The sequence below is a fragment of the Aquarana catesbeiana genome, linkage group LG10 (genome assembly GCF_042186555.1).
Source record: "Aquarana catesbeiana isolate 2022-GZ linkage group LG10, ASM4218655v1, whole genome shotgun sequence".
Classification (NCBI taxonomy): Eukaryota; Metazoa; Chordata; class Amphibia; order Anura; family Ranidae; genus Aquarana; species Aquarana catesbeiana.
The window spans coordinates 183,749,876-183,821,964 of record NC_133333.1 but is presented as its reverse complement, the minus strand read 5'-3'; positions in this window follow the sequence as shown (position 1 = coordinate 183,821,964).

The window sequence follows — 72,089 nt, the reverse complement described above, 5'->3', positions numbered from 1 at the left end:
CTCGAATGTGTGCACTTCTGCTGAGCCAGCACTTTTGTTGAGACAAACCGAAATATAAGCACAGTCCTGTTATCGAGCAAAACACAATTGCTTTCCCCTGGTGGCTCATTCACTCTGCTATATATTCTCTATTAGTTGGGTTTTGTCAATAGGACCTGAGTACAAACCTGACACAGAGAAGGGTACAGGGGTCATTAATCATTGATCCCTATGAAATTCTTTTCAATGACATTTGTAAAAATGCACCATGGATGAAAAAATCTCATTGCAACATTCCTGATCTGTGTGCTGCCTCGCAAGTGCACAATGGCTGATCCCATAGGAATAAATGATTACTTACTTTTCTCTTCCCTGATGTACGAGTGGACGTTAATATGGGGATCAGTGATTTCTTTTTTTCATCAGATTTCTCAGTTAGTAAAAGGTGTTATTTCAATGAGAATTTTAGTAGTTTTATTTTTGGGTTCTCAGTAGGGTTGATTTTTTAAGACCGAGGAAAAGTACCGATATTTTTTTCAAGTACTCGCCGATACTGATTACCGATACTTTTTTTTAATGTCATGTGACAGTGGCACTAATATGCAGCCCTGATGGGCACTAATAGGTGGCACTGATAGGTGCCACTGAGAGGCGGCACTTATGGGCAATGATAGGTGGCACTGAAGGGCAGGCACTGAAAGGCAGCACTGATTTGCAGTTGGCAGTGCATAATAATGAATGAGACAATATTTGAGGATTCATGGATAAGGGAAAGGATTTTTCCAGCAACGTCCATCTTGATACACCCTGCATTCGGCTACAGTAAGCCTGCAGTCAGAAGGTAGCAGCGGACATCTTGTTACACCCAACCCATATAGTTAGTGAACTATATGGGCTGGGTGTAACATGATGTCCACTGCCGCCTTGTGACTGCAGGCTTACTGCGGCCAAGTGCAGGGTGTACCAAGACTGGCGTTGCGGTTTTCCGTTACCGAATGTGACGATTCGGGTCGGCCATTCTGACAGAACACACCCCTGTGCCCCTGCCCCGGCCAGCTTACCTGCCACTGCTGCCAGCTTCTTGATGATGATGATTCCCTCTCCGCCCACTGACTCCCGGGAGTGAAGCCGCTTCGTTCCCAGGTATCGGATCAAGCATCGGGAGCATTTGCACGAGTACAAGTAATCGTACAAATGCTTGGTATTGGCACCGATACTAGTATTGGTGTCGGTTCAACCCTAGTTTTCAGACAAACAGGGAAATGTATCCATATCAGCTGCTTTCAGATACACCAGCGATTAGTATTATTGGGATAGGTCTCAGGGATATTGACCCAAATATGTAAAATAGCTTAGACGTAGTCTGTACACTGGATGCAACTTTTTACAATAAACAGATGGCTAGGGTATGACGGGAATCTGTACATCAAAAATAGCAGAAAACCAGATTTGGAAGGCAGTCTTAAAATGGAATGTCATCCTGGAGGACAACAGTCTCAAAGGTGTACAGAAAGGATCATAAAAAAAGTACGTATTCAGATGGCACAGCAGATAACAGAACTATAACAAAATAAGATGGAAGATAAAATTACGCACGTCATTTGGATGTTTGTGGCTGAACTTATTCATGTTTTTCTGAAGTGTATGCAACTCTTTGTTGACCTCCAGCTGTAATCTTGTTTGGAGAAAAAAATGTCACTGATCAAGACACAGTATCTTCATGTTAATAAGCACATTTTTAAAAGAGAAGTATTGTATTTTTGTTTTTTAAATCAAAATTACCTAGGTGGATGCAGCATCTGTCTGTACTTCTCCTTTAACCTTATTCAATAAAGAGGTTTAATACTTTAAGGGTCTGTATCATGAGAGATTATAGAGACTGCCATTGCTGAACTCTCCTTTTGAGAGTGCCAGTTCCCGGACTTTCGTGCTGATGCTTTGGCTTCAGTGCTGTACAAGCCATTAAAGCAGAATATGTATAGTGATAAGGAATTCTGACACTTTTTTGACACCTATTTACAACATGCTTATTCCAGATCTGTCACTGAAAACTACATAGAACCCCCCCCCCCTTCCCCCACACTTTTTTACTATCCTCCTTCCTTTTTTTTGCAGGGTTATCTTAAAAAAAAAAAGCATACATGCTGGGCACATCTAGCATTGTTGCAGCCATGTGCTGGGTCCCAGACAGCCATCTCCCCTTCATACATCAATGGGAACCAGCTGTCTCTTCTGGGTTCCTGATGATTCATCGCCAGGTCGACCCTCCAGTCGCTGTGTGTTCCTGCTCCTGTAGCCTCCTGGGATATGTGACATGGACATCCCCAGAGGTTGCAGGAACAGAGTCACATCACTCTCATTTAGGCGAGAATGGAAGCAGAGGGTGGGCCAGAGGAAAAACAAGTAAACAAACATTTTAAAAGAATCAGCTTCTTGAAAAATTTTTTTTTGGGGGGGGGGGGGGGGGTGGAGGTTGCAGTGGGGAAAAATGTATTTTGAGAACAAAGGTCCACTTTAAGTATATCTGCAATTATGTTGTATAATTGAGACAAAATTGATGTAGGTTCTACATTACAGGGTGGCGATATATATCCCTGATAAAGATATTTTTTAAATATGTTGGATGTCCCTCTCCATATTCAAACTGTCTATGAGACCCATGTGTTATATGGTATTGGGTATCACCACCATCTAAGAAATTGTGCTATAATGCAAAATTCCTTTAATTATGTTTTTAAACATGTTTGAGTCTCATGTAAGGCATTTTTTATACTGCTTACAATAAAAAAATTGTACTTTTTATTCAATACTTTATGATGGCATATGTGTGGTTGCTGTGTAAAAGTCCTACACAAAATGGAAATTCTGACTGTTTGGTTACTGCTATAAGGATAATTGCAACCTTTTTCAAAGCTTATTGAGCAGTGGCGGCCACTCCATTAGAGGCCCAGGGGCGCCGCCCCTCTAATCCATCCACACTCCTAAACCTTGAGGACAGCCTTCCCAGAAGAGTTGAAACTGGTATACCTGCAAAGGGTGGGCCAACTCAATATTGAACACTATGGACTAAGACTGGGATGCCATTAGAGTTCACATGCGTGTAAAGGCAGGTGTCTCAATACTTTTGATAATATAGTATATATTCCTCATTATCTACAAAGTATAGAAATTTGCTTTGTGTGCATTAAATACCCGAAACCCTAGTTATTACCTTGTAAAAATAGTGGTGAGATTACTGTACTGTTGGAGGGGCCCAGTAGGTCCACCCATTATAGGCTGCCTGCAGAAAAATACGGAATGGGGTCACCCTGCACAGGATGGGAGGACATCAGTGACTGAGCTTTATTATCAGAAGCTCCTGCACAAAGACAAGGTTCCACACTGGATTACTGCACAGATGGAAACATTTCCAAAGAATATCAAGATTCAAGTAAGAATGCCTCTTGTATTCGGATATTTGGTTATCCTGGCATTCAGCTTTAAAGGACCATGTACAGAAATACATAGGAATAACAAATACCTTTGTATTTTATTTATCACTAAAATGTAATTGCCACCTGACAGAGGTTCAAACCTCCCCCACTCTTTCAAAACTAAAAGTTTTGGCTGGAGATGGGAATTTTTGTTAAGCTTGCCAATTACTTTTTTGTAAAAAAAATAAAATATTGCAGAGACACCATGACAAAATAAAGGGGAGCAAAAGGACATGAAGGAAAATACAGTGAAGCTAAGCGGGTGTTTGTGTTATTGTGTGTGTCCCCATTGTACAGATTTCCCATCACTCCCTTTCCTTTTGACACCCTAATGCAGGTACTAAGAGGGACATATCCCCAATGGGGCAAAGGACAACTATGACCTGACATATGTTCTAACCCTTCCCTATGTTATACAATACTACTGTAAAAAAATAAAGTTTTGACTTGAGTTTACCTTTAAAATAAGGGCTACCCCATTGCTTTGACAATGCCCAAACTTGTGTCCAATCAGATTACAAGTAGAGGTACTATCAGTAATAGTTTACTTCGAATTCAGCCAATAATACAGCAGCGACTCAATGCATTTGGGCATAAAAGGCGTGGTGAAGACAACTTGCTGAAGTTCAAATGTCTTGTTGATGTCAGAGGAGAATGGGCAGACTGGTTTGAGATAGGGATATTTTTCTTGGAACACTTTGGGCCCCTTAACGCAACGGCCTACCTGAGTATTGTTGCTGACCATATCTATCCCTTTATGACTACAGTGTCCCCATCTTCTGATGGCTCCTTCCAGCAGGATAATGCACCATGTCACAAAGCTCAGATCATTGCAAACTGTTTTCTTGAACATGACAATGAGGTCACTGTACTCCAATGGCCTCCACAGTCACTAGATATCAATCCAGTAGAGCACCTGTGGGATGTGGTGGAAACAGAGATTCACATCATGGATGTGCAGCCGACAAATCTGCAGCAACTGTGTGATGCTTTCATGTCAATATGGAACAAAATGTCTGAGGAATGTTTCCAACACCTTGTTGATACTATGCCACAAAGAATTAAGGCAGTTCTGAAGGCAAAAGGGAGGCCAACCCAGTAGTAGCAAGGTGTACCTAATAAAGTGGCCGATGAGTGTATTTTGCAGAGACGGGGAGGGGGTTGTGTCAGACCAGTTCTGTTACTGAGTTCTGATTACTAAGAGCACTGGGTCTAATTATGCTGTCTACTAGACTGCAGTCATATTTATACTCCCTGTACAACTGATCTAACGGGTACATGGAAGTATGACCATAAAAAAAGATGATGTTACTACAATGTCTATCTGACTACATATCAATTTCTGTGTCTTCAGTTGAGTTAAACGGAAGTTGGGTTGGGTTAAAGTGGATATATACCCACTCTCATCCTTTCTAAACTACTGCCATAGGGGTTATCTATAAGGATATAGATCCCTCCTGCATGTATCTTTACCTGTCAAATGTCTCCCCTCTGTCTGTTATGAGACCCAAAAAACTGCAGATTCTGTGGGTGGGTCTGTTGTCTGGAGCTCGGTGGGTGGAGTCGTGATGTCAGTAGACTCCCCGCCCACCTCTACACTCCCCTTGTCAACATATATTTTCTCCTGTGTATGTCTTATACTGAACTTCTGCTATTATCACTAACATCCAGTCAAAATCCGGAAAAGTCACTACATGACTTCAGCATGCCCAATCATGCTGAGGTGTGGAGCAGCCAATCCTGGGAGAGCTGGAGAAGAAAGGAGGAGGGGATCTGAAGTACACAGAATGTCTCTCTCAGGCTCCTGCATGAGATATGTAAATCACCTGTCACTCACAGCAAGGGGGAGAAACAGACTCCTATTTCTCTGTCTGTCCATTTTTATCTCACTAATAAAAAAGATAAGAGGACTACTCAGAGCTGGATTAACTCTTCCTGGCAAGACTGGGCACAGATGACATGAAATCCTATACTGCACAAGGCGCAAGCCTTATTTGAAAAACATTTTTTTCGGGTTTACATCCACTTTAAATCATTAACTATATGATTGCTAACTGATGGTGTAAGGCAGGGGTCTCCAAACTTTCTAAACAAAGGGCCAGTTTACTGTCCTTCAGACTTAAGGGGTGCCAGACTGTGGACAGTGGGAGTAGAAAAGGTTCTAAAGTCAGTGGGAATAAACAATGCCCCAACTTTGTGTCAGTGGAAGAGATGTCCCCATTGTTGGTGTCATTTTGCCCCATTGATGGTGTCATTGTGCCCCATTGATGGTGTCATTGGGAGGAATTGTGTCTCTTCATTGGTGTCATTGGGGGGAATTATATCCCATTGTTGGTATCAGTGGATGAATATAGTGCCCCAAGGGCCAGATAAAAGCAAGCAAAGGGCCGCATCTGGCCCCCAGGCCAGAGTTTGGAGACCACTGATGTAAGGTATAAGCTACACAAATATCATGTAGTAGTGATTAAATTAACACTGTTGCAGACTGTGCAGTTATGTGTAAATAATTTCTATTAGATGCTCTTTTTGTGGCTTACACCATAGGAAGTCATTTGATCCACTCATTAGCTAGATGATTTTAGTAGCATTGATGATCTACTAAAAACTATCTGTATTCCTTCTCCCCCCACTTCTATGTTGCTATCACTAGGATATGGATGTTTCCATCCTCATCCCTCATATCATGATTTGCAATATACCACGGGCTAAGCCGATACTTTTTGGATAACGATCACACTCATATTTTCCACAGATCTATAACCTAGAGTATGCCCAATATAAAACCTACAATGTATTGCTTACTGTCTTGAACATCCAGCTATTATGTATATTATGTTGCATTCTGTTAAAACAATAAAAACACATTTGACTCTAAAAACCACCTATAGCGTCATCTTGTATCGGCATTTAAGCCGTCCATCCATCTAATCATCACATTCTTATCATCACAATATCGATTTCATGTTTTCACTTGCTTATTTCTATGAAATCTTTTTATTCAAAGTAGCTGTCAAAGCCAATATTAAACATCTCTAGCTGAATATGAGTGACCCCTCCATGCCCTTCATCTCTTGGTCTTCACTTTTGAACTGGACTTCACGCACCAGTACACATGGATGTGTAGATATGTGGCTACTTTCCGTTCATCCTTTATCTCACATTACCGGGAGAATGCCTTACATCACCGCTATAAATTTAGAGACAAAAGTGTATATGTGCATGATCACATGACTATACCACTTGCGTTTTTTTTTTTTCCTACCGGGGTCAGTCAACACTTCCCACACATAAGTCAATTCTTGGGCATTTCCATAAGAATGCTCCCAAAGTGCTTGAAACGTAGGGGGTAAAGAAAAAAATGAAACTATTGATTTAATTGTTTCCTCTTGACAGCAAACTGAAAGAAGAAAAAGTAGAAATCAAAGTGTTTTCTGGTCATTTTTCTATTAGATAGTGATGTGCAGTGAATAACTTATTTACATGCAAATGCAGCGGCCTGAAATTGTATCGGATGGGAAAAGGCAACCCCCTGTTCCTCTGACAATGACAGCAGAACTGGGCAAACCACAAGAGCTACCCCACTAAGTAATCCTTAACAAGGCGATGAGTGAATCGGAGAAAGGCAATGAGGTTTTAATTGGTGACACATTATATTTATCAAGCTGACGGCAGAAGAGCATAGAGCCACCTCTCTTGTTGTGGGTTTTTCTATGCCATGCCTTTCATTCATGCCTCTTCATCCGAGATCCCCCCATCAATGGGGTGACCGGGAATTCTTGAAAGGCCAGAGGAAAACATCAGAAAACTAGGAATCCTGTCTAAATGATAACTGTGAATTATTCATTAGGGTCTTCTAAAGGAGTGTATAAATCAGGCCAATGGAACAATCAACATCTCTTTTGTGCCACTTCAGTTGTTTAAAGCTGGGTATAAATAGAGACACCCCCCTCCTCTTCCCTTTTCCCGGAGTCATTTGGTAACCAGATCTGTTACTTGGCTGAGAAGAGATATTAAGGAGTGTTTAATATTTGTAACAGGGTCTCTTTGTCACAAGGGATCACTGCAACGGGTGCTGCGGATAAAAAGTAGGTCAAGTCTGAGAGCGATTATATGTTTCAGGGTGAAAAATTGCTTAGTGACACGGAATATAAACAGGGTTGATTAGGAAAGTGACTGATCGGAGCTTAATGCTGACATTGATATATAGGGATAAATATTGTAAGCAGCATTTTCTTTCTTTCAAAGGGCTTAGCGCATGGTGCAGTATGGGTTTGAAAGCCAAAGTGCCGCCCTGTAATTCCACCATCAATAGCAATAAATGATGACAGCATTGAGGTTTTTCTTCTGTATTTAAATACATAATTAACACAGAAGGAAAGCCTGAACGTTTGGAGAATACCATTCCTTATGCCCATCTTGGCCTCTTCTGCATAACAGTCATATAAATGGCAGAATCCAGGTCAGACCTACCCTCCCGGATTACTGCTGCCTATGTCTTGGGTGGGTAACTCTTATGCCACGTACACACGGTCGGACTTTTCGTCTACAAAAGTCCGACAGCCTGTCCGACAGACTTCCGGCGGACTTTCGGCGGACTTGCAGCAGACTTTCTAACGAACGGACTTGCCTACACACGACCACACAAAAGTCCGACGGATTCGTACGTGATGACGTACACCGGACTAAAATAAGGAAGTTCATAGCCAGTAGCCAATAGCTGCCCTAGCATGGGTTTTTGTCCGTCGGACTAGCACACAGACGAGCGGATTTCGGGGTCCGTCGTAGTTACGACGTAAAGATTTGAAGCATGTTTCAAATCTAAAGTCCGTCGGATTTGAGGCTGAAAAAGTCTGCTGAAAGTCCGGAGAAGCCCACACACGATCGGATTACCAGCCAGCTTTAGTCCGTCGGCGTCCGTTGGACTTTTGTAGACGAAAAGTCCGACCGTGTGTACGCGGCATTAATCTTCACACAATCGGGAGCTTGTTTTCTTGTGCTGTGCATACTCCAGTTCCTGACAATAGAGGATAATGGAGTGTCCATTGACTGTACTTGTGGGTTGTCATGCTCTCTATTACAGTCGGACAAAGCTAACACACCAGGATAACCTTGCCATACACTGATCGAATATTGGCCGACTCCCGATGAACTGGCTAAAATAGAAACAAAGAAAAGTTGTGTCAGAAAAAGACCAAGTAGTCCATCGAGTCTTCCTTGTTTTGTTTTGTATTTTGTTTGTTTTTTTTTGTTTTTCTTTTCTTTTCTTTTCTTTTTTTTTTTTTTCATTTACTTTATTGTCTGACTATAGATCTATGTTTTTCCCAAGCATGTTTGAAGCCATTTACTATTGACTGCCTCACTGCCTCTGCTGGACGTTTGTTCCAATCATTAACTACCCTTTCAGTAAAATAATACTTTCTAAGATTAGTTTTGAACTTTCCTCCAGTTAGTTTGAGGACATGTCCCTGTGTTCTTGATTTTGGTTTCATATTGAAAAAACTGCCCTCCTGAACCTTATTCACCCCCTTGATGTATTTAAAGGTTTCAATCCTGTCTCCCCTTTCCCTTCTTTCCTACAGACTGTACATATTAAGTTCTTGAAGTCACTCTTGATATGTTTTTATGTTTTATCCCCCCAAACGTTTCACCATTTTTGCTATCCATCTCTGGACTCGTTCTATTTAATCAATAACCTTGTGTAAGTGAGGTCTCCAGAACTCCTAGTAGGTGGCCCTATCAGCCGACTCCTGCCCGACATCCCTCAAATGAAAAATCAATCAAAATTGTTGGTCAAACAGCAGCTGCATTCAATTAGATGCAGTGACCACTCAGTTATTTTGACAGTTTTTTTTATCAAATTACAAAGGACGGAGCATTTGAAAACAATCAGGGCACCTTCAGATTTTGGTAAATTGGGCATCTTGGTGCATTGTGTTAATGCACGTGTTTTAATGGACATGTTTTCCTTTTTTTGCACATAGTTCATTAGCGTGCCCTTTATTTTTTACAGTGAAAATGGCAAAAAAAAATTTCTGCTGGAGTTCAGCTTTAAAAGTGGAGCTTGACCCCCGTCTTTTTCTACTTTCCTTGCTCCCCATTGGCCCATCATATTGAAAAAACATAAAGGCTGGAAATGTGGGGGCAAAGCTTGAACCAGGGAAGGTTAAGATTTCCATATAACTTCATTAGGTTAGTGACAGTTTTACCTGCTTTACTAAAAGACAAGGACTTAATTGTGCTGCCTGTCCTGTATCTCAAGACTGGCTGAATACAAACACACATTTTTAATGGGTAACATACTGTATGTCCTACATATGTATTAAAACTGTATATTTAACTTGTGTATTTAATTTGGTTTAGGGTAAATTGAGTTATTTCAGCAGTATGCCATTTTATAACAGTTTACTGCCTTTTAATTGGCATTCGTAATATTTAAAGGCAACCAGTCAAGAGAAAAATATGGTAGCTGCCATTGTTGAACTGTTTTTTATTATGGACCATTGTTCTCATCCTCGCATACTGTAAATGTTAATAAACCCAGGATCGGGAGAGCTTCTGCATCCAAAAGTTATTTTTGATGCTGTATTTCTCCCAGCAGTTTGCTATTGATTTCAGTTAGATCACGTGTTAACTGACTGGTACCTGTATTCTACAAGCATTGGTCCCCTACTGCAGAGCCAAGGTATGCAGTATAAACATACAGAAAAATATGCTTGAGGTAAAAAAGTCAGAATTTTAAATGGTAGAAAAAATAAAATAAAAATATGCAGACGCCCGTATTCTAGCTTGACTTAAGTTTTCTCCAGGAAAATTTGTGTGTGCAGAATCCTGCGGCTAAATCCGCTTTGTACATTTTCATCTTGAGCTCACCACTTTTGGGATTCTCTAATGCGAGGATAAGCACAGGATTTTAGAGGGCAGGATTCCAAATGTAAAAGATAGGGTAGAATAGAGATTTAAAAGATATATTGAGTTCTAGGATATTTATACACTGTCATTTTAAACATACATTTTGCTAAGCAAGGAAGCACAGTTCTTATAGATACATTTCCTGCAATACACATATAATGAACATCATTATCTTCATCTTCTTTTTCTGCTTATCTTAGTGGTGTTATCCCCAGAAAACAGGTTCAGCAACACAGCACACGTTCCCATTGTGTGATTTGTGAAAGTATGATTTCCAGCCTTATTGTACAAAAACCATATCTGTTAAACAACTTCACTACTGGGCACTTCCACCTCCTTCCTTTCCAGGCCAATTTTCAGCCTTTAGTGCTGTCGCACTTTGAATGACAATTGCGCGATCATGCAACGCTGTACCCATATGACATTTTAATCATTTTTTTGAGACAGATAGAGCTTTCTTTTGGGTCCTATTTAATCACCACTGGGTTTTTTATTTTTTGCAAAAAAATGAAAAAAGACAGAAAATTTGGAATTTTTTTTTTTTTTTTAGCTTCTGTTAGAAATTGTTGTAATTAAGTAATTTTTCTCCTGATAGGCTGCACTGATGAGCACTGATAAGGCTGCACTGATGAGACGGCACTTAAAGGCACTGATGAGGAGGCACTAATATGCAGCACTGATGGGCATTGATGAAAACTGATAGGCCGCACTGGTAGGTGGTACTGATGGGCACTGATTGGCGGTATTGGACGAAGGAATGTTCCCTGTTGGTTATTGTATTCTGACAGATGGCAACCACAGGTGTCAGGATACCCGTACAGTGATTGCATCTGATTGGATGCAGTCACTGATTGGCTGACAGTTTTCCACTTAGCTCCTTTGACAAAAGTCGATTGAAAATATAACTTACTGGGTGTTGCAGACAGTGGCACCTACAGCTCCAAATTAGAGCTATGCATGGCCAGCATAAGAGTGCATATGTTTCATGTTTTTGTAGGAACTTAAGGGTTTGGTCCCAACAATGGCACTACTTGCATTGAGTTTGCATGTTCTCCCTCTTCTTACATGGGTTTTCTTCGAGCATTCTGGTTTCTTCCCATAGTCCGAAAATGCTGGTAAGTTAATTGGCTCCTGTCTAAATTGGTCCTAGTATGTGTATGTATGAATGTGAGTTAGGGACATTAGATTGTAAGCTCCTTGAGGGTAGGGACTGATGTAACATACAATATATATTTTAAATGCTGTATGAATTTTCAGTGCTATACACCTGTATATTGATTATATTCTAATATTAATAAGTGAAAAATAAAAAAATATATGGCTTTACGGCAGATTTGAAAATAGATAGATAGATAGATAGATAGATAGATAGATAGATAGATAGATAGATAGATAGATAGATAGACTATATTGTCAAAAGTATTGGAACAGCTGCCTTTACGCCCACATTAACTTTAATGGCATCCCAGTCTTAATCCATAGGGTTCAATATGGAGTTGGCCCACCCTTTGCAGCTATAACAGCTTCACCACTTCTGGGAAGGCTGTTCACAAGGTTTAGGAGTGTGTCTATGGGAATGTTTGACCATTCTTCTAGAAGTGCATTTGTGAGGTCAGGCACTGATGTTGGATGAGAAGGCCCAGCTCGCAGTCTCCACTCTAATTTGTCCCAAAGGTGTTTTATCGGGTTGAGGTCAGGACTCTGTGCAGGCCAGTCAAGTTCCTCCATCCAAAACTCGCACATCCAGTTCTTTATGGACCTTGCTTCGTGTACGGGTGTGCAGTCATATTGGAACAGGAAGGGGTCATCCCCAAAGTTGTGAGCATGAAATTGTCCAAAATATGCTGGTATGCTGATGCCTTAAGAGTTCCCTTCACTGGAACTAAGGGGCCAAGTCCAACCCCTGTAAAAAAAGAAAAACCCTATACCATAATCCCCCCTCCACTAAATGATTTGGACCAGTGCACAAAGCAAGGTCTATAAAGACATGGATGAGTGAGTTTGGGGTGGAGGAACTTGACTGGCGTGCACAGAGTCCTGACCTCAATCCAACAGAACACCTTTGGGATGAATTAGAGCGGAGATTGCGAGCCAGGCCTTCTAATCCAACATCGGTGCCTGACCTCACAAATGCGCTTCTGGAAGAAATGGTCAAACATTCCCATAGACACACTCCTGAACCTTGTGGACAGCCTTCCCAGAAGAGGTGAAGCTGTTATAGCTCTAAAGGGTGGGCCAACTCAATATTGAACCCTACCAACTAAGACTGGGATGCCATTAAAGTTCATGTGTGTAAAGGCAGGCGCCCCAATACTTTTAATAATACAGTGTAGATACCTGGTTACATGCATGCACTCTCCAGTGCTTTATGGTTGACTTTTGAACAAGAAGAACCCTCACTTATAATCTTTTCTTACTCATAGAGGCAAGGATTAGCATAAAAAAACTCTTCATTGGCCAAAAAAAATGATTTTTTTTTTTTTTTAATAACAAACGAGCCGAAATCTGTAATCTGGTTGCTATGAATTACAGCCCCCCCCCCCATATTTATTTCCTCTCTGTTAAATTATATATATACACTGATAGAAATTACTATGGTAGAGTAATTTGTGATGTTGTGAGCTGTCCAGCATTTTGTGAAGATACTTTGCTGCACTGCTCAGCTACTTTGATATTTGCTTTAAATAGCTTTGCAATTCAAAAAAAGTGAGATTTTTTTTTTTTTTAAGCAGGAAATTTTAAATGAACTTTTAACTACAAAGTTTCTGCTGTCTATGATGGCTAACACAGTGCGGTACACTACTGCTAATTTTCTTTTTAATAAAAAGTATTAATTAATAATTTTAAAACAGAACATATTTACATGTCATCAGGTCCATCACAAATCCAAAACAGGGGATTTATTTTTCATTTTTCAGACAGAGCTTTTCAAATACTTTTTTTTTGCCCTTTGACCAACTATAAATCTAGAACAGCCTAATATCATAAAGCCATTTATATCAACCTGCCCACTGCTGTTACAGGGTAGTTGGCCATCAGCAATAGAATATTAGTAAGTTTTTCAAGCTTGGGTAGCCTCCCTGGCAAAGTATGCTGGAACTGGTAAATTTTAATCTAAAGGTCCAGTAACTTTGGTTTTGGTTTAAAATAGAATCATGTATCTCGCCAAAACATATACACATCCAGTATTGTCAGTTTGCGATATAAAACCATGCAAAAATGTAATAACTGATATGTAAAGATAACCAGGAGTACCAGCTACTAGATATATGATTCACTTTTAACCCTTTCTTTGGGATTAAATGTGCCCCGCTAGCTGGCGAAAAGCGCAGCAAAAAAAAAAAATGAGCGGCGCTTTAGCGCAAACAGCCAGGCGCTGCAATGTAAAAGTAGCCTTTATGACTTGGATGCCATTCAAAATGACTTCAAAATTTTGTTTGCTTTTGACATTCGATTTTGGAATAAATGGGCCTTCCCAAATGAAAATCTCAAACAGCTGCAATATATTACATTTTTGGCATTGGGTTTATTACTGCTGTAAGTATTCTTTTTATATCAAGCATTTCATTGGCTCACAGTTTGGTGTAAAGTTTGGAAGTTGTATTTAGACATACGGGGAATGTTTTTTTCAGTCTGGTGGGAAGACGAGACAAAAACTTTGTTTTTCTAAGTCATTGTTTTGTGAGACAGGGGGCTGGACAGATCAGCAGGTTGTAGGGGGACGTAGGTCACTCCATATTGAAAAGTGTTGCATTGGCATTGGCCACAGCTGTGCTATCTTTACTCCCAGCTGAGGCACCAACCATATCAACCTTTGTCCTACATTGTGACTTGTTCATGGTGCCAATTTTACACAGAGCTAATTGCATGGAGGCTTCTTTGTCATCAAACCTCATCTCCACCCCCTTCCCTTGTTTCTCGTCATCCTGTGCTGCAGAGAGCACCAATACACTACTTCTTTTGTCGTAACAAAGGAAGTACAATCAGGAACTACTCCACCCCTTTCCTATACTTGTCATGCCGTTTTAGGGTATATATTGCAGGCCCCGCTTAATTATTGGTGTCCACTATCATTGTAACACATTCTCTGATAGTTATTAACTAAATTCAGAGCAAACTTAGCAAATACACTGAATGGGAATGGGGCGTGATTGCTTAGTACTTAGTCTACCATTGACTATGGTGGTAAGGTTAGTGGGTTTTCTCCATTGCATGGTGATTCTGCTTAAAGTGTTACTAAAGCCACAACAGTAAAATCAGTCTGTATGTGCAGCATATCATGCTTGTTTTACTCACTGTGGAACGTAAGGGGTTAATCCTCTGCATTGTGTAAAAAGGCTGTTTTATCCTGTATGCACAGATCTTCCCCCTCTTGCACTGTCTATCTGGGGAAGGCCAGCTAACACAGGCAGAGTAGCCGACCTGCACATGCTCAGTTGTGTCTTTTATGCTGGACAGAACATTTACTTGATGATCAGAGCTAGCCAGGTCACATTATATTGACATCACACATGTGGGCGTGTATATAGGCTGTAGTGGAAATCTCATCCTTCCTGAACTCTCAGCACTGGAGAAACTCTGCAGTTTATCATGTAACCGTGGTATACAGATCATCCAAAAAGGTATATAGTGGCTGTATTTTAATGTAAAAAGTAACGTGTCAGCAGTAAAGTGGATTTTACAGCTGACTACCTTGCCCAACGATGCCAGAAAATTCCCTTCCACGTGATGGTAGAGAGATGGAACAGCCTTACATGAAAAGCAGTAGCGACTGGGAACCTGCCATCGTGGTACAGCACATTGTGCGAATTCACGGAAGGGGGCAGAATCCACCAGGCTGAAAGGCAGAAGTTGGAGAGCCAACAGCTTTGACAAACTGGCATTCAGACACTGGACATGTGGGTGGCAGGGACTGTATTTTTTTTTTCCGCTGCAGCAGATGGGGCAGAGAAATTTGCTGTCTACAGTCTACAGCTGGTGGTGTGCCGCTGGCAGATGTGCTGCTAGGACCTGGGACACCCTGTGCTATACCATCATCCAGGCTGAAGTGGGTAAGGAGGAGGAGGAAGAGGAGGGACAGATTTGGGCCCCTTTTGTGTGTCTTTTAGGTGCTCTTGCCAATGGGCTGAGTGGTTGGATATTAAATGCCTTGTTAAGCATGTGGTACCCAAATGGTTGGTGTTTTTGCCACATTTGATGTGCCTGAGACACAGTTTGCAGATTGCAGATAGCAGTGCGATCTGCTGCAGATGTGCTGAAAAGGCTTAGACAGCTGAGCCTTGGGGAGTGGGCCGGGAGAGACCAGCTGCAGAATGTGATGGAATAGAGTGGCTGCGCTCTACTCTTTCTTGATATCCGCCTCCTTGGGTTTGTGTTGCCTCGCCTTCAGTTTCCTCCTCTGCTCTATCTGGCACCCAAGTCGCATCAGTGACCTCATCATCATCATCATCATCTCCATCTACTCCATCTTCATCATTACCACTGGAGACAACTTGGCAATACGCTGCGGCTTGGGGAACATGAATGCCAATTTGTCTACCAGTGTTCCTCTCTCTCTAGGCTCATGTTCCTGTCATCCTCAACCTTAGAGCCAACATCTGAATCCAGTAATGGCTGGGCATCATCAAGGCGCATGTGGCTAATGCTGTGGTCAAAAACTCAGCTGACTACTCAATGTCTGATGTTGGGGCTATGGCAGGAATAGATGTGGACAAGGAGGCAGGTTTATCCACTCTGACAACTGCAGGGGTCTGCACACTTGTCTCTGCTTGCATGACAGAGGATGAGGAGGATGAGGAAGGTTTAGTAAGCCAGTCCACCACCTCCTCTGCATGCTGTGGCTGGATAGTATGGGCAAACTCACTAAAACAGAGGAAATGATGCCCTGCCTAAGGATTGACCACCACGTCCACCTTTGCCTGTGGACACACCCATAATTTTTTTGCTAGAAAATTACATTGAATCCCCAAACATTATATATATATATATATATATATATATATATATATATATATATATATATATATATATATATATATAATTAGCAAAGACCCTAGAGAATACAATGGCGGTCGTTGCAACTTTTTATCTCGCACGGTATTTGCGCATCAATTTTTCGAACGCGTTTTTTTTTTTGGAAAAGTTTTGTGCTTTTAAAAAAAACAAAACCGTAAAGTTAGCCCAGTTTTTTGCAGAATGTGAAAGATGAAGTTACGCCGAGTAAATGGATAGATAACATGTCACGCTTCAAAATTGCACACGCTCCTGGAATGGCGCCAAACTTCGGTACTCAAAAATCCCCATAGGCAACATTTTAAAATTTTTCTAGGGCTAGAATTATTGCTCTCACTCTAACGTTCGCAGCGATACTTCAAATATGTGGTTTGAACACCGTTTTCATATGTGGGCGGGACTTACGTATGCGTTCCCTTCTGCGTGCGAGCACACAGTGACGGGGCGCTTTAAATTTTTATTTTATTGTTAATTTTACTTTTTTTTTTTTAGTTTGACATTAAAAAAAAACAATTTTTGATCACTTTTATTCCTATTACAAGGAATGTAAACATCCCTTGTAATAGGAATATGCATGATCGGTCTTCTTTACAGTGAGATATGGAGTCAATAAGTGCCCACATCTCACCTCCTAGGCTGGGAAGCCTGAAATAAAAAAAAAAAAAAGATCTCGGCTTCCCAACCAAGGTGGCGCCATTTGTCTGAATGCAGAGGCCAGGCATGACGTCATAACAATGCACCCAGCCTCCGAACGATCATAGAGACTCCGGCGACCATCTGGTCTACCAGAAATCTCTATGGTAAACATCCGAGGCCGACGGATCCCTTCTCTGACTCACCAGTGGAAGCGGTGAGTCGGTAGAAGCATCGGAGGGTGGCGGGGGGGCGTCCCCTCTCACCGCCCGTAAGAAGAATGATCAAGCGGCGGAACAGCCGATATGATTGTTGTTATGGTGTAGGGAATCACCGGCTGAAACAGCCGATATCTGAATGATGCCTGTAGCTGCCTGTAGAAGTCAAGGACGTCATATGATGGCCGGCGGGCGGGAAGTGGTTAAACTGGCAGTAGCGAACACAAAACCATATGGTGTTAAACTGGCAGTAACGCACACAGAACTATATGGAGTTAAACTGACAGTAACGCACGCAAAACTATATGGAGTTAAACTGGCAGAAGTAAATGGCGTTAAACTGGCAGTAACACACAAAACGATATGGCGTTAAACTGGCAGTAATGCACACAAAATGATATGACGTTAAACTGGCAGTAACACACACAGAACTATATGGCATTAAACTGGCAGTAACACATGCAAAACTATATGGCGTTAAACTGCCAGTTAACGCACACAGAAGTAAATGGCGTTGAACTGGAAATTCCGACAGCAAATGTCCGATGAAGCATACACATAGTCGGGATTTACAACAACAAGCTCACATCGATCATTTGTTGTTGGAAATTCCAATCGTCTGTACACGGCATATTAGTTTCCTTTTTTAGGCTTTCTATTCTATATTTTCATCTGGTGATATGGTCATTAAAGCCTCGTACACACAATCGAATTTTCTGCAGACAAAACTTCAGACTTTTGTCTGAAGGCCGTTGGCCAGGAACGTGTCTTGCATACAAATGGCAAGGAATTGTTGGCCAACAAACACGAACGTAGTGACGTACTAGACATACTATGAGCCGATAAAGAGGAAGTTTAATTGTCAGGCGCCACCCTTTGGGCTCCTTCTGCTAATTTCATGTTAGTAGAAGTTTGGTGATTGTTGATTCGCGCTTTTCATTTTGCATTTTTCATTTCGCGCTTTTCGGTTCGCGCTTTTCGGTTCGCGCTTTTCATTTTGTGCTTTTCATTTTGTTTCTGAACGGCCGTTCGTCAACCAGCCATGTTGCGGAATCAGAGGAGATAACGTGTTATTTATTATTGGCCTTGGAGTTATTGCTTTGACCCAAGTCCAGTTCAGGAACAGGAGGAGGAGGATTTTTTGGACCAAAAATTGGTTGCTTTGTTAATCATGACCAATTATGTCATATGGCTTTGCTGCAGGAGCTCCAGGAGAATAATCTGGATGATTTTCAGAATTATCTCCGGATGACGGACCCCTGCTTTAACCAACTCTTGGCATTGTTGATCCCCTATATTAAGAAGCAGAACACATGCATGAGGCTTTTATTTTATTTTTTGGTTGAATAGAATGCACTTTTTGGTTAAGTTCTATTGGCAGATAGCATGTCTAATTTTATTTGTTTTCTTTTTTTAATGCACAATAAAAAAATGTGCAGAATAATACTTGGCGATGTGTTTTACTTCAAATTACATTTTGGGAGTAGGCAGTTACATTTTAAAAAATACAAGTAAAATTAACAAGGGACACCAATATAGTTGTATCTTTGATCTTAAAAAACTACAGGATAATGGTGTTGTGGTAACTTGCACCAAAAAAACCAAAAAAAAACCAAGCATAATAATATTATTCTGGATATCACTAGATAAAAAAAGCCTTTGAAAATTAGTTTGCCATAACTCCATCAGTATCACCAGCAAAGCAGCTTCATTTTTATCCCATTAAAGAAGAAGGGAATGTGCGATGCATTTCGAGATTTCATAATTTGCCACGTCACGAATGTTAATTCTCCATTACGAATGCTAGTTTACAAGACCGACCGCTTCTGGCTCATCCTTGCTTCGGAGCATGCGTGTTTGTACTTTGGACTTTTGTACGACGGACTTATGTACACATGATAGGAAAATCCGACAACAGACATTTGTCCGTGGAAAATGTATAAATCCAACATTTGTCCGTGGAAAATCCGACAACAATTGTCCGATGGAGCACACAAACGGTTGGATTTGGATCCGCCAACAGTCTGTCATCACACAGGCGGTCGTATGTACAAGGCTTAAGTCTGTTGTTTTTCAACAGAATAACCTCTCTTGCAGTTACAGGGATGAGACAGACCATTTAATACTAGCAGGGGTCCTTAAAGCGTTATTAAACCCAGGACCTTGCATTCACTATATCTGGTCTCCCATAGTACACAGAACGTGGATGTGGTACTAGGTTCAACTCACTGTGCTGTCTAGATGGGATTCTGAAGTGCAGTCGCTTGCATTGCTGAAATTTGTTTTCTAGAACCAGAACCTCCTTCAGCGATAGCAAATGATATGACACTGCCAAGAACTTGTGAAAGCTGCTTGACAATGCAGTGTGATATAGAGTAAAACAAAGCTTCCAACAGGAAAGTTAAAAACCCCTCTGCGTCCACCCCATTGCTAATCAGCATAGGTTTCTATTCTTTGGACCTAAACTAATCTGATAATAAAAGTTCTTGCCGGATCTAGAATGCTGGGACATTCAGAGTTGTTTGGATTTTTCCCCACCACACATTCCTAGCTTAAAAACCCTTGGAAAACCCGAAGACAAGACCTTATCTGGTCTAAAGGTAAAGACAGTACAAAATATCATATAAACATGTTGGTTGTCAAATTAGAAGAGTTGAAAGTTTAAGTATGGCAGTCTTAGCATAGGTACATTGGTCCAGCTTGGACGAATGTAAGTATGAACCATACCTGTGGGATCCACATGGAAACTGGAAATCACTTGAATGGGCACCACTACTCCAGTGATCTTCACTAGCTTCTGGATCCTATGCTGAGCAGCTTCCCTACTGCATTGTGAACACAAATCACAAGTGGTAGGTCGCTAGGCATTTTTGCGACATTTATGGAACACTTTGCATTTTCTCAATAAATGCAAAGTGTTTTTTGATTAGTCAAGGTGGAGATGGTGACATCATCACTCTGCTTCTCCACCTCATCCAATCAGAGAATGCTTTGCAGGTTAGTGCTAGGTGGAGATGGAGGGTTGGGGGGATATGAGCTAGGAGGTGGTGGGGGAAGAGGATTTGTTCTTGGGGGGTGATTTGAGGGGGGGGGGTGCTAGGAAGTGTGATTTGTGCTGGGAGGGTGGATTTGGAAGTAGAGGAGGAGATTTATGCTATGAAGGGAATTTTTGGGGGGGAATTGTGTTAGGAAGGGAGATTCTGTGAGGGATTTGTGCTAGTAGCGATGATTGGGGAATTGTGCTAAGAGGGGATTTGTGCTGTGGGAGAGGATTTTTGTTCATATGCATATTTGGGGGGCAGAGGGGGGATTTGTACTAATGTACTAACAGGACTATTTGTGTTAGGAGGGGAAATTTGGAGGGGGGGTGGGAATATGTGCCAGGGGGGAGGATTTGTACTGGTGGGGAAATTTGGGGGGAGTTGAGGATTTGTGCTAGGATGAGTGATTTTTTTTGGGGGGTTGTGCTAGAAGGGGAGATTGGGGGGTTAAGCTGGGGGTATGGGGGTTTAAACATTTGCACTGAGAGGGGGAATTTCACCAGGGGTTATTTGCACTGGGAGGAGGGGGAATATATACTTAGGAGGTTAGCATGCAGATTAACGCTTGTTGATTTTTGTTTTTGGGGGGGTGGCACATTTTGCTGACACATATTCCTCATTCATCTTGGAGGGGGGCAAAGTTTGGTATCTTTGCCTTGGGCACTAAATTACTTTGTCTTAGCACTGCTTACATTAGTCCAAGCTGGACAACTGTAACTGGGTAGAACTGCCATACCTAGCTAAGGTATGCTTACCTGGTTGCGGGTCTACACATTTAAGGTAATCGCTCGCCCAGCGGATCCAGCATTGTCCTACTGAGACCCACTTCTTTTCTGCCCCCCTTTTCAGTCTCACGCTGCCAACTTCTTCTTTAGTGATGTCTTTAGGAAGCTGCCAACTCTGCTGAGCAGCTTCTCAGTGATGCATTGTCTAACCCTGCCACTTTCCTCCTTTCTCAATGAAGGACAATGCCTCTTGGGATCTGTGACATATCCCAGGAGGCAGAGTGGGCATAGTGCACTTCATTCACCTAGGCAAAAAAAGAAAGCCCAATTTGCACAGCTGAGGAGGGAGGGGAGGCAACATTCTCTTGAGAGTCGAGATCCACTTTCAACTTTAAAGAGGACCTGTTGGCAACCCATTCAGTTCAACGAGTATCTTCCCATAAGATTTTATGTACAAGTAACATATTTTATGCATGTTATTTGCCTGTTAAAGCCTCCCTTTTTTAGATATCCAAAATCCCTGAGACTGCTGCTGGAAGCTGTCATCTTGGATGTGATTTCAGCAAACCCAGAGCCGTCACATTAATGACACTCTATAGTATTCTCGGCAGCTACCGTACATAAACGTACGGAAATAAGGAAGGGCAAATGAGCCAATAATATCTCTGGCACTTTGTACAAAAGGAGGACATTAACTATGCCACATATGTAGTCTATTTTATAGCAAAGCCATTAATTCATGATCGTGTTTAGTTGGGTTGTCGTAGTCACCCGGTTTTTAGTTGTTTCAAGCCGTGTGTAAGAAGATGGATAGTGGATTGTCTGTGCCATGATTAACAGGGCTGGCAAATGCCTCATTACCTGGGTATATGGACTGCAATAGTCATTCGGTTAGCACGTATGAAAGCTCTTCAAAACAAGTATATATCACGTGTAAGAGTCATTGTGGCTCTGGTACTACTGCCAGATGAAGAATCTTTACATCGAATGAAAAGGTCAGTATAATAAATACACATTTATGAGACTGCATTTGCCAATTAGCCTTTATTTCATTGCTGAAATTTGAATTGTAATGGAGATCAGGTTTTAGTTTGATCACTCTGTCAGCTTTCTGAAGGCCCTAGTAACCACCACAGGATTCTGGGTAAAGAGGGGCATGTTTTATGATAGCCAGGTACACACAGATACTCCTCAGGGGTTATATTCCAAAAATCTTTTCTGAATTTGACTTCAGACAAAACTGTCCGTGTTTAAAAATCCTAAAGTTTAACACTGTAAATAATTTGAACATCATTTTTACCTGGATCTGCTCCAGGGTTTAGGTTACTAACCTTGTCCAGTACTGTAGGAGACAACGCAGAGCTCTATATGGAGTTCTGTGCATGTCTTTACTTGATGTTGTCAATTTTTAAAGTGTAAAATATATCTAATAAATAGTGACATAACATGCTGTAAAGAGCTAGTGCATACAGTCATGTCCAGAAATATTGGCACCCCTGCATTTCTGTCAAATAATCCACCAATTTGCCCAGAAAATTGTTGCAATTACAAATGTTTAGGCATTCTTTTGCTTATTTCTTTTGTTTGCATTGGTATGACACAAAAAAGTGGAGAAACAAAAAGCCAAATCTGACACATTCCTCAAAAACAACAGAAATGGACTGAACAATATTATTGGCAACCTCATCAATCGCTTCCTGTAACCATCAATGAGTTTCTTTACCTCTCTAGTGGAATTTTGGTAACTGCTTCTGGTCTTTCAGATTGGAAGGGTTCCTTTTCCCAACTGCTGTTTTGAAATCTCTCCACGAGTGCTCTATGGGATTTAGACCTGGACTCATTGCTGGCCAGTTCAGTACCCTTCAGCGCTTTGTCTTAAACCATTTCTGGGTGCTTTTTGACGTGTGCTTTGGGTCATTGTCCTGCTGTAAGACCCATGACCTCTGACAGAGACCCAACTTTCTGACACTGGGCCCTATATTGCACCACAGAATCCTTTAGTGGTCTTCAGATTTCATAATGCCATGTACACGGTCAAGACATTCAGTGCCTGAAGCAGCAAAGCAACCCAAAAACATCAGTGAACCTCCATCATGTGTGACTGTAGGGACTGTATTCTTTTCTTTAAAGGCCTCATTTGTTTTCCTGAAAACAGTTGAATGATGGGCTTTACCAAAAAGCTGTCATTTTGTTTTGTCTGTCCACAGCACATTTTCCCAAAAGGATTTTGTCTGCCTCAGGAAAGTTTTGGCAAACTCCAAATGTTTTTTTTTTATGTTTCTGTCAGTAGTGGGGTCCTCCTGAACCTCCTACCATTGCGTCCCTTTTCATTCAGATGGCGACGTATAGTGCGAGCTGACACAGTTGTACCCTGTACCTGAAGGTCAGCTCAAATTTGTCTGGAAGTTGATCAAGATTCTTTATCCACCATGAACAATCCTTTGTTGCAATCTTTGCTCAATTTTTTTCTTTCGTCCATGTCCAAGGAGATTAGCTACAGTGCCATGGGCTGTAAACTTCTTGACAATGTTGTGCACAGTGGACACAGGAACATTTAGATCTCTGGAGATGGACCTGTAACCTTGAAATTCTCCATGCTTTTCCATAATTTTTGTTCTTAAATCCTCAGACAATTCTTATCTGCTCTTTCTCTTCTGCGTGCTCCGTTTGGCAGAGACACACAACAGAAAGATTGAGTCAATTTTTCACAATTTTAACTGGTTGCCGATGTGATTTCTATATTGTCAGCACCTGTTAATTGATACAGGTGAGTTTAATTACAAATTACAGGAGCATCAGACAATTGGAATACAAGTATTTCTTACAATTTTGAGAAGGTGACAATCGTTTTGTCCAGTCCATTTCTGGAGTTTTGCACGGAATGTGTCAGATTTGGCTTTTTGTTTCTCCACTTGTTTGTGTCCTACCAATGCAAACAAAATAAATAAACGTAAGAATGCCTAAACATCTGTAATTGCAACAAATTCTGGGCAATGTGGTGCTTTATCTGAGAGAAATGCAGGAGTGCCAATATTTTTGGCCATGACTGTATGCATATTGCACATTGATAGAAGTACCTTAAAGCTTAACATCAGACAATCAACTAAATGTACAGTTCAAATACATACATAGATCTTGTCTGGGTAGTTATGTCAATCCAGTCCAGAGATTTACAAAACCCTTACCAGACAGCATTGTCAGCTTGGTGACCTGACTTTCCTCTATTGCACTTAAAGCGTTTGTTACCCCAACATTTCATATAGCTGATATGTGCCTACTGTACCATGTACTTGTATGGGAAAGTATCCTGTTCTCTTTGTGTTGCTTCCTTTGTGTGAAATCCCGTGTTCCTGCTAGTCCCTCTGTTTTCCTATTAAAAACTGACCACACTAGGCAGGAGAACACAGCGTGGTCAGTTCTCAAGCTTTTTTTCCTTACATGGTTTTCATTTGACGGGTTGAGAACTGTACTGTTCGGTCACCTGTGTGCTACAAGAGGGGAACTGATCTATCCATCCATCCATCCATCTAAGGATACACGGACCATCCTGCTCCAGAGGCTGTCGCAGATGCATTCACAGTTCTCAAGCTATGCCGAGGACTCAACCTGTTCTCCTCCAATGATCAGACTTGTCCTGACACACCCCCAATCTGCACAGCCTGTCACTGCAATGCTCAGTGTGCTGCTGCTTCTCCTCCCCCCAGCTTATATGCAGCTGAGAACAGAGGGAATGCGATCACTTATAAAAATGGGGAAAAATGGTATTTATAATGTTTTTTATATACCTAGATTTATATACCGTATTTATCGGCGTATAACACGCACATTCATTTTAAGAGGGAAGTTTCAGGAAAAAAACTTAAATTTTTAATAAGGAACTTTGAAGCAAAATAAGGGTCAGTGCCCATCTGCAGCCTCACCATTGCCATCAATCCAGCCTGATCAATGCCCAACTGCAGCCTCATAAGTGCCATTAATGCAGCCTCATTAGTCTACATCAATGCAGCCTCACCATTGCCATCAATGCAGCAGCCTCACCACTGCCATCAGTGGTCCAATGGCGGCCCAGGAGATGGGACTTTCTATTACAGAGGCCGCCAAGTAAACAGGAGATTCTCACTGTATTTAATCTGACGGCGCTCATCCCGCCCCCCTCCCTGTCCCCTCAGAGGCAGCTAAAATTGAAGTATTGGCGTATAACACGCACGCGCTATTTGCACCCGATTTTCATGATGAAAAAGTGAGTGTTATACACCAATAAATACAGTATCTATACAAAAATGTTTTGCCTTTCATTTCTATTTTAAACTGAATGGGTTGTTTTACCAGGTGATCATTTACAATCACTTTAAGGAACTCACGTAGGTCACCTTACTAACCCCCCCCCCCCAACCAAGCCTGTAACCAGGCAGTAAAAAAAGCAGGAAAAACTGATGATGTCATCTCTCTGCTCTCTCCTCATGTCAGCAAAGGTGAATGCAGGATTGGCCCCAATTCTTTTCTCATACTGAATTCTGCTACAAATCAATCCAAATTCAGATATTTACACTAGTTGTCTTTTAAATACTTTTAATGATGTTTTAATAAATACATAACTGTTCAGCTTTAAGAAATATCTTTACAATTGGATTACCCTTTGCCTTTAAAACAGCATCAATTCTTCTAGGTACACTTGCATACAGTTTTTGAAGAAACTCGGCAGGTAGGTTGTTCCAAACATCTTGGAGAACTAAGGACAGATTTTCAGTGGATATAGACTGCCTCAAATCCTTCTGTCTCTTCATGTAACCCCACACAGACTCAATGATGTTGGGATCAGGGATCTGTGGGGACCAAACCATCACTTCCAGAACTCCTTGTTCTTCATTATGCTGAAGATAGCTCCAAATTACACTGGCTGTACAGTATGTTTGGGGTCATTGTCCTGCTGCAGAATAGGCTTGGGGCCAACATGCCTGATGAAAGGGTCCTGCGTTGCTCCAAAACTTCACCTTTTTTTGTAACTGTGTGATCATTGATTACAATTTTGCACCCACTTTTGAAGATCCTGGTGTGCTGGTGACATTTTCTATCTATGGCTGTTTACGGTTCCAGCCGATGGTCGCTTCAGCACCCAATTGAAAATACAGCCATCCTTGCAGAAACGTGTGAGTTGGGAATATTGCATTTAGGCTTGGGGCCAATCACACGCCTCCCTGATGGTATGGCATGATGAAGTTATGGTCAGTGTTGAAATAGGAAAGGTTACCAGGTATTTCACACAAAGGAAACAATATAAAGAGAACAGAATACTTTTTAATACAGGTAAATGGTACAACAGACACATGTCAGGAATATGAAAATACGGGGTAACATATTCTTTAAGAACTCTAGAAACTGGATTACAAACCTGTATGATAAGGAAATTCCTTGGTCACTGTCTCTCTCACAAGCAGCTCCATTTTTACTCTTCTTTTATCGATGTCGCACATTAAACATGCCTTGCCCTCAAACTGAAAGGAGCACTGGTGGTTGTCACAGAAGCAAATAACAACGTAATATCTGCATCTCCGTCCTTACCTTGGCCTAGAATGTGACATGAGGCTATCTTCTCATGTTGTTTATGACAGATTGTATGTGGCATGTGAGCAGGATCACAAGACTTCCCTAGAAGAAGCAGCTGTGGGGATCCAGGAAATTAAAACAACCCAGAGCTTGTGTACGAAAGAAAGGGCTTTGTGAATGTCAGAGTGTGCGCGAAAAAAGGTTTCTCATTTATTTATTTTTATTTTTATTTATTTATTTCAGGTACTTCTATAGCGCCGTCAATTTATGCAGCGCTTTACATATACATTGTACATTCACATCAGTCCCTACCCTCAAGGAGCTTACAATCTTCTCATTATAGTGTGAATTATATAGCAACTCTGATTTCTAGTCTTTCTTCCCGTAATTTGGCAGGCACGCTTGTTCACACACCAATTCTTTTCTTAATACCAGCAGGAGGTATTGCCATATTTACAGTGAATTACTATGGATGACCAAACCTCAGCTACAGTGGTCAGCAATAACACATCTACTACTGCCCATCCACTGTAATATCTTTACCAACTTCATCAATGCATAATGCATGGTGAAAACGCTGTTCCCTTTTTTCCATCATGATCCAGCTTTTGATATATTTTTCCAGCAATATGGCCAATATTCATGTTCTATAGGAAGAATGTTTAAAAGCACTCATTATCACCCTGTAAAGAACCCTTTAATTACCAAATCGTTTTCCAATTGTCAGATGCTTACAAGCAGGGGCAAGAGACCATTTGTGCATGCTGTTTGCCCCTGCTTATAAGCATGAAGCCCTTCATATAGAACAGGGGTGTCCATACTTTCTAAACAAAGGGCCAGTTTACTATCCTTCAGATTTTAGAGGGGGTGGACTGGGCCCATTGAGAGAAGAAATTGTCCTGGCGTCAGTGGGAGTAAATAATACATCTTTGGTATTAGAGGGAGGAATAGTGCCCCATTGTTGGTGTCAGTAGAAGGAATAGTGCCCCCATCGTTGGTGTCGGTGTGAGGAAAAGTGCCCCATTGTTGGCATCAATGAGAGGAATTATGCCCCATTGTTATTATCAGTGGGAAGAATAGTGGGATGAAAAGTGCCCTAAGGACTGCATAAAGCAAGCAAAGGGCTGCAGTTTGGAGACCACTGATATAGAACATGGATATTGGCCATATTGCTGAAAAATATATCAGTCACACAGGTACAGGAACCCCCTCCTGTTGTCTTGTAGACCTGGATACTGCTCACATCAAGCGATGTGAGAAATAAATCGCATTCTTCGTGATACTCTAACCATGCCCTTGGCTTCTAATTTGGTGTTATGCAGCACACACCTTCTTCATTCGCTGCTTGACTGACATTGACATGAAGAATGCTTTTCGCATTTCCTTTTAACACCCTTCGAGCTGGAACGGAAGCGAAAGTTTGCTGTCTGACCCACTTTGCATATTGTGAACCATGAGAGAGCTGTCAGCTCAGAAAATTGCAAAGGCTAGTCCATCTAAGTCTATTTAGTAAATACCTGTGTTTGGGCAGAATTTAAATGGGTGCTGAAAAAGTGTTCTTGCAGAGGGGTTCCTTGGTGACTTTAGCCACCAATGCTTAGAAATAGTGAAAGCCAACCCTGACTTTCCTGGTTGTTGCAATCAATGATTAAATATGGTGGATCCTTGCAAATCTAAGGTTGTGTATCGCCTTCCAAAAAGTGGGCAAACGAAGCATATGGTCTTGCATTGTGAATAATCTTATAAGAACAAAATATTGGAGTTATATCCTTATCCTGTGAGTTGTTTTATACAAATTATTGATATACACCCTTATAATTTAAAGGGTCATTCTGTCCCAAAGAGATATTTAACTTTTTTGTACACACCAGAACCGGCTTTATCTAAAGACAGTATCTACCAGTATGCATTCAAATTAAAGTGTAAATGTACACCCAAATCTTATGTCGTTACATTGGTGCGATTTCCCTTCACTTCCTGTGGAAGAAGTGAAAGAAAATCTCTTCACCAGTGGGGGAATTCAACTCTTATGCCGCGTACAGACGATCGGACATTCCAACAACAAAATCCTGGATTTATTTCCGACGGATGTTGGCACAAACTTGTCTTGCATACACACGGTCGCACAAATGTTGTCGGAAATTCCAATCACCAAGAACGCGGTGACGTACGACGAGCTGAGAAAAATGAAGTTCAATAGCCAGTGAGGCTCTTCTGCTTGATTCCGAGCATGCGTTGCATCGGAATTGTGTACACACGATCGAAATTTACGACAACGGATTTTGTTGCGGGAAAATTTGAGATCCAGCTCTCAAATTTTTGTTGTCAGAAATTGCGACAGATGTCCGATGGAGCATACACATGGTCGGAATTTCCGACAAAAAGCTCCCATCGAACATTCGTTGTCGGAAATTCCCACCGTATGTACGCGGCATTAGACAGCTGTCATCAGAATGGGTGTGCCCACTGGAAGCTTTGACAACTGTAAAATTTGGGATTTCCCCTCACTTTTGCTTTGGGTGACAATGGTCACTAAGACCAATGGAAAGAGTGAATATCCCAACTGAGACACAGACAGCAATAACAATTTGACAGGGGGGTTCTTCCACACTCCAAAAAATATTTTATACAAACAATGTAAGGGAAGAAATAAATTACCGCCTCAACTCCCATGAAAATCTCTTGCAGCCTTTATCCCTGATCCATTGGTACAAGGCTACTGGTATGCTCACTCAGCATCCAGATTCATAGCACTTGAGTTGCATGATTGCAGTACGCATTAATGAGAAGATGGCATCATATATGGACAAGTAGGAAGAGGTGTTCATTTCACCTTATCTACCAGTCTAGCTATTTAACATCTGCTCTCATTCTAGTTAGTGGCTATCATCTATCAAACAAAAATGTTCAACGTTCCTTAGATTGTTGATCGTAGCTGTCGGTCACAGCTCTTGTGATCTTTAAGTTCTTAAGTGCTTTTGGTGCAAGTTGAACATCACTAAACATATTACCATGTACAGTATGTGAACAAAAAACTGAGTACATTGTTGTGTCTTGGGCTTATGGTATGATGCAGCTGAACCTGTTTCAGATATTTGCAGCAGGAAGAACAGGACGCACCCTAGAAAGAAACTGAACTCATCCTGTAATGTGGCGGCAGGGATCTGCGTCACTGTTGTGGAAAAATAATCTGTTAAGCCAGTCAAGTTTTAGAAGAGAAGGCTTTTCGTTTTTAGAATATTGTCAGCTCCAGTCAGTTGATTTTAATCGCTTCATCCAGTCATCCAAAGGTCAGGGTGTGTTAAAGGCACATTTTAAAATTCTATATGTGTAATATTGCTTTGCCGTTATGTTTTCTACAGACAGAGGACCTTATAGCTACTAAACGTGACCTGACACCACCATTATCAAAATATGACACCATAGCTTTGTACAGACACAACTATTCTGCATGATCTGAACACTTTTTCTGATCTGGTTGCATGTGATGTGCTCCAACAGGCTGTCATTTATTAACACACTGTTCAATAAAGTGTAACTAAAGGCAATTTTCTTTTTCATTTTGGATAGAGTAATGCCGCGTACACACGAGTGGACTTTCCGGCAGACTTGGTCCGGCGGACCGGACTCCGTCGGATAATTCGATCGTGTTGAGCTCCAGCTGACTTTTTTTCCCCAAAAGTCAGACGGACCTAGAAATAAAACATGTTTCAAATCTTTCCGACGGACTCGAGTCTGGTCGAAAAATCCGCTCGTCTGTATGCTAGTCCGACGGACTAAAACCGACTTTAGGGCAGCTATTGGCTACTGGCTATCAACTTCCTTACTTTAGTCCGTTCGTTCGTCATCGCGTACGAATCCATCGGACTTTGGTGTGATCGTGTGTAGGCAAGTCCGTTAGTTGGGAAAGCCCGTTGGAAGTCCGCCGAAAGTCCGTCTGACCAGTCCGGTCGAAAAGTCCGCTCGTGTGTACGCGGCATAAGGGAGCGTTATAACCCTGTTCAGTTTTCTTTTTTTGCCATCTCTGTCCTATGGGGAGATTTCACTCCACTTCCTGTCCTATAGCCAGAACAGGAAGTGAGAGGAAATCCCTCCAAAGTGAGGGAATCCCAGGATCACGGTCACCAGAACTACTGTCCCCATTGGATCACTCCTCTATTACTGTCCTGATGTCAACCCAAAATTTAGGATTTTCTATTACTTTCAATAATAATGGTAAACAGGACAAATAGAATATCCCTAATGAGTTCTTATCCCTCTCCACTCTAACCAAAACTAAAAAAAAATTTTGCCTTTAGTTACACATTAATGCCCCGTACACACGGTCGGATTTTCCAAAGGAAAATGTCCGATCGGAGCGTGTTGTTGGAAATTCCGACCGTGTGTGGGCTCCATCGGACATTTTCCATCGGATTTTCCGACACACAAAGTTGGAGAGCAGGAGATAAAATTTTCCGACAACAAAATCCGATCGCGTCAATTCCGACCATGTGTGGCCTGTTCCGACGCACAAAGTGCCACGCATGCTCAGAAGAAATTCCGACACGGAACAGCTCGGTCTGGTAAACTTAGCGTTCGCAATGGATATAGCACTTTCGTCACGCTGCAATGTTAAAAATGTTTTAAAACAGCGCACTCTTTTCTTCTTTATAATGTGAGAAGAATGAAGTAGTTTTGCTGCTCATATTCACACACACTTCTCACAAACATTTTTTTTTGTTTTTTTATTGGGATTCCCTGAATATATTGTTATTTGTCACATCTGACAGAATATTTTTTATTTTTTTATTTTTTTATTTTTTTTGTTTTTTAAGCCATTTTTGGTTTAGATTTTATGTTTGTATTTTTTCCAAGGCTGATCTTTGTTTAATGTTGTTTTTAGTTTGACTCCAGAATATTTTTGTGTGTGTTTTGTGTGTCAAGTTACCACAACACCATTGATATCTTTTATTATTTAATCTCAAGGAGATTGTTTGTTGTTGGTGTCCCTTGTTAATTTCACATTGTATTTTGGAAATGTACCTGAATCCTCAACAACAAACTGTCCTTTTTGAAGTAAAACACACATAGGCAAGTATAATTCCAACAAAAATCCCTTTATTAAGGGCTCAGAACCAAACAAAGAGGGAGGCAACACTGGATAAACATGAGAAATTAACGAAGCCTGGGACCCCCACGGCAGACATCAATTCTTGAACATCAAAATTGGTGGCCTGAGGAGTCCATATGTAAGGGAGGGCAGTCTGGTCCAGAAGTCGCAGAGATCCGGAAAGCAGCAGATGACGTCTGTGTCCCCAGGCTGTGGTACCACAAGAGGCTGCATCTTTTGGCCCACCAGACTGGATCCAGGGTCCTCACTTTCTGGTCTTCCTTCCACGCTTCATGACTGTTGTATAACAGATGTTGTCCACCCTTATCAACACCCCTCTTAATTTTCTACTCCCAATAAACCAGACCACACCGAACTTTGGGGTAAAAAGGCCGTAGCAGCCTACTTTATTTAACACAATATATATTTATAACTTTCTTATAAACTCTGTTATCAAAACAATAAACAAGAAAACATCTGTTATTCCATGAAAGAACTTTAAACTAAAGAGCGTTGGTCTGCACTATCACTTAAACTCATTCTGATGGTCATCACCCATGTAGCACTGTGGTACTTATCAAAATATCTCAACTAGGCCTCAAGCCAACAAGCTGGCTCAGAGACTAACAATTCCCGCAGTGCCCCATTATCACTTCCCGGCTAACCTCCGTTAACCGGGAACCAAAAAACCTCCGGATCCATAACAACGTTAGATCCCCCACTTACTTTTTCCATCTTCCTTCCCTTGCACAGACCAACGCCCGCCACTGCCACGACGATTCATCCTTCAGCACCTGTTGAAAACAAACAACAACGTCCCCAGACCTACCATTAACCTAGCAAAAAAGGGGAGGGTGGGCGGGAACTTTCTTCCAGTTTTCTGTTAACCCCTCCCCACAAGTTAACCTTTTTATATAACCCCTCCCTTCCTGTCCCTCCCCCTTGGCTCCATTTTAACCATCCCTTCCCCACACTGCTACCACTGTCATGCACGCCCTGCACTTAACGCATTGCATGCTGCATTTTCGGGCTTTACTTGACTGTTGGATAACAGATGTTGTCCACCCTTATCAACACCCCTCTTAATTTTCTACTCCCAATAAACCAGACCACACCGAACTTTGGGGTAAAAAGGCCGTAGCAGCCTACTTTATTTAACACAATATATATTTATAACTTTCTTATAAACTCTGTTATCAAAACAATAAACAAGAAAACATCTGTTATTCCATGAAAGAACTTTAAACTAAAGAGCGTTGGTTTGCGCTATCACTTAAACTCATTCTGATGGTCATCACCCATGTAGCACTGCGGTACTTATCAAAATATCTCAACTAGGCCTCAAGCCGACAAGCTGGCTCAGAGACTAACAATTCCCGCAGTGCCCCATTATCACTTCCCGGCTAACCTCCGTTAACCGGGAACCAAAAAACCTCCGGATCCATAACAACGTTAGATCCCCCACTTACTTTTTCCATCTTCCTTCCCTTGCACAGACCAACGCCCGCCACCGCATCCCACGAGTAATACCTTACTCTTGGATGCCCCTCCACACCCGAATAGCTCGCTGTATTCCATCCTGTAATCCTAAAGTCCACAAATCTATCCCCACATCGTTAAGGTGGACCCCATCAGGTCTCAAATACCTCCACGTTTCGAATTCCAATTCAGGATGTCTAATTGCTAAGCAACCATTGCGTACCATAAATTTGCTCACCTCCCTATTAATCTTTTTTCTGGCCCGATTTACACCTTCCACCGACCTGGCCATTCTCCAAGATGTCCGAGCCACCATATCCGACCATATAAAAATAGTCTTGGGGAATAATTCCATCAAGCGCCACAAATCACCCTTGATATCGCGCGTGATGTCTACCATGGATCTGATACCTAGGTCATTGCCGCCAACGTGTAAAACTAACACGTCAGGTGGTCCTTCCCTCAGGGCATACTTCTGTACTTCAAAAAACAATCTACCCCACAGCATTCCCGGTATCCCCAACCACTTAATAGAAACCTCCCTTTTATCAAAACCTAACTGTCTGCCCTCCCAACGAGCATCCCCCCTTCTTGCCCCCCAACACACATAAGAATGGCCCATAATCCAGACCATTCCAGGCGACAACCCTGTAATTAGAAGAAGACAAGAAAAAACTCTCCTCAAAACTCTCCTAAAAGACAAACCTTTTATGACTAAACAATCACAGTACTACTCCCCGAGCATCCACCTAACCCTACTACTAGATGAGGCCTTACGTAAGACTGGAACCTGTTTGATTCCCACCTTCCAATTCGTTTCGCCGCCTCCACATCTAGCCCATTCTTGGCTGCTTCAGTAGCCGCTCCTATCCGAAAAGAGTGAGATGCAAAATCCTTGTCCCGTAAACCCACATCCCGCAGGCATCTTCTAAAAACTGTTATGAACTGAAACCTAGATAAAAAACTCCCGTCCAAGTGTATTAAAAAAGGGCCTTGTAAATATGGATGAACTTGCAAGAATTCCTCGACCGTGCCCACCGGGCACAGGCAGGATCCCTGAATCGGGTAAACTTTCACTACCCTGCCTCTCCCTACTTGATCTGTCCTTGACCTCTTTATAACAAACGTTAAACCTGCCCGCTCCAACTGAACTTCCTGCCATCCCAATCCTCCTGGAACTGTTTTTGCCGGGCTAACCAGTTCGCTTATCCTGAATGCTCCAAAAAATGCCAGTACAAACGCCACCTTAAACAATGTGACTTCATACTTGGAAGAGCATACCTCCCCCAACTTTTTTTACAATACTACCTAAAATCTCAAAAGTCACCGGTCTTCTGGAATCATGCTTGATTCCTCGCTTCCTATACCCCTTTAGCGCTTGACGCACCCAAAAATCTTTCGTGACATCCGGCTGACCCTGTAGCTTAAAAAGAAAAGCCAACCCCGCTAACTGCGTATTCAAAACAGCTATTGACGCACCCTCCTCCATTTTCCTTGCCACGTAGTATAGCAACAACAAGTGCAAAGACCTCCCTGACGGCTCCTCGCCAATTCCCTGTACAAAAACCATCCACTCACTCCATACCTTGGAGTACGCCGCCCATGTGGCCCCACCTAACGACTGCTGAATCCATCCCGCGATGACGCCAAAGGTATTTCCCACAGCCACTCGGGACAAGGCACCCCCCGTTGCTCCGCTTCCGGCGCCAACTCTCGGAACCTGTCCCACTGGAAGCGAGATAACGCATCCGCTACCACATTCTCCACCCCTGGTAAGTGAACTGCATGAATATACACGTTCAATTGCAAACATCTTAATACTAAATGCTGCAACAACTTGATCACTGGCGGAGATGATGCTGTCACCCTATTTATCACTTGCACCACCCCTAAATTGTCCCCGTGGAAACGCACCTTCAGATCCCTGAAAGATGTGCCCCATAGTTCCACTGCCAGCACTACTGGAAACAATTCCAGTAAAACCAAGTTTTGTATGAAACCCTCATCTATCCATGACTGAGGCCAAGGACCTGCGCTCCACCGGCCTTGAAAAAACGCCCCAAAACCTGTAGACCCTGCCGCATCCGTGAAGAGTTCCAGGTCGAAATTACTGACCGGTCCTGACATCCACATCGCCCTTCCATTGAAGGATTCCAAAAAGGTATTCCATACCCGTAAATCCTCCCTGTGCGATTTGACTAAACGCACAAAATGCCTTGGTGATTGTACACCACTCGTGCTAGCCGCCAGCCGGCGGCTGAACACTCTACCCATCGGAAGTATGCGGCAAGCAAAATTCAGCTTGCCTAAAACCGATTGAAGCGTTCTCAGTTGCACCTTCCTCAAACCAATTAACCCTGCGATCTCTTTTTTCAAATCTCCCAATTTGTCTTCCGGCAACCTACATTCCATGGCCTCTGAATCCAGTACAATGCCTAGGATCGTGATGACCGTGCAAGGTCCCTCCGTCTTTTCATCAGCCAACGGAATGCCAAATCTGTCAGCGACATGCTGTAATGTCGCCAATAACACCGCACAGATTCTAGATGAAGCCGGCCCTATGCATAAGAAATCATCCAGGTAGTGAATTATAGAATTCACTCCGGACACGTCCCTCACTACCCATTCCAAGAAAGAGCTGAATTGCTCAAATATCGCACACGATATTATGCAACCCATCGGTAGGCATTTGTCCACATAAAACTCCCCTTTCCAGTGGCACCTCAGTAACCTAAAACTATCCGGGTGTACTGGCAGCAGCCGAAAAGCCGATTCGACATCCGCCTTGGCCATCAAAGCTCCTTTTCCATAACGGCGCACCCTCCCCACGGCGGCATCAAATGACGTATAAGTCACTGAGCACGCCTCCTGATCAATGGCATCATTCACCGATCCCCCTTTCGGGAAGGATAAGTGGTGAATGAGCCTGAATTTGTTGTGCTCCTTTTTGGGCACAACACCTAGCGGTGATACCACCAAATCAGCAAATGGTGCCGCCTGGAAAGGACCACCCATTCTCCCCATTGCAACCTCCTTTGCCAGCTTCGCGGAAACCACTTCCGGATGTTGCAATGCGGATCGTAAATTTTTGGGCACCTGGGGAACAACCTTCATCTCACAGGGTATTCTAAAGCCCACCGAGAAACCCTCCTCCAGTAACCTCGCTGCTTGGCTGTCGGGATACTTACCGAGAAACGGCCGCATCCTTTCCACTTTCACCGGAGTCCTCCCTCTTGTTCCCAACGTCACCGGTTCTGCCTTTTCCCTGCTTATAGCATCTAGATCGAGGATGCGTCCCCCCGCAGCCTGAGCACTCGTGCTTATACTTACATGACGCACCAAACTTACAGGCTCCGGTGTTGTACTGCCAACAAACCCCCTTTTTGTTTCCAGCCGAATGTCCCGGGGCTGAAGGTCCACCGGCTCCCCCCTGAAAAAACTGGTTCGGAGCCCTCGTCGTCATCATCAAACGCATCCACAAGCTAATGTCCTTGTGGTCCCAACGCAGCTCTGGACGTATCGCTCTCCGCTGTCTGAACTGCTCGTCGTATCTCAGCCAACCCATGCCGCCATACACTCTATAAGCTTCCCCTATCGCATCCTGATAGCAGAACAATGCCGAACATTGCTCCGGGTGCCTCTCCCCTATCACAATAGCCATAATTGCAAACGCCTGCAACCAGTTGGTAAATGTCCTAGGGATCAGCCGATATCTCCTCTTCTCTTCATCCTCCTTCTTGGAGCTGTCTGGTTTAACTCTATCCAAGTTAAATTTTTCCAAAGGTAGTAGTGAAAATATTTCCACATACTCACCTTTCCACAACTTCTCCCGCACCTCCTGTTTCAAGTGCGCTCCCAAAGGTCCTTCGTAGCACACATACACCTCGCAACGCGCCGCATCCGCCAGCCTGGTTATATCCTGCCTCTCTGCTGTCTCCGCAGCTTTTTCCTTCCCCTGCGTAACGTCACTAACCGTGGACTCCAGGGCGGGTACCGCCACCGCAGCCGTTACTGTAGGCGCCCCTGCTACATTACCACTGCCCCCCGCTGGCGGGACCCACGCAGCTGCCGGGCCCCCCGCAGCACGCTCTCCTGCCTCAAACCTCTGCACTAACTCCTTAATGCCTTCCAAAAACCCCAATAAACCTGAGCCCCCCACCGCTGGGACAACCCCCCCTGCACTGTCCTCAGGCCTACTTAATTCATGTCTTACCCAGTTTCCCCCTTCCAACCCCAATTGCTGGGACTTACCGGGCTGCACAGGTGTTGCCCCATCAGCCGACCTTCTGTTCTCATTCTCGTCCATGCTCCTGGAAAGGGGGGCCGCCTCCTCTTCCGATCCGGACGTCTCCTCTAGCTCCCTTGGGACCATCTCTCCTTCTTCTATCTCCGAAAGCCCGCCTGGCCTGGTGGCCTTGGCTGCCGCCGTCATCTCCATCCTTTCCCTCCTCCTTGCTGCGTAACCTCCCGCCGACTTTTGGACAGCCTTTGCTGGGCCGGTGTTGGCTACCGCAGCCCTATAGGCCTCCGCTCCTCCCGCTTGCCGCCCGCGTCTTCCTCTGTCCTCCCTCTGAATGTCCCCTGCCGCAGAATTAGCCAGCCTGGGGACAGTTGCAGTTGCTCTGGCCGCAGTAGTGTTGTAAACCTCCGCCGTCATCATGGGGCGGGGCTCGCGCTCCCCGCTCGTCCTCCTCTACTAGGCCTGACCTGCGTGTCCGCTCTCTCCCTGCTTGGTGCCGCCGGGGCCGTGACGTCTCCTCCGCTCGCTCTGCCTGTCTTCCTCTTAGCAGGTGGACATCCCTGCACCTCTTCTCCGTTCCTCCCCGACATTCTTTGTGCTGCCCTAGAGCGTTCCGGGGAGAAGCGCTCAGGCGGCCTGGACCTCCGCGCTCTGACGCTGCTCCTCCCCCTCCTACTCGGCTGCTGTACTGCCTGCTCCATGGCTGCACCGATCGCTTCTTGCAGCCAAGCCGTGCCTCTCATCGCCGCCTCCGCACGCAGTTGGGCCATGAGACGCTCCACTTCTGCCATGCTTCACAGAACTTTCTTCCAGTTTTCTGTTAACCCCTCCCCACAAGTTAACCTTTTTATATAACCCCTCCCTTCCTGTCCCTCCCCCTCGGCTCCATTTTAACCATCCCTTCCCCACACTGCTACCACTGTCATGCACGCCCTGCACTTAACGCATTGCATGCTGCATTTTCGTGCTTTACTTTCTGGGCTGTGGCTGTGCTGTTGGAGATGTGGCAGGAGGAGGAGTAGGACCTGGAGAAGGAGGAGGACTGGGAGGACCTGGAGGAGGAGGAGGAGGAGGAGGAGAAGGAGGAGGAGGACCTGCAGGAGGAGGAGGAGGACCATCTGTGAATTCGCAAAGGTGTGTCTGAGATGTAATTTGGTCCCTCATACCTTTATTAAGAGCCTCCAATATGAGCGACTCACACATGAGTTGTTGTCCCTCCTCCATCCTCTGCATTTTAGAGGCAATGAGGGCAGCAATGTCCTCCTCCACTGTGTGTGGTGCTCCCAGGGCCTCTGTAGCCCTCCAAAAGAGACCTATGGCAGCCTCCTCTAGGGCACTCCTCCTCCTGCCACTTTCTCTTTCCAGGTGTTGGGGAGGGACCGGCATATCAGGCAGGCGGCTCGGCCCAGCCACCTCCTGGCTGAGACTTCCCTGTGTATGAAAAAGGGACATGGTTTTAGTTTTTGCATCATCAATCACAATCCTAAATTAGTACTCCAAACTAACATCTAGTTAACATCATTGATTGGACAACCAGCAATATTTAGACGAATGCTATACCTGGCTCAAGCTTGGCTCCTCCACATGTTGTTGCCTGGAAGGCCCAGGTTGGGCGTCAGAAGCCTCAGCTGGAGGGGAAGGAAGCGTGGAAGGAAGACTGGAGAGGGATGACCTGGGTTCAGTCTGACCTGCCAGAAAATGCAGCCTGTCATAGTACCACATCCTGGGGACATAGATGTCATCTGCTGCTCCGGATCTCTGCGAATCCTGGACTTTCTGGCGCTCCCTTACATAAGTGCTCCTCAGGCCACCAATTAAGATCTTCAAAAATGTGATGTCTGCCGTGGGGATCACCTGCTTCACAATTTCCAACAATTTATCCAGCGCTGCCTTCCTCTTTGTTTGGTTCTTGTAATGTGGGTTGTTGATCTCCCACAGACATGGCAGCTCCCTTAACATAATCGATGAATAGTGACATGAAGTCATTATCTTTTAATAAGATATCCATGTTCACTGCAAGACACAACACAAGACAAAGCCTAATGTCAGAAAAAAATCTCCTAATCTTGTTAAAATCTAGGCCTCAATATAGAAGCAGTATAGGCACAAGTTTGTCTCTTACCTTCGTTCTTACGATCGGCGCGTCCAATGCTCCTTCGTCCGCTCACAGATTGTACGTACTACGCACGCGTGTTACGCTTTATACACACTGCGCATGCGTGTAACTCCGCCCGCCCCTGACCTTCTTTCTAGTCTATTCCCCGCCCCTTTTCGTTCGCCGCAGTGGGTGAAGAGCACATGGCGGAGTCAGAGCAGGTGCGTGCTATTTATAGCAACGAGGAGGAGGAGGAGGAAAGCCTGGATCCGGACATGTCCCGATCCAGAAGGAGACGATTTAAGGCCACAAATATGTCCTTTGGGGAGATGTTGGAGATGGTGGACATCATGAAGAAGGCCGACTATAACGGGAAGTATGGGCCTTACCCCAACCCCAATATCAGAAAGGCCAAGATCATGGCGAAAGTGATCAAAAGTCTGCACAGGAATTTCAGGGTACGACGATCGAAAGATCAGCTCAGGAAGCGGTGGTCGGACCTAAAATTAAGAGAGCCTGAGCAGTACCGAAAGATCCGGAGAGTGCTGCAAAAAAGTAAGTAGTTGTGCTGTGTTCCTATTCTTTTTGTCTTTATTACGTTCGTGCTGCTCCATACGCTTTTCTTAATTGTACAGTTTCAAATGTCAATTTTAATGTTCATGGGCCCATTATTCGTTCGTATCAAACATTTTTTTTTTTCGCCCTCTAAAACACCATTGTTTAGGCCATATGCATTTTCCTACATTTTTTAGGGCCTACTTGAATGCAAAACATTTGGTTGTGTAGATGGGTTTGTTACTAGAATGAAATGCAAACTAGATTCTGTGTAAGGAGAGGACACTCAGCAGCTGTTTTCACATCTGGACGCTGGAGCACTAGTGTGGGACACAAGAACACCATTTTTATTAGGGGGCCCACACAGGTGCTCCAGTGTATACTATAGGGGGGTCTCCATCTGTGAAGCTTGTACTAAACAGGAAAAGTATTGCAGGTTGACAAAGGACAATAAAAAAGTGACATCTTTGAACTCTGCTAAAATTGACAATTGTACCCCACTTCCAAGCAATGTTTCCTATTTATAGTTCTGCCATCAAATCACTGTGTGCTAATTATACCCTTTTTGTTTTACATAGGGGAGAAAAGACTCGGAGGACACCCCTCATCCGAGGAGACCAGAGACCCCCCACCTGTGGAAGGTGAAATACCCCCAACCCAAGTGGAGCAGGAGGAGGAAGAAGATGTGGTTGAAATAGGCACCACAACAGGTGAGTGTCTGCGACCACAGACTCAGGTAAGAGATGGATGCTGGCAGATTTTTGATACCTGTTTTTGTTTGTTTTCTCTCTTTTTAGGTGATCGTGTTGTTAGGGATCGAGATCCGTTCACACCAGAAAGTGCCCAGATGCTGATCGGGGAGATCATGGGGTGTAATTTAGAATTGGAGAACCTCAAGTCAAAAATCAATGATGTGATTAAAAAAAATAATAACATCATTGATGTTTTGGGGCGAATTTAATACCCCACAAAATCACTTTGGTTTGGTACAATGTTTAAAATATTTTTCAAATGTTTCGAAAAGCCAAATTTGGAGGATGCACACAGTGTGCCAACATGTGCTATCTGCCATCACGGGAGATCAATGGACGTGTTTTGGGGGTGCAACCCCTTCCTCAATAATAAAGTAGCGGTGAGGAAGGGCTTGCTCCCCCAAAACACGTCCCTTGATGGCAGGTCGCACATGTTGACAATCGTAAATTGGTGTGCATCTTCCAAATTTGGCTTTTCAAGGGGTGATTTGACCCCATCTGAACGCAATATCAAACACAGTTCCTAAATACTCATGTCTGATATTGCCTTCAGGTTTTACCATATGTGAACTTTGTAAGTTCAAGTTTTTTGTCTTTCTTGTTGGTTTTACACAGGCCTGTTTTATCGTAAATGGACATTTCTATTTTGATAATGCCACCCCAAAAATTGTTATACAACAAACATGTTGGTTTGTTCTAAAAATCGTTTCTAAATGCATATGTGATTGTGCAGGTATTAAAAAGTTTGTTAATCAAGAATGTGTGGATTATTGTCTCAACGCGACAACATTTTGTGGTGATGTAATTGCTGTTTTCGTAAAAAATGGTGGTTATTTCCTAAGGGCAAATCCTCTTTGCACTACAAGAGCATTTTCATTGCAGTTTCAAGAGCACTTGTAGTATAAAAAGTGTATACGCCTTTAGTAAATAACAACCAACAGTGCTTTGTATAAGGTTACACAATCACACCATTTTCAGGACTCCACACATTGCTGTCAGGGTCAGCTAAAACAAACACAAGCAGTAAATGTCCACAAAGAATTTCTTTTTTTTTTTTTTTATTGGAAAAAGGCTTCACAAATTTGAAGGCATATTGATGGCCCCCCTACCCGCAAAGAACTCCAGGTATCGTGACTGGACATCACGGGCACTCAGGGAGGGCAAGCCAGGACGGCCGCTTTCAAGCGCCGTCAGTGTTTCAGGTATCACTCCGGCCTCAGGCCCAACTGAGCCAGCATAGTTGGCCGAATGTTTCCTTAAAAAGTTATGGAGAATACAGCACGCCAGTATAATATGGTTTAGTTTATACTCTGCCATATGGATAGGTGTCAGAAATAGGTGGAACCGGCTGGCCAGGATTCCAAATGTGTTCTCCACCACTCTTCGGGCTCTGGCCAGCCGGTAATTAAAAACCCTCTGTTCCGGGGTGAGGGTCCTCATCGGGAATGGCCGCATCAGGTGGTCCCCCAGCGCAAACGCTTCATCAGCAACGAACACGAATGGGAGTCCTTCCACATTGTCCTCTGGAGCTGGCAAGTCCAAGCTGCCATTCTGGAGACGCCTGTAGAACTCCGTCTGGGTGATGACTCCACCATCGGACATCCGGCCATTCTTCCCCACGTCCACATACAAGAAGTCGTAATTAGCCGACACCACCGCCAACATCACAATACTATTTAACCCCTTATAGTTGAAATAGTACGACCCCGAGTTGGGTGGTAGGATGATGTGGACATGTTTCCCATCAATTGCCCCTCCGCAGTTAGGGAAGTCCCACCGCTGGGCAAAGTGGGAGGCCACAGTCTGCCATTCCTGTGGCGTGGAAGGAAACTGTTGAGGAAAACAAAAATAAATTAATATTTTTGCATAGAAACATGGCAAGCAGATCAGGCACAAACATTCTGGGGCAACCTCCAGATAGCATTTATTAAGGGGAATTTAACAACACCAAAGTATAAGGTACACCTATCATATTCCCCCCCCCCTCTCATGGGCCATTTCGAACATTATGGGGGGTGTGGAAATCTTGGACAGGTAACCCTCTTCACTTCATTGAGAGATGAATGCCTAAATACAGGGTATTACTTGGAACAGCCCCTCAGTTACACTATTGGCAGCCCACTGGACAGGTAAGAAGTGTCCGAATACAAAGATATAAATACACATTGTACACATTTGAGCACATTTGAACATTCTGCTATTACCTGACTCAAGATAATAATAGTATCTTAAAAATTCAAACAGTACCATTGGAAAGTATACAGGCAGGCCCTTGCACTACATGCTTTGGGGAATTCATCCATAAATCAGAGCACAAAAGAGATGGGTATAGTGTGTATGGGTTTGGCAAAGTCAGCAGATAGATGATTGAGGATAGATAGAGAATTGGGATCAGCTGACTTAGCAGTTGGGGGAGGGAGGGTTACTAAAAATGATTTGGGGACACCACAAAAAATAAGCCTCTGCCACTCTGCCAGAATTTAAAGCTAAAATAACATTTCTAAACATTTTAGGGGGTGTTTGGGGTAAAGCACTACTATGGAGATGATAAAATACATTGTTAAGTGACTACATGCGGTGAATATAGGGCCCGTAGAGCATGCTGGGGAGGTTAGTGAAGGACAATCTGTATGAAGGACCTAAAAAATTAATTACATAAAAATCCAGCATGCATGAGGACAAAGGGGACATTCACAGCATATTCCAATCATGGTAATTTGGGAATGAGGAAAAAAATGCAATATATTAGCAAACATTAAATACAATAAAATGTGATATTAAAGGATAAAAATCTTACCTTTATATACTCCTTCTGCAGGACCTGTATGATGGCAGAACAGGTCTCTGGGATGATGATCCCCAGAGCCTGGGGGGAGATGCCTGTCGAGAACTTCAAGTCCTGCAGACTTCTCCCTGTCGCCAAATACCGCAGGGTAGCGACCAACCTCTGCTCCGGAGTGATGGCTTGCCTCATGCAGGTATCCTGCCTGCTAATATAAGGGGTCAGCGAAGCCAACAGACGGTGAAACACGGGGTCCGTCATCCTGAGAAAGTTCTTGAAATCATCAGGATTATTCTCACGGATCTCATGGAGCAAAGGCATATGAGAGAACTGGTCACGCTGAAGCAACCAATTCTTGGTCCATGAACTCCTCCCCACCCTGTTCATGGACTGGACTTGTGTCAAGGTCAGGACCCCAACACCAAGCCCCCGCACAGCAAGGCCTGTGAAGAGCGACCTGAAAAACAGTAACGAACGAACAAGAATACAATGACTAAGTCACGCGGAACTTGCTTGCACACACTGAAGAGCAGATACAAACCCACAAGCACAAACTGAACGGCAGAAAACGATCTGAAAACCACAAGTCTGAAAAAGCGCGAATCGTCTCTCACCAAACTTTTACTAACACGAGATTAGCAAAAGGAGCCCAAAGGGTGCCGCGCTTGGTTCTGAACTGGCCTTTTCTAGTCTCGTCGTACGTGCTAGACGTCACCGCGTTCTTGGCGATCGGAAATTCCGACAACTTTGTGCGACCGTGTGTACGCAAAACAAGTTTGAGCCAACATCCGTCGGAAAAAATCCTAGGATTTTGTTGTCGGAATGTCCGAACAAAGTCCGACCGTGTGTACGGGGCATAAGCCTACTTTCACACTGAGGCATGCGGGCGCTGGCGGTACAGCGGCGCTAAATATAGCGCCGCTTTACCGTCGTTTTAGCGGTGCTAGCGGGGCGGTTTTAACCCTCTGCTAGCGGCCGAAAAAGGGTTAAAACCACCCGCAAAGCGCCGCTGCAGCGGCGCTTTGCAGGCGGGTTTGGAGCGCTCTCCCATTGTTTTCAATGGGAAGGGGCGCTTTAGGAGTAGTAATTGTAGTAGTAGTAATAACTACAATAAAGCATCCAATAAGGAGGCGGAGCCTGGCGCTCTGTTTTCTCTTCATTCCTGGGGACCATGAGCGATGAAGAACTAAAGGGAAGACTCTGGATTATGGCAGAAAGAGTTCACTTATACAAGCGTTCCTTGATTTCTCTATGACAGAGAGTCACACATCTTCTGGTAAGCTGACATCTTCCCTGGGTGCAAGGACACACGGGGGCTGATTTACGAAAGCCGTGCGCCATCAGTAGAGGCGCACGGCGAGGCGCAACACACATTTTCATAATTACAAAACGGTGCACTGGGAACAGAGTGCGAATCCCCAATTTATTAGCGATCTCGGCGCACGGGGGAATGCAATCTGTGCGCCACTATGGACATGCCGCGTGTCATCTTCAATTCAAGATTAACAGAAGATGGAGAAGGCCTGCTGTGCCTGCAAGTATGTTTAGAACTGCATGAGATCAATGTAAGCAGTGCGCATGCTCAAGCGGCTCTTGCGCTCGTTGAAATGCATTTGTTCACTGTGCGGCCAAAATCTTAGTAAATGTTAAGCAACGTACATGCAATTGCATGGGTTGAACGGGCGCACCTATAAACTTGACTTTTTTTTTTTTATAATTTATAAAGGGGAACTCCACACTCAATTTTCCAATGTGCTTGTCTCCCCCCTCTAACCCCTTGGAATTCCATGGGCAAACTTTTGCTTTTATAGGGAAACTCCACACTCCAATCTATTCTCCAAAAGCTGTGAACTGCCTTCACCAATCCAAACCACATCCTTTTACAGAGCATACAACAGGGCCAGCTAGGAAAGGGGCGAGAAGAGCGATCGCCCAACCCCCTCCTGAACCATACAAGGCCACATGCACTCAACATAGCTGGCTGCCTTTGGGGCATGTTGGGCTCAGCCCAATACCAACCACAAAGCACCTTGTACCCACTAGTTTAAGGGGGCTTTCCACATTCCGTAAAGCCCCCTGTCTGCAGCCCGGCACAAACCCAGCCTAGGGTTGTGTGGAAGAGGCCCTTGTCCCCCTGAATATGGAAACAAGGTGGTTGACTTTTGGGGTACCTGAGCCCCTCCTGCCCCCAAGTTTCCCCCCACCTTTCATGGGCTGGCTTTATGTGTGTTTGGCTAGGGTTTGTTAGTGTGTGGGAGGGGCACAATATTTTTTTAGTTTGAGGTGGTATTTTTCACGTAGGGGGTACTCATTTTAAGCCTTAACAGACCCAAATGGCCTTATATGTATTGGGGGGGGGGGGGCAGGCTATTTTTTGTTTTGGGTTAAAATCTGCATCTTCTCAGCAGCTTTTCTCTAAAGCCGTACATCTTTGAAGCAGTATTTTGGATACATGCTACAGATGCACCACTTTACAGGCCCCCCAAGTTACTAGCTTTTAAGCAATTTTGCATTTTTAAAGGCACTTCTCCTGGTTTCGTTTTTGGGGTTGTCCAAATTGGTGACATTGATATATGTCCCTCAGGGTAGGACCTGAGCCCCCCATACCCATTTTAAGGCCAATAAATAGAAGATAAGCGAGCCAAGTGGGAACTTGCAAAATTAACAAGCCAGTTCCCATAGACTGCAATGGTATTTGTTGTATAACTTTTGCCCATGTTAGGCTCTTTGTTTGCCCCCTGGACTGGGGGGTGATTGTCCCATCTGTGATTTGGTAGCATGCTGGATGATGTGCTTAATTTTGGACAGGGGGGTGGCTTATTTTGTGCTAGCTGCATTTGGGTTGGTCTGGGCATGCTCAGGGACTTTGGTTTTTTTTGTGCTTTTTGTGTGTGAACAGCACTTGGATTTTAATGAGCATGCTCAGAGAGTGTGTTTTTTGGGTTAGTAATTTTAGAACATCTTTAACAGGTGTACCCACTTTGAAGTTCTCTCTCTACATTGGGTGAACTTGCATTTTGTGTGTTTCATGGACTGTGCATGTGTTTTCAATTGCCGCATTAGCACACAAACCTATGTTATACAAAGCTTGCAGATAGCATTCTTTAACTTGCCCTGAAAAGAGGCAAGAGTGTCTGTCTGCAGAGTACATTTGGGTGTCCTTATAGAGTTTGTAACACATGTATGTTCTCTTTGTATTGTGTTTGTTATGTCTTTGCAAAATAGATGTGTTTTAGAGCAAGTATTTTTTACTTTTGTTTTTTATTTTTTTATTTTTTTTTGGGGGGGGGGGGTATTTTTCACTAAAATATTTTTGATGTTGTCAATCTTTGTTTGTTGGTTTCACTTTGATTTAATTGTCTGTGCTGCATTATTTTGCAAAATCTTCCGCAAGCTGTTGTGACTACTAAATCCTTAAGAGACTGTCCGTTTAAGGGCCTAGTCCTTTTAACTCCTGTAAATTTCCTTTGCAAAATGGTCAAACCTCAAAACCATATTCTGTTAGTGTCTCAAATTAACATACATGTGTTTTTTTTTTTGTTGTTGCTTTCCTTGCTCTTTTCCAAGTCCTGTTTTGTTGACCAATAAAATTTGTAGCAAATTTTTGTTTTATGTGTTTTGTTAATAATTTGTTTTGCCTATGCATGCTCAATCCAAGTAATGCATTTTACCCCCCCCCCCCCCAAAAAAAAAAACAATTTCCATGCAACAGATTTCCCAGCTGCAGCTTAACTAGGCTGATTGGCATGGCAAAACAAAAAAAGGTGTGATTTGTCTAAAAGCTACTTTCCTGGGGCCTTCATGGTAGCATATGCATGCGTATGCTGTCATGGATAGGCACCAGGAAAGGAAAATCAGAGAGGTAGGTATTCAATTTTCCATTTTAGCCCAGTGGTTCTCAGCTTCAGTTCTCAAGTAGCTAAAATAGCTGTCCAAAATATCAAGCCATTGACTCAGATTTAAAACACCTGTGTAAGATAAAGGCAAACCTGCAAACATGGCCTGTTGGGGGTACTTGAGGACAGGGTTGAGAACCACTGATTTAGAGCACGGAGCTCAAGACAATCCTATTCTAATTGTGGCATTTGAGGGAAACCAAGTGAGTGTTAGAACCCCTGCTTGTCTTTTTTTTAGGTTGGGCTTTGTGTCCCTTTTTCTGAAAATTGGCTTAACTTCCTGTCACAATGTCTTTTCTTGGGGACACACAGGTCAATCTAACTCTCCCCATTAGTCAAGTTTCACTCTAGCGCTGTGTTGTGTACACCCCAAATTATTAGGTATTTTGGGGTTTATTGAAGGCAAATTCATTCTGCAATTCAAGTGTACTCGCTGTAAATCTGAGGGGGGGCACTAGTGATTTTATCATCCAATCATGTAGAAGCAAAGATGCGTTTTTTTTTTTTTTTTCCTTGCATGTCCCCCTCAGATCTCCAGCAAGTGCACTTGTAGTGCAAAGTGGATTTGCCTTTAATAAATAAACCCCAAAGTCCAAGATACCTAATAATTTGGGGTGTACACAGCAAAATGCTAGAGTGCAATTTACCTAATGGGGAAACTATTTAGATTGACCTGTGTGTCCCCAAGGAAAGACATTGGTAGAGTTTTACTCTCACTTCCTGTTTGGCTATATGACAGGAAGTGAATAAATTTGAAGGAGAAACTGGCAAAATTTGGGAGGTATCTTCACCCTATCAGGGGTGCAGATATCCCCAAAAACTGACAAGCCTTCTAATCTATCTGCACTCTATCCCCAAGAAAGGATTTAATTTAGTTTAACTTTGCAAAGACACAATCCTAAGTTCAACTGTGATGCGTGTCAATGGCCCATTTAGACCTTCTTTAATAGAAAACACCAGTTGCCTTTCACTAGAAACAAATGTTAGTGCAGTCCTGGAAATCTGCATCTGTTTTACTATTAATTTACATAAAAATTGGGTTCTTACAGCTAGATGCACAACCGCTGTGTGCGTGGAGGCATGTACCCGTGGCGCATATCTGGTTCCCGGAAGCTGTGGCCAGCACACAGGAATGACATCACACTAGGATTGTCACCTGTCTGGGATTCACCCGGACAGTTCGGGTTTTGAATTATGTGTCCGGGTTTCACTCCACCTGAAACCCGGACACAATATTCAGACAGGAATGTGTCTCAGAACAGGGCCTGACAGGAGGATGATGGGGCACTATGCACACTGCATTACTATTCTCTTTGGAGTGCCATATGGTGTCCAAGGTCTGTTACATGCCTATAGTGTATGGTAATTTTTTTTTTTTTTTTTTGCTGTGCACCGCTAAAGTATTCGGGTTTGGCTTCAACAAAAAGTGGCAACCGTACATCACGCCCCTCCAGGCAGTTGCTTTTACTACTGGTAATTTCTTCCCACCACAATACCCCGCTCACTGTTCTCTGAGGAAGAGATGATCCTTATTTGCAAATTAAAATAATTTTTGATTTATTTTTACATGGGGTGGTGTTTGTGTGGGTCATGTATGTATGTCTAATTGATTTGGCCTCAAAACACACACCTACTTCCTGTGTACAGATTCACTTCCGGGTCAGTGTATATTGCTTCCTGCTTCAGTATGTGTGTGTGTGTGTGTGTGTGTGTATATATATATATATATATATATACTGTATTTATTGGCGTATAACACTCACTTTTTCACCATGAAAATTGTGTGCAAATAGCTTGTGCGTGTTATACGCCAATACTTCAATTTTAGCTGCCTCAGAGGGGACAGGGAAGGGGGCAGGACGAGCGGCGTCAGATTACATACAGTGAGAAACTCCTGTTTACTTGGTGGCCTCTATAATAGGAAGTCCCGTCTCCTGGGCCTCCATTGGACCACTGTTCTGTCTATCATAGGAGATTCTCACTGTATGTAATCTGTCAGCGCTCATCCCACCCCTCTCCCTGTCCCCTCTAGGCTGCAGATGGGCATCGATCAGGCTGCACTGATGGCAATGGTGAGGCTGCTGCATTGATGTGGACTGGTGAGGCTGCATTGATGGCACTTGTGAGGCTGCAGATGGGCATTGATCAGGCTGCATTGAAGGCAATGGTGAGGCTGCTGCATTGATGTGGACTGGTGAGGCTGCATTGATGTGGACTGATGAGGCTGCATTGATGGCACTTGTGAGACTGCAGATGGGCATTGATCAGGCTGCATTGAAGGCAATGGTGAGGCTGCAGATGGGCACTGACCCTTATTTTGCTTCAAAGTTCCTTATTTAAAATGTAAGTTTTTTTCCTGAAACTTCCCTCTGAAAATGAATGTGCGTGTTATACGCCGATAAATACGGTGTGTATATAGATAGATAGATAGATAGATAGATATAGATATATATCTATATCTATATAGATATATCTATCTATCTATCTATATATATATATATATATATATATATATATATATATATATATATATATATATATATATATATATATATATATATATATATATATATATATATATATATATATATCTATCTATATCTATATAGATCTATCTATCTATCTATATATATATATATATATATATATATCTATAGATGTAGGTTCTTGTGTCCACCAGCAGAGAGAAGTTGGGTAGATGCCACACTCCCAATTCTGGAGGCTTAATAATGGTCTAGCACAGGGGTCTTCAAACTACGGCCCTCCAGTTGTTCAGGAACTACAATTCCCATCATGCCTAGTCATGTCTGTGAATGTCAGAGTTAAACAATGCCTCATGGGATGTGTAGTTCTGCAACAGCTTGAGTGCCAAAGTTTGAAGTTTCCTGATCACTCTAGCATGTCTTGAAAAAAGGTTGGTTCTCATGTGCCTTGTATAATTCCCAAGAAATATTGTTAGGAAAATACAAGTGGGTTATGGCACATCTACATTCCAAATTTGGCACTTAAGATGGTCATGCACTATGCAATCTGATTGGCCAATCTCTGTACAACTCGATATTTAGGCAGAATAGGTAATAGGAAGATGCACTTGAACAATTCATTCAAAATATAGGAAATCAAACAGGCTCTTACACTAAATCTAATTTATTTAAGTTCTAACTGATTGCAGTGTATGGTCACCTTTAAAGATCAAGATCTGAAAATATGAATTTATTGGGTTTAGAAACACTTCTCTGTTCTTTGTAATGTATTGAAAGATTTGGGTAAAAAAAGAAAAAAACACATTTCAAAGATATATTAGAAGTGATAGCAATGAGATTAGCATCAAAAGGGTTAATTAACTGAGTACACCTACTAATTGCCTAACAAGACACATTCAATCAGATTAAAGTAATCAACTGCTTTGGGCGTGCGCTATTATCAATAAGAAAACCGCAGTTACCCTAGCGCCAGTTGCAGTTTACATATGCGGGTATTTATTATCTTTATTTGCGCTTCAATGTGCATCGGTTCGCACGTTCAATTATTGACTTTTCTGGCGCACCAATTAATGTATGAACTGGTACAGTGCCTTCTTCTTAGTAAATCACCCCCCATGGTGTGTTTCTTCAACAAGTGGGGCTGGGATATACAGAGATTTCATACAATATTGTTTGCATTCATCATATGGGTTTTGCACTTTTACACTATTTGCGTGGACTTTTATTTATTCATTTGTCACTAGTTTGAATTTTTATTTATTTACTTGCATTTATTAATTTGCGTGGCATGCTGTTTATTAAGTTGTTTTCAATGTATGTCTATACATTATACTTGCCGCAGCTTGTTTATGCTAATTTATTTTGCCATTTGCGCTGTATCACTTTCTAGTTTTTTCATATGAGGGCTATGAATTTACGAGTCCATATGGCTTTTAGGAGTGTTACTAAACCCAGGACCCTGTATTTACTATATCTGGTCTCTCACAATACACAGAACATGGAAATGCAATTATTTTAGTAAATACAAACTGCTAAATACTTTTTCTCATCAGCAGTATATAGCAATCCTATGACTTCTGTGAGTGTCTGGTTAAAGCTTGTAGGAGGAGTTTTCATTCTATTTTGACTGTTCTATGAGGCTGAAAGACCCCTGACCCTCTGTCTGGACAGTGCTGATTGGCCCTGTGCCTATCACATGCATCCCCCCCAAGAAAAAAAAAACTCTCTAGCAATACACACCAAACTGAGCATGTGCAGCATGTCCTGTACTATCAGGAGATAGATTGGGGACAGTGGAAACAAGGGAGGATCAGAAAAGACAGGATAAAACACCTTTTTACACAATGCTGAGGATTAACCCCTTAGATTCCACAATGTGTATAACAAGCATGTTTTACTGCATATACAGACTGATTTTTCTGTTGTGGGTTTAGTAACACTTTAATGCTTTAAAACAACCTTGTTAGGGTAAAAAAAAATCAGAAAGAACTTTCCCTGCAGAAGCAGAATGTAATTACTCATATCTCTTGCTGCCATAGCCCCCCGAAATCCCATCTGATCAAGAGGAATCTTCCTGTGAAGAAAAAACAATATTTCCGGCAGTATGTCGCCCGCAGCACTCGGTGGTACCTCCAGCTGACCTGAAACAGGACACAAAGTAGGCGATTAATCTCAGCAGTAATACTCAGAACTGAAATACTTGTGTTTGGTGGATGTACCTTTAAAACAAACCTGTTGACTGTGAATGAAGATGCTCTATGTGTGATTTTTATATACAAAAAGTGTTTTTTTTTTTTTTAAGGTATAGCCACATGGCTACTGACTCCAACTTGACCTGAATCCTCAGGTGTAAATTGTAGCTATAATAATTCCACCACTATCTCCCAGACCTCCTGTACACCGCACTGACTCTGTCTTCTCTATAATGTAAGGCCATTAAAATGTACTAATGGAGTCATACTGATAAACTTCGGTCCTTTTCTATCAAAATGCCACTTTTCCACCTCCACTCCTGGCACCACCAATTTTAATCATTGAAGTTTTAAATGTCTGCCTCCTACAGCATGCTTTGGTTCTAGTGATTTGAATAAATCTCCATTAATGTCACTGTGTTCTTGAAAGTGTAGTGTATAATAAAAGAACATTTTATAGCTGTACTGACCAGGCAATGGAGGTATTAATGTTTATAGGTATGCAGGAAAGACATCAGATGTAAAGCCTCCATTAGTCAGTGGATGTGTTAACTGCAGTGCATAGGTTAATGTTACCCTTTGTTCCCCCCTACATAATGGGCTGAGGCCAGCGTAGGAGGTGTGGAAAGATTTATCTTTGAAAAATGTGAACTCACAATGTAGAACCAAAAAGTAGATTTACTATGTTGTAGGAAACATCTAGAATTGTTAAATAAGCCTAATCAGTACCTTAAATATAGCACCTTCTACTTTAGGTAGGTGCTAGTAGTAAGAATTTTGTCAGTACAGGTCAATTTAATCAGGCCTAGAGACTTCTAGAGGATTCTAGAAGGGAGGAAGGGAAGAGTGGTGGAGCTGCCTGGAGTGTTCTAAGGAGCCCTGACTAGGGATGAGCTTCGTGTTCGAGTCCAACTCATGTTCGACTCGAACATTGTTTGTTCGGCCATTCGCCGAATTCCGAACATCATGGGCCGTTTGCGCCAAATTTGAGTGGCACTTCACGGCCCATAATTCACTGTGGCAACGCAGTGCATTGCTGGCTGATGATTGGCCAAGCATGCACTATGACCCGCATGCTTTGGCCAATCACAGCGCAGTCAGCACAGAGAGCCATAATTGGCCAAAGTAAGGGTGCCTTTGGCCAATCATGGCTCAGGGGAGTAGGTACACGCCCCACACTATATAAGTCCGCCTGCGTGTCGGCCTTGTGTAGTGTGTTGCAGCGTGTGAGAGAGATAGAGAGAGAGTCAGAGTGTCATTTCATTTCAGTTAGATAGAGCAGGCAGGTGATTCAGGTAGCTGCAGTCAGTTTATTTAGTATATATATGCATCCCAGGAGTTGTGTGTGTGTGTGTGTATATATATACATATATATACACTCTATTCAGTTTAGCTAGATCTCACTTCAGAGTGTTCCTATTATTCTTGCTGCAGTTTATTAAGTCAGTGTACTGTATACTGGGCTCAGTGTGCAGGTAAAGCTGACTGCAGACTATTCATGTTCTATTCCTAATAATACAGGCAGTTGATTGAGCTAAGCTGCAGTTTATTAAGTCAGTGTACTGTATACTGGGCACAGTGTGCAGCTAAAGCTGACTGCAGACAATTCATTGTGTACCTATTCCAATACATCAAAGACAGTATGTCTGGAAGGCCAACAAGGAGAGGCAGACACACACAAGCCAATAAAAGAGGGCAAGCAGGCTCTGTGTCTAGAGGCAACATTGCTGGTTGTGGCCATGGGGCACACTTGTCCTTTTTTTCGGCAGCTGGCCGTGTTGAGCTGCAACATGCAGAAGAGTTGGTAGAGTGGATGACCAAGCCGTCCTCATCCTCCTCATCCTCTCTCACCCAGGCTCAGGGAACTTTGTCTGCCAAAGCAGCTGCCAAAGCTGCCTCTTCCCTTGGCTCAATGGCATCAGTCACTCCTTCCCTAGCCTCATGTCCTGTAGAGTCCCCCGAACAGTTTGACCACAGTGTTGGGTACATGCTGCAGGAGGATGCGCAGCGTTTTGAGGGCTCCGATGATGGTACCCGGCTTGAGGGAGGCAGTTACTGAGCCTAGAAAGGGGGGGTGCCCAAGAAGGACAGCAAACTGGCAGTCATGTTCCCCCAGCTGCAGCATACTGCCAGGTTTGCTCCAGTGACGAGGAGGGAGGGGATGATGAGGTCACTGACTCTACATGGGTGCCTGATGGGAGAGAGGAGGAGGAGGCACATCTCCAACGAGGCAGGATGCCCTCCAGGGGCCAGCTTAAGGGCAGCCAACCAACTGCATCACACCGCAGAGCTCCGCATGTGCAGGGCGCTGCTGTCTCTGTGTGTTATTCCAAAAGTTCTTTGGTGTGGGCCTTTTTTGAGACATGTGCAGCAGATCGCACTGTTGCTATTTGCAACATATGTTTGAAGCGTATCTCACGTGGCCAAAACAGCAGCCGCTTGGGCACCACATGCTTGACCAGACATATGTCGACCTGCCATGCAGTCCATTGGCAAGCATACATAAAAGACCCACACCAAAGAACAAAGCGGACCTCTCCTTACTCCTCATCAGCTGGGATCTCCAACCCCACTATACCTTCAGTCTTCTCAGAAACCTGCACTGAGAGGAATGAAGGTGTGAATTAGGTGTGCCACTGCCAAGTACTTGCTATCGGTACACCAACGTCCGATTTTACCAGGCAAGTTTCCCTGCCCCAGCTGCTGCACCACCAAAAGAAGTTCGCTCCCAGCCATCCACATGCCCATGAATGCTAGCTTGGCTAAATTGCTAGCACTTCAACTGCTGCCTTTTCAGTTGGTAGACTCTGCCCCCTTCCGTGAGTTTGTGGAATGTGCGGTTCCTCAGTGGCAGGTTCCCAAACGCCACTTTTTGTCACGGAAGGCGATTCCGGCTCTCTACCAGCATGTGGAAGGCAATGTCTTGGCCTCGCTGGACAGGGCGGTAAGGTGCATATAACCGCTGACTCATGGTCCAGCAGGCATGGACAGGAACGTTACCTATCTTTCACGGCCACACTGGGTGACTCTGCTGGCAGCTGGGAAGGATGCAGGACAGGGTGCAGTAGTGTTGGATGTTGTTTCGCCACCACGCCTCCAAAATGCTACTAGTGGTAATTCTGACACCCCTCTCTCCTCCACCACCTCCTCTTCTTCTTCCTCTATGGCCTCTTCCTATGCTGATTTGTCTTCAGAACCAGCGGTGCTCCGTAGGCGTTTAAGGGGCTATGCAAGTAGGCAGGCAAAAAGATGCCATGCGGTGCTTGAGCTGGTGTGCTTGGGGGACAGGAGCCATACTGGGGCAGAGATTCTGTCAGCTCTGCAGAGGCAGGCTCAGAGGTGGTTGACGCCACGCCAGCTTAAGCCAGGAATAGTGGTTTGCCACAATGGCACCAACCTCCTCTCCGCCCTCCGACAGGGACACCTGACCTTCACGTCCTTAACTTGGTGGTGCAGCAGTTCTTCGGCAGGTACCCAGGCTTACAGGATCTCCTGAGGCAGGCCAGAAAAGTCTGTGTGCATTTCCACCGGTTATATGCCAGTGCTCGGCTGGCTGACCTAAAAAAGGAATTTAACCTGCCCAAGACCCGCCTAATCTGTGACATGCCCACCAGGTGAAAGTCAACTTTGACCATGCTGCAGCAGCTGCACACGTGGCAGAGGGCCATCAATGAGTACCTGTGCCACTATGCCACCAGGACAGGGTCAGGGGAGCTTGTTTTTTTTTCCCCACACCAGTGGGTCATGATCAGGGATGCATGCACTGTCTTGTCACCATTTGAGGAGGCCACGAGGATGGTGAGCAGTGACAGTGCATGCATCAGTGACGCTGTCCCTCTTGTCCACCTGTTGGAGCACACACTGCGTGGAATAATGAACAGGGCACTTGAGGCAAAACAGAGGGAGGAAGAGGAGGACTTCCTTACCTCTCAAGGCCCCCTTTATCCAGACAGTGTTCCTGCTGGCCCACCAATCACACAGGATGAGGAGGAGGAGGATTGTGTTAGCATGGAAGTGGAGCCTAGCACTCAGCATCAGCAGCAGTCTTCAAGGGATTACAGTCCCAAGAAACCCATAGACTTGTATGTGGCTGGGAGGAGGTGGCTGCAGATCATGTTGTCCTTAGTGACCCAGAGGACTCCGGACCGAATGCCTCAGCAAACCTTCGCTGTGTGGCCTCTCTGATCATGCAAAGCCTGCGGAAGGATCCTCGTATTCGTGGTATCAAGGAGAGGAGTCATTACTGGCTGGCAACCCTCCTTGATCCACGTTACAAGGGTAAGGTTGCGGACCTTATCTTGCCGTCGCAGAGGGAGCAGAGGATGAAACATCTTCGGGAGGCCTTGCAGAAAGGTTTGTGCAATGTGTTTCCAGAGCCTGGGAGGTCAACAAATTCCTGATCCTGGACAACGTGTTGCTGAGGCTTCGGTCAGTCACAGAAGGAGCGGTGCAGAAGGTGGCCGTCTGACCGATCAGACAATTTTTTAGTCCGCAGCCCCAAGGTATAATCGGTTCCAGCAACCATCGCCAGCGTCTGATTTACATGGTGCAGGAATACCTAGGGGCAAGATCAGACTTGGACACCTTTCCCACCGAAAATCCTCTGGGTTACTGTGTCTTGAGGATGGATCACTGGCCAGAGCTTGCACAGTATGCAGTTGAGCTACTGGCCTATCCTGCATCCAGCGTTCTTTCGGAACGCACATTCAGTGCTGCTGGAGGCTTTGTAACTGATTACACGGTGCGCCTGTCCACCGAATCGTTTGATCGGCTGACCTTCATAAAAATGAATCAGTCTTGGATCACCAGCTACCAAGCACCTGATGCTGATGTAACCGAATATTTTTTTTTTTTTTTTAATGTGAGATCCCGTAAAGACTGCCTATGCTGATGCTGAGTGACTAGCCTCTTCCTCCTCAATTTTCATGTTGATAGCTTGTAAGAACATTTTTGGTTCTGGGCACCGCCACCAGTGGCTAAGGCCCAATTTTTCAGCCCCTGTTTAACAGGGGCATGTAATTACAATTTTTGATGCAATACTTTGCAGCAGGGCTCATTCCTGCGCTACAACTATAGTATCTGTGAGGTGTTGCAGTGTTGTGGCACCAGTGGCTAAGGCCCAATTTTTCAGCCCCTGTTTAACAGGGGCATATAATTACAATTTTTGCTGCAATAATTTGCAGCAGGGCTCATTCCTGCGCTCCAACTACAGTATCTGTGAGGGGTTGCAGTGTTGTGGCACCAGTGGCTAAGGCCCAATTTTTCAGCCCCTGTTCAACAGGGGCATGTAATTACAATTATTGATCTAATATTTCACAACAGGGCCCATTCCTGTGCCCACCAAGAGTAACTCTGAGGCCTTACAGTGTAGTAGCAACACCACCACACCGTCCACCACCAAAGGCCCAATTTTTCTGCCCTTGTTCAACAGGGGCATGTAATTACAGTTCTTGTTCTAATATTTCACAGCAGGGGCCATTCCTGCGCCCACCAAGAGTAACTGTGAGGGCTTACAGTGTTGTGGCAACACCAACACCTAAGGCCCAAATTTCTGCAGGGTATATAGGGCAGGCCCCTACTTTCAAACATCCAACTTACAAATGACTCCTACTTTCAAACAGAAGGAGACAACAGGAAGTGAGAGGAAATCTAATCCTAGGAAGGGAAATTCTCTCCTGTAAGAGTTCCTTGTTTCACTAAAAACCCCAAATTTTCAAAATCCAATTGTCATTGGGACAGAAAGTGAGGTGAAATCTTCTGAACAGGTGCACAGACAGCAAAACAAAGGTTACAGGGGTGATAACCCTTCCCTATGTTTTCCAAAAAGCTTAAAAATAGATTTTTTGGCTGCAGCTACACTTTAAAAATGTACCAGTTCAAAATTATAAACAGATTCTACTTAAGAACAAACCTACAGTCCCTGTCTTGTTTGGACTGCCTGTATACTGCTGTTCAGAGTATATAGGGCCTTGGGGCCCCACGCCTTTGGGTGCGGGGTTCCCCTTAATATCCATACAAGACTCAAAGGGGCTGGTAATGGGCTGGGGGGGGGGGGGGGTACCCGTGCCTTTTTACTCAATGATTTTCATCCATATTGTTGGGACCAGACATTACATTAAAGCCGCAAGCAGTTTTAAATTACTTTTATTCCTTTAGAAATGTCATTTTGTGCAGGGACTGTTCTAAACATGGGAAACACGTGCCACTTTACAGGCATACTGTATACACCCCCCAGGCACGATATTTAAAGGAATATTTCACTTTTATTTTTTCACTTTAAGCATCATTAAAATCACTGCTCCTGAAAAAATTGCCGTTTTTAAAACTTTTTTTTGCATTAATACATGTACCCTTTTTAGGACAATAACTTGCATATTAGCCTTTAAAATTCGCACTTTTGATTTCTCACGTTCGAGTCCCATAAACTTTAACAAGGTTCGAAAGTTCATGCGAACTATCGGTCCATTCGCAAGTTCTGGTGCGAACCGAACCGGGGGATGTTCGGCTCATCCCTAGCCCTGACCGATCCCCAATCTGGGTTGACAGGGGGCAGGTCTCCTTAAATACCTAGAGTCAGCCCAGCCGGGGAGGAGTGTCGGTTGGAAGAAGCTGGAGATGAAGTACTAGGTTGTCGGGGCCTTTGAGGCACTCCCCAGTCTGGGGAGGGGGTGACCTTGGGCCTGAGGGGTTCGGGTGCAAGTTGGAGTCTTGCTGAGAAACAAAGCAGGATTTGGACAGGAGGCACAGACAGGAACCGAGAGGCAACGGGAGCTAGTGTTGCTGGGCAAGTCTCCAAGAGGGATCCACCGGAGTGCAGCCAGGAGGGCTGGTGAGTGACAAGCACAGTTGGGAGAGCTGGAGCGGACTGGGAGTGTGCAGTCTGAGATAGATGTAGAGCCAGCAGGAGAGACTGTGGTGTCATTGGCAGTGAAGTGGGGCAGCTGCAGTCAGGAGGGCTGGCAGGGCCTTAAGAGGACTGACTGGGAGAAATAGTCCACCATAGGACAGCTAGCACTAAAGGACTTTTCTTCCACTATTTGTTGCTACCCTAAAGGTGGCCCGTGGTCCCAGCCTGCAAATGGCAGTTGCTAAGGCCTGACAGAGTCAGAATTGGGCCTACCATGTGCTAGCGGTGCCTGGATCGAAGTATTGTACAGGAGAGAGAGAGAATAGGTCCACAATTAAGCGTTGTACTGGGTGAGACTGGAGCTCTAGAAGTGTAAATAGAGGTTCCAACTGATCATCTTATCGATTTCATTATTGATTATGGGCATCCCTAAATTTCCCTTACACTATCCAAGTTCAAAATCCCTCAAAAAAAGAAATTACAATAACAAACATAGAGACTGTTCATTGTCTCTAAGGTGAATGGGAAGTGAATGCCGGGCTGGGCAGGGTGACAGGTGGACCACAATATCCAGCAGCCCCTACAGGGGTACCACTACATAAAGATTTACATTTTTTCTTGAATTGCTCCTGAGAATTAGCAGTGAACTTTCTGGTATATAAATGTTTGTATGGGCCCTGCCTGTGTCTACAGTAGGGGTCTCAAACTGGCAGCCCTCCAGCTGTTGCGAAACTACAGGTCCCACCACTTTTGCACAGTACTGTATGAGTACACATAGGCTAACATAGAGGGGCATTAAAAGGCACAAAAAAACCCAAACACCTTTTAAATGCATCCTTTTGTGATGCCCAGTTTGCATAAGGGTCCCAATTTGTTAGTGAAGTCCAGCTAAATCTACTATCTACACTACCCTCTCCTCAGACTGACAATGCTGCTGTCCAAAGGTGTGCTCATTCAGTGAAGCACAGGACATGAAGTGTTAGCAGACAAATCACCAGGTAAAAACATAGGGAAAAAAAGGTCACAAAAGAAAACAAATGGAGGCACGGCACTGGTAATCTGCAATATATTACATTTTTGTTTTTGGGTTTAATAGTGCTTTAAATAATTGGCCATCATCTGCCATTGTTGTCTCTGCTCTACAGCAAATCAAGGTAAAATCTAACAGGTTGCTATGGGTTACTGTACTTAGCACCTCATCAGCACTCTTTGCAATCCCTTATTAAAAAAGCCTGAATACGGTGTAACACTCAGTTTAGTCTCCTTTGGAAAGCGCTGCACGCATAGTTGGCGTCTGTACAAATCTAATCCACCCATACAGTGAGTTACTCTGAGTGATATCTGGCAGGCCTCCCGCTCTCCCCAGACAGACATTCCTCCTGTAATAAGCAGCAGCTGGAGCGCCATTTCCGGGCCTGCAGCTGAGGCAATGAGAGGAAGATGTGTGGAGGGTGTGCTGTGAGGGGGACTTTAATCTCTGAACGTCATTAAATTCTCCAGGAGGAACCTCAGGGAGGAAGCAGGGCGGGAGTGGAGGGGGGTCAGCACCTTCTATGAGGTAGGAAGCATCTCAAGTGCCAAGGCCTCCCTGCTCTAATTTAGCAGCTCTGTGAACAACATGCTGGAGTGTGAGCTGGGAGGTGATAAAAAAATAAGCCTGCGAGGAGGAGGAGGAGGCGACATAACACGAATCTGTTCATGTAAAACACAGAGGAGAAGCAGCAGGCGTTCTCAGTTATATCCTTAAGAACCGTCAAACTGAAACTCCATGTTGGTTTTCAGTAAGCCCCTGGGTAGCAATACACTTATTGATTTTGCCCAATGCAAAATTGACACTTAAAGCTTAAAGCAATTGTAAAGGAAAAAACATTTTGTGAAAAAAATAACCAACATCTCTATACTTACCTGCTCTGTGCAATGAAATTGCACAGAGTGGCCCCCGAACCTCCTCTTCTCGGGACCCCCGCTGGCGCTCCTGTCTCCTCCTCCCTGTCCAGTTCCCCCACAGGAAGCCGCTTCCGATGGGGGAACTCATGGGTTGGCATTCCTGAAAGTGCCTATGACAAGTCCAGTGCTTATATTAACCCCCTCGGCACCATAACCTCCATGTGGGGGGCATGCAGTGTGGGAGAGAACAGAAGATTTAGGCCTTGTTTACGGGGGCATACTATAGCCTACGGCCATGCAAGGGCTGTGTTTGCCTGCATAGGTGTTCCATGCATCCCTGCGCATGCAGTCCTATTCATTTCAGTTGGGAAGCAGCAGCTGCACGCACACTCCCAATTTGACAGCAGTTTAAATATGCATGGCTCTGAATGCAGATAATGTGTATTCAGAGCCGTGCACCTTCACCCACATAGCTGTGTCCATACAGCCACTGCATCCCAGTTGACGTGAATGGGACTGCCTGTACTAAACACCTTTGCATCCCCTTGTGAGCAAACATGGCTTTCGCATGGGCGTATGATATAGCACGCCCGTGTGAACAAGACCATAAAGGGAGAGAGACACCACCATCAAAAGGGACACTTTTCAATGAATGTAAGTACCCTCTCTAGTGCTTACTTAAAACAATAACTGTACTTAAGCTTTAAAGCCTAAGAAGATAAAGGTAATATATTTCAGCATCCCAGTCCTTAGATGTGGTGGCTGCATTCGTTTTCTTTTCTTTTTTCACGCTAAGATAATTTTCAGCAAATACAGAAATTACATGCTGATCTTGCCAGAAATGAAGTGTCCTTGTCCCTTCCTATGAACTGACCTGGAAGTAAATAAGAATGTGATCCTGTTTATGAAAAACTACTACTACTGATCCTGTTGATGGGGCATGGGCAAAAAAAGATCTGCTGGAGTTTTCTGGCAGGTTGCCTATCCCCCTGTCAGAGCACAATAACACAGCAGGGGAGATCGATGTACTAACATCGCATGGTTAGTACAGTGGCTGTACTGTTGTCTGTCAGTTTTTTTTCATTCAGTCCTGCCGGGTTGAATGAAAAAAACTACTAGTGTGTACCAGGCTTAAGAGAACACTAAAACCAAAGTCAGCCAGGCAGACAGCATTTTCACAAGGAGACCAGCAATGGCAGATTACAGCTTTCTCCCAGTAAAGGTTTCCCTTTAACCGCTTGCCGACCAGCCGCTGTCATTATACTGTGGCAGGTCGGCACGATCCCGCGAACCGTCGTAGCTATATGTTGGTCCCTTTAAGCGGGATGGTAGGCACACGCGGGTGCCAGCTGCACAGCGGGAGTGCCGATGCTCGTGACCAGTAGTCTAAGGCATGAAAGGCAGAAAACACACACAACCCAGTTCTGTGAGGAGAGGACAGAGAGATTGTGAGATCCTACGAGCTGGGAACTACGATCTCTCAGCTCCTATAGTCACTCCCATCCCCCACAGTTAGAACACACACCTAGGGAACACAATTAACCCCTTGATAGCCCCCTAGTGTTAACACCTTCCCTGCCAGTGACATTTATACAGTAATCAGTGCGTTTTTATAGCAACGATCACTGTATAATTGTCAATCGACCCAAAAATGTGTCAAGAGTGTCCGATGTGTCGGCCATAATTTCACGGTCTCGATAAAAATCACAGATCGCCGCCATTAATAGTTAATAAAAACTAATAATAAAAATGCCATAAATCTATCCCCTATTTTGTAGACGCTATAACTTTTGCGCAAACCAATCAATATACGCTTTTTGCGATTTTTTATTACCAAAAATATGTAGAAGAATACATATAAGCCTAAACTGAAAATTAGCTTTTTTTTTTTTTTAAAAAAAATGGGGCTATTTATTACAGCAAAAAGTACAAAATATTGTGTTTTTTTTCAAAATTGTCACTCTTTTTTTATTTATAGCGCAAAAAATAAAAACCGAAGAGGTGATCAAATACCACCAAAAGAAAGCTTTATTTGTGAGAAAAAAAGGACGTCAATTTTCTTTGGCTTCAACGACGCACGACCGCGTAATTGTCAGCTAAAGCGACACAGTGCCGAATCGCAAAAAATTGAGCAGCCAATTCTTCTGGGGCTGAAGTGGTTAAACAATGTGCTGTTTTATTTTATCATGGTAGATTTATCCTGCCTCCCCTGTTTAAAAAAAAATGTTCAAATCTTCCATTACTCTCCTGCTGACTCAGAGGAGTTTTTATCATACTGCCCTCAGGAAAGACAGATTTCAGATGTTAATCTAGACATGCAATACATTGTACTTCCAGGCTTAGATATGATGAAAGATCCAGGAACTGGCCTTTCCCCTTTATTACTACAGCAGACATCCATATCAGCTGTGTGTCCTACCCCCAACCTGAACTCCTTCTCCTTCCAAATACCTCTCTTCTGAATGCCTTATCTGCTTGACTGATATGTTTTCCACAATGTAAGGAGAGTGGGGAGATAGATATTCTGCTTATTATTACTTGTCTGTTGTCTCATACTTTATCCAATTACTATATTAAGATGTCTGAGAGCTTATCTATACTTTTCTGTTATTATACCTATGTAGGTGGCATTGCAATGTATAGGGAAAGTAAACAAACCTATGGCAACCAATCACCAATCATTTCAAACTGGGCTGCTTTAGTGTGTTTGTGCACTTCGCAGTTGTTTAATAGATCTCCTTCTTGATATTATGTGCATTATATTTAAAGCTGAGGAGGGAAACAGCTATAAACACAGACGAAAACATATCTAGGTATAGATGCTAACTGTCCCGAATTTGCCGAGACAGTCCCGATTATGCTGTGTCCCGGGTTGTGTCCAGAGATCACAGCATCACCCCTATTTAAGTTACTGTAACTAAAAAAAGGGTATTAGCTGAAGGAATCACGGCCACCAGAGGGCAGATCCCACATAATTTGGGGACAGGACTGGGACCAACTAGAAAGTGGACATAAGCCAAGCAGGACCTCCCAGAAGGTGGGCATATCAATTTTGGGCCATGGGCAGGGGTTAACAGTGTTCCAGGTACTTGAAAGAAGACATTGGTAAATATATATGTTAGGGCTGGGGAAAAAATCAATTTTAATCTTGAATCGAGTTGAGAGGTCAAATCGATTCAAATTTTCAGCAAATCGATTTTTTAGATTTTTTTTTTTTTTTTTTCACCAGGACCGGCGCTGTCACCGAACTGTGAGGAACTGTGGGCAGGAGTTTTTAGGCGAGGCTGCGGCTTCCGCGTAGTCTGCGAGGCTGGATGCTGCGGACTAGGCCGAAGCCGCGGCCTTGCCTAAAAACGACGCGCCGGTCCTGAGGAGCTACGGACAGGAGTTTTTAGGTGGAGGGGAGATGAGTATAGTTCTGCTGTACTGCTGATTGAAAAGAAATTATTTTCTTTTAAATGATAAACTTAAAAACTTGAAAGTACCAACTGCTTCTTTTTATCATTAGGCACATACAATGCAGAACGATGTTTAGGAATGATCTCTTCTGAGTGCATGCCTCTGTCAGGGTGTGTACGCTCATTTAAGGCTATGATTGGATGTTGGTGGACTGACTATAAATTGTTCTGTGATATGATAAAGAGCAAATTAAATAGTAGCGTTTACCCCCCCCCCAAAGGGTCTGTTGAGAAAATGTCCAGGCCTCCCTTACTAGTACAAAGGCTGCCTACGACAGACACATTTCCATGCACACCGACAACACAAGCTCATGATACTCCAAAACAATATCAGAAATCAATAGGAGGGCAACTTCTTAGCACAAATCCTAAAGCAATCGCCTTGACTGGAGATAGTAGGGAATGGCAAGTAACTCTTATGCCGCGTACACACGGTCGGAATTTCGGCCCGCAAAAGACCGATGAGAGTTTCTCGTCGGAAAATGCGACTGTGTGTATGCTCCATTGGTCTTTTGCTGGCCAAATTCCAGCCAGCAAAAGATTGAGAGCATGCTCTTAATTTTTCGGTCGGGAAAAGTTCCTATCTGAAAATGCGATCGTCTGTGGCGATTCTGACGTGCAAAATTCCTACGCATGCTCGGAAACAATTCTCTTCGGTGTCTCTTCCCAGGGATTAGAAAAATTAGATAAATATTCATAACTCAGTGGTTAAACATCCTACTCTATTTTCTAGAAGCTTCTTCCAGAGTCAGACAGAAGCAATCGACCACAAAGCTTAGAGAAACCTGGCCAGGCCTAGAAGATAGATTGCTGCTCCACTGAGTACAGCAGAGCCAAAGACTAAATTTAGCCTGACTAGGGCAAAATGTTTAAGTATGCCAATCAATGTGAGATGTGAGATCTGATCTTACCACACACTTATGTAAGCAGGTATGCTTCTGCGTGGGTACCAAAATACAATTAAATGCATGGCTGCCGGCAAGTACTTATCTAGTAGCCCCAGCGTGCCTCATGTACAATCACTTATAAATTTTCAATACAATATGAAAGAAGACAGTTATGCTATTTTAGGCACCAGACAAGCTGTTTGTTTAGGTAGAAGATATGAAGAACTTCCACATGCCTTGCCTGCATGTGACTTCTCCAAACAATAAGTTAAACGGATGCCTCAGATCTGAAAAGTCATTCTAAGAATTAACCATTTTTTGTCTAGGTTTGATTGACACCACTATTATCACTACTGCGACTCGAGACACAAACTACTTATTTATGGACTGCAATGGCTTGTTGAAAAAAAAAAAGAGTAGGGAAATAGGTAGTCATTAGATCAGCTATTCTCCATCTTTTTAAAAAGAAGGAACCCTTGAAATAACTTTCTGGTCTCAGGAATCCCCTGCTAATAAGTGCTAATAATCTCACTGTACATTAGTATGATGGTCAGTTGGAAGACAGTTCCTTACATTTGTTGTCAGCATGTAGTTGGGGTGCAGCGTGGTGCGGTGGCAATAATTCAAACAGTCAGGTGCAATATAAAACTTGTATTGAAGTAATGCATCAACAGTTCACAACAAACCCGTTGGAAAGACTGCTTAGCCGGGTGCACTCATCTTTTCCAGCAATGTGAACAGAGCAGGTTCCAGCCAGACTGACAGCATCTGTAGAGGGGGTCACAATGCGGCCTGGATGTCTTGTGCCCAATCGGGGAGATGTCCAAAAGAGCAAGAACCCTACGCTTTCCCTCCTAGTCAGGAACCTTTCCCTACCACTAGAACTGTCCCTAAAAGACGGGGTACCTGTCCCTACTCTACCAACTCACAAAATGGGCGCCAAGCCAGGGCCTCAAATAGGCTCTGCCTGACCCAAGATGGTTGCTCGAGTCACATTGGGTGGCAGCATCCAATAGGATAGATTCCCCAGTGACCCAGGAAACCATAGAGGAACACTGTTTCTCCTGACTTCCTCTCCAACAATAGTGCCGCTGCAGGAGAGCGCCACCTGCAGTGAAGAAAATAGACTACAGCTGCCTACAAGTGTAAAGAATGTCCCCCGTACAGAAAGCTAAATATATAATTGTTGTCCGTGGTCGCATATCTGAGATGGAGACATTAATAATTTTTCAGGGAACCCTCAGCAACCTCTGGAGGAACTCTTGTTAAAGCGCAGTTTCACCCAAGAGTGGAACTTCCGCTCATCTGATTCCTCCCCCCCCCCCTTCCCGGTGCCACAATTGGCACCTTTCAGGGGGGAGGGGGGACAGCATACCTGTCTTTGACAGGTACCCTTTCTCACAACCGGGAGCCTCAGCCGTGGCTATTGACATCACAGCTGGGGCTCCCTCCTCCTCCCTCCTTCCCCTGTCACCGGGCCAGTAGGAGAGAGGGGCGGGCCTCGCGCATGTGCAGTAGGGTTCCTGGCGTGAAGCCGAAAGGCTACACTGCCGGGTACTCTTACCCACAATGGTGGCGGCAGCACTCGACAGCTGATGGAAACATCAGCTGCGGTGCTGACATCGCTGGACTCCAGGACAGGTAGGTGTCCTATTGTTAAAAGCCAGCAGCTGCAGTATGTGTTGCTGCTAGTTTTTATTTATTTTTTCTCATTTTTGGGCGGACCTCCGCTTTAATAAAGGCTGCATTAGAGGGTTGAATGGTAGAAAGGAGACTGACCACTGAGTGGTCTACCTTTTCCCCATTCTCACAATTAGATAAATAGTGCTATTATCTTCTCTAGTGCTGTGTAAGGTAAACATTGCAAACAAGGGCAAATAATTACAATAAAAGAAGTGTAGAGCCTATAGTAACTCAGATTATCTTACTTGCCTATAGTAACTCAGATTATCTTACTTGCCTATAGTAGCTCAGATTATCTTACTTGCCTATAGTAGCTCAGATTATTTTACTTGCCTATAGCAGCTCAGATTATCTTTCTTGCCTATAGTAACTTGCCTATAGTAACTCTCACTTGTTTCATTTTCACAGGGAATACAAGATTAAACCTGGTTGGTGTGTAAGTTTTCCAGGTTTGTTCTCATTTCTCTGTCCTTACCTATTATAAATGATTCCATATATCAAAAACAAGGTATTAACCTTGTGACTGACTTTTCACATGTTTAGATTCTTTTATCCAAAGAGTGTGCATGTTTATCTGACTTAAGCCTATTACACACTATCACCCAGCGGGCTGAACGAAAAAAAAAAATGAAGCACTCGGTAGGAGATCCTGTACTAACAGACCAATGTTATTACAGTGATCCCGCTGACTTATTGTGTTCTGAAAGGGGGACTGCCCCCCTGCCAGAACACACCGGTCAGTGCTCTCAGCCATTGGCTAAGAACGCTGGTCAGATGCCAATTGGCAGACCTTTTTCTGTTGTGCCCCTTCAACAGAAGCTGGACATCCTGCCAGACCAGCTGCCATACCCATGGGCCAAATGCCGGCCAGTTTCTATTGAACTGGATGATACCGTCAAAGGGTTGAACAAAAAGAAAAAAAATGACCCAATTCCCCTATCCACACACTCGATGTGGATGGGGGAATCCTTCCCAGTAGGGATGAGCCGAACACCCCCCGGTTCGGTTCGCACCAGAACCCGCGAACGGACCGAAAGTTCGCACGAACGTTAGAACCCCATTGACGTCTATGGGACTCGAACGTTCGAAATCAAAAGTGCTCATTTTAAAGGCTAATTTGCATGGTATTGTCCTAAAAAGGGTTTGGGGACCCGGGTCCTACCCCAGGGGACATGTATCAATGCAAAAAAAACTTTTAAAAACGGCCGTTTTTTCGGGAGCAGTGATTTTAATGATGCTTAAAGTAAAAAAAAAAAAGTGAAATATTCCTTTAAATATCGTACCTGGGGGGTGTCTATAGTATGCCTGTAAAGTGACGCGTGTTTCCCATGTTTAGAACAGTCCCTGCACCAAATGTCATTTTTAAAGGAAAAAATCTCATTTAAAACTGCTTGCGGGTTTAATGTCATGTCGGGTCATGGCAATATGGATGAAAATCAGTGAGACAAACGGCATGGGTACCCCCCAGTCCATTACCAGTCCCTTTGGGTCTTGTATGGATATTAAGGGGAACCCCGCACCCAAATTAAAATAAGGAAAGGTGTGGGGCCACCAGGCCCTATATACTCTGAACAGCAGTATACAGGCGGTGCAAACAAGACAGGGACTGTAGGTTTGTTGTTAAGTAGAATCTGTTTGTAATTTTGAACATTTTTAACGTGTTTAGCTCCAGCCAAAAAATCTTTTCTAAGCTTTTTGGAAAACATAGGGAAGGGTTATCACCCCTGTGACATTTGTTTTGCTGTCTTTCCTCCTCTTCAGAAGATTTCACCTCACTTTTTTGTCCCAATGAAAAATGTTTTTTGAAAATTTGGGTTTTTTTGTGGAACAAGGATTGGAAAGCATCAGTGGAAAGGAGAACTTGTTTTCCCATATTAACTCTTACAGGAGAGAATTTCCCTTCCTAGGGGTAGATTTCATCTCACTTCCTGTTGTCTCCTTCCGTTTGCAAGTAGGAGTCGTTTGTAAGTTAGATGTTTGAAAGTAGGGTCCTGCCCTATATACTCAGCAGAAATTTGGGCCTTAGGTGTTGCTGTGGCCACAACACTGTAAGCCCTCACAGGGCCCTGCTGTGAAATATTAGATCAAGAATTGTAATTACATGCCCCTGTTGAACAGGAGCTGAAAAATTAGGCCTTAGGCACTGGTGCTGGTGCCACAACACTGCAACCCCTCACAGACACTCTAGTTGGAACGCAGGAACGAGCCCTGCTGCAAATTATTGCTTCAAAAATTGTAATTACACGCCCCTGTTAGACAGGGGCAGAAAAATTGGGCCTTAGGCACTGGTGCTGGTGCCACAACACTGCAACCCCTCACAGACACTCTAGTTGGAACGCAGGAATGAGCCCTGCTGCAAAGTATTGCATCAAAAATTGTAATTACACGCCCCTGTTAGACAGGGGCAGAAAAATTGGGCCTTAGGCACTGGTGCTGGTGCCACAACACTGCAACCCCTCACAGACACTCTAGTTGGAACGCAGGAACGAGCCCTGCTGCAAAGTATTGCATCAAAAATTGTAATTACACGCCCCTGTTAGACAGGGGCAGAAAAATTGGGCCCTAGGCACTGGTGCTGGTGCCACAACACTGCAACCCCTCACAGACACTCTAGTTGGAATGCAGGAACGAGCCCTGCTGCAAAGTATTACATCAAAAATTGTAATTACACGCCCCTGTTAAACAGGGGCTGAAAAATTGTGCCTTAGGCACTGGTGGTGGCGCCCAGAACCAAAAATGTTCTTACAAGCTATCAGCGTGATGATTGAGGAGGAAGAGGATAATTACTCAGGGATAGTCACTCAGCATCAGCATAGGCAGTCTTTGAAGGGATCTGAGATTTCAAAAAAAATTATTTGGTTACATCAGCATCAGGTGCTTGGTAGCTGGTGGTGATCCAAGACTCATTCATTTTTATGAAGGTCAGCCGATCGACCGAGTCGGTGGACAGACGCACCCTGTGATCGGTTACCACGCCTCCAGCAGCACTGAATGTGCGTTCCGAAAGAACGCTGGATACAGGACAGGCCAGTAGCTCAATTGCATACTGTGCAAGCTCTGGCCAGTGATCCATCCTCAAGACCCAGTAACCCAGAGGATTTTCGGTGGGAAAGGTGTCCAAGTCTGATCTTGCCCCTAGGTATTCCTGCACCATGTAAAACAGACGCTGGCGATGGTTGCTGGAACCGATCATACCTTGGGGCTGCGGACCAAAAAATTGTCTGAACGCATCGGTCAGACGGCCACCTTCTCCACCGCTCCTTCTTTGACTGACCGAAGCCTCAGCAACACGTTGTCCAGAAACAGGAGTTTGTAACCTCCCAGTCTCTGGGAACGCGTTGCACAGACCTTTCTGCAAGGCCTCCCGAAGATGTTTCATCCTCTGCTCCCTCTGCGATGGCAAGATAAGGTCCGCAACCTTACCCTTGTAACGTGGATCAAGGAGGGTTGCCAGCCAGTATTGGTCCTTCTCCTTGATACCACAAATACGAGGATCCTTACGCAGGCTTTGCAGGATCAGGGAGGCCATGCAGCGTAGGTTTGCTGAGGCATTCGGTCCGGAGTCCTCTGGGTCACTAAGAACGACATGGTCCGCAGCCACCTCCTCCCAGCCACGTACAAGTCCATGTGTTTCTTGGGACTGATCCCTTAAAGACTGCTGCTGATGCTGAGTGCCAGGCTCCACCTCCATACTGACACAATCTTCCTCCTCCTCCTCTTCCTCCTCGTCCTCTTCCTGTGTGATCGGCGGGCACGCAGGAACACTGTCTGGATAAAGGGGGCCTTGAGAGCTAAGGAAGTCCTCCTCTTCCTGCCTCTGTTCTGCCTCAAGTGCCCTGTCCATTATTCCACGCAGCGTGTGCTCCAACAGGTGGACAAGGGGGACAGTGTCACTGATGCATGCACTGTCACTGCTCACCATCCTCGTGGCCTCCTCGAATGGTGACAGGACAGTGCATGCATCCCTGATCATGGCCCACTGGCGTGGGGAAAAAAAACCAAGCTCCCCTGACCCTGTCCTGGTGCCATAGTCGCACAGGTACTCATTGATGGCCCTCTGCTGCGTGTGCAGCCGCTGCAGCATGGCCAACGTTGAGTTCCACCTGGTGGGCATGTCACAGATTAGGCGGTTCTTGGGCAGGTTAAACTCCTTTTGGAGGTCCGTCAGCCGAGCACTGGCATTATATGACCGGCGGAAATGCACACAGACTTTCCTGGCCTGCCTCAGGACATCCTGTAAGCCCGGGTACCTGCCCAAGAACCGCTGCACCACCAAGTTAAGGACGTGAGCCAAACAGGGCACATGGGTCATTTGTCCCTGTCGGAGGGCAGAGAGGAGGTTGGTGCCATTGTCGCAAACCACCATTCCTGCCTTAAGTTGGCGTGGCGTCAACCACCTCTGAACCTGCCCCTGCAGAGCTGACAGAACCTCTGCCCCAGTGTGGCTCCTGTCCCCCAAGCACACCAGCTCAAGCACCGCATGGCATCTTTTGGCCTGCGTACTTGCGTAGCCCCTTGAACGCCTACGGAGCACCGCTGGTTCCGAGGAAGAGGCCATGGAGGAAGAAGAAGAGGAGGGGGTGGAGGAGAGAGGTGTGTCACAATCAGCATTTTGGAGGCGTGGTGGCGGAACAACCTCCAACACTACTGCACCTTGTCCTGCATCCTTCCCAGCTGCCAGCAGAGTCACCCAATGCGCCGTGAAACTTAGGTAACGTCCCTGTCCATGCCTGCTGGACCATGAGTCAGCGGTAATATGCACCTTACCGCTGACCGCCCTGTCCAGCGAGGCATGGACATTGCCTTCCACATGCCGGTAGAGAGCCGGAATCGCCTTCCGTGAGAAAAAGTGGCGTTTGGGTACCTGCCACTGAGGAACCGCACATTCCACAAACTCACGGAAGGGGGCAGAGTCTACCAACTGAAAAGGCAGCAGTTGAAGTGCTAGCAATTTTGCCAAGCTAGCATTCAACCGCTGGGCATGTGGATGGCTGGGAGCAAACTTCTTTCGGCGGTGCAGCAGCTGGGGCAGGGAAATTTGCCTGGTACAATCTGACGTCGGTGTACCAAAAGCAGATTGCCCACAAGTACTTGGCTGTGACACACCTAATTCTACACCTTCATTCCTCTCACTGCAGGTCTCAGAGAGGACTGAAGGTCTAGTGGGGTTGGAAATCTCAGCTGATGAGGAGCAAGGAGAGATCCTCTTTGTTCTTTGGTGTGGGTCTTT